Source organism: Oncorhynchus mykiss, chromosome 27, assembly GCF_013265735.2.
Source record: "Oncorhynchus mykiss isolate Arlee chromosome 27, USDA_OmykA_1.1, whole genome shotgun sequence".
Classification (NCBI taxonomy): domain Eukaryota; kingdom Metazoa; phylum Chordata; class Actinopteri; order Salmoniformes; family Salmonidae; genus Oncorhynchus; species Oncorhynchus mykiss.
Genome location: NC_048591.1, coordinates 37,746,645 through 37,812,941, shown reverse-complemented (window position 1 = coordinate 37,812,941; position 66,297 = coordinate 37,746,645). Strand labels below are relative to the sequence as shown.

The 66,297-nt window shown below is 47.6% G+C and overlaps 2 protein-coding genes across 2 annotated transcripts in view; both read left to right on the top strand.

Moving 5' to 3' along the window:
• Positions 1-5,891: 5,891 nt before the first annotated feature.
• On the top strand, positions 5,892-34,032 carry LOC110508019 (P2Y purinoceptor 3). The gene is made up of 3 exons (XM_021588458.2): positions 5,892-6,131; positions 32,303-32,741; positions 32,932-34,032. The coding sequence occupies exons 2-3, from the start codon at positions 32,320-32,322 to the stop codon at positions 33,644-33,646; spliced, it is 1,137 nt and encodes a 378-aa protein (XP_021444133.1). The 5' UTR covers positions 5,892-6,131; positions 32,303-32,319; the 3' UTR covers positions 33,647-34,032.
• A 6,993-nt stretch (positions 34,033-41,025) lies between these two features.
• The window catches only part of LOC110508016 (rho guanine nucleotide exchange factor 17), a 116,390-nt gene continuing 91,118 nt past the window's right edge, over positions 41,026-66,297 (top strand). Inside the window, exon 1 of the mRNA XM_036964958.1 lies at positions 41,026-46,654. Coding sequence (XP_036820853.1) covers positions 41,834-46,654 — 4,821 coding nt within the window. The 5' untranslated portion in view covers positions 41,026-41,833. The remainder of the gene's footprint in view (positions 46,655-66,297) is intronic.

Sequence of the window (66,297 nt, the reverse complement as noted above, 5' to 3'; positions counted from 1 at the left end):
GAGGAGTGAAGCTGAGAGCCCAGACTGATGGAGGAGTGAAGCTGAGAGCCCAGACTAATGGAGGAGTGAAGTAGATAGCTAGTAGATCATAATGACCATAGTGTTTCCAGACCTAGCTAGTAGATAATAATCACTATAGAGTTTACAGATCTAGCTAGTAGATCATAAGGACCATAGTATCCAGACCTAGCTAGTAGATCATAAGGACCATAGAGTTTCCAGACCTAGCTAGTAGATAATAATCACCATAGAGTTTACAGATCTAGCTAGTAGATCCTAAGGACCATAGTTTTCAGACCTAGCTAGTAGATAATAATCACCATTGAGTTTCCAGACCTAGCTAGTAGATCATAATGACCATCAGATCCAGACCTAGGTGGTAGATCCTAATGACCATAGAGATTCTGTAGGTTATTATTCATGTCTAATGGTGATGACCACAAACTATATATATGGTAATAAAGATTGCTCTGTCTCCATCCTCCCCTAATGGGGCAGTACAGCTGGCAACCCTCGTGTAAATAGTTATCACTCACTGCACTGGTGGGGGTGGGATCCTCCATGAACCTGTAGTGTTGTTATTTTATGCTAATGTTCTTTCTGTCGCTAGTCCTCAATAACGTACATGGGTAGTTAAAGGTTTAAAAAAACAGAAGGATGTCACATTGTGTGTGATAGCATAGATACATACCTGCCAGGTACTTTCACCCTGTCATCATAACACCATTCAGAGTCAGTGTTCCCCTGCATCCCTGACAAAACACATCGCTACACACACCACTACACATACCTGTTTGACTAGCTGTCTCATATACCTGTTTGACTAGCTGTCTCATTAATGATCACACACTGGTAAATAGCTGACATGCAGTAGTTATGAAGCTCCAGGCCTGAGGGTGATAGAAGCTCCAGACCTGAGGGTGATAGAAGCTCCAGGCATGAGGGTGATAGAAGTCAGTTGGAACATGGCTACTGTGGAAAAACTGGTCTAAATCCCAGCACTCACACCCTGTTCGAGAGAAATGGTTACGGTAATACCTGCATGTACAGTACTAACCAGGTATACATTATGTAATACCGGTTCTGAAGGATCCCATGGCACTTCACAACAACACCCATTCCACCATGATAAATTGTCATGACAATGAGCTGTTGTAATGTCATGGATAAGGGCTAGTTATGTCTTGGTCAGGTAATGTGTTAAAGGTTTTGGTATCTGTAATGTAACTTTTTACATTTACATTTTAGCCACTTGGCAGACGCTCTTATCCAAAGTGACATACAGTTAGTACATTCATTTTAAACCCCCCACCCCCCACCCCCCGCGGGACAATTGAGCTAACATGCGCTAATGTGATTAGCATGACGTTGTAAGTAACAAGAACATTTCCCAGGTCTTATATGGGCAGGCAGAAAGCTTAAATTCTTGCTATCCAATTTACAGTAGCTATTACAGTGAAAAAATACAGTGCTATAGTTTGAGGAGAGTGCACAACGATAAAGAACTTTTATCACGGTAACTGGTTTGATATATTCACCTCTGAAGGTAATTCATGTACTTACATTCAGTAATCATGCTCTGATTTGTTGTCCTGAGGGTCCCAAAGATAAAATGTAGCATAGTTATGTTTGATAAAATCAATTTTTTTATTCAAATGTAGGAACTGGGTTCTACAGTTTGAACTCCCATTTTGAACCCCCCTCATCTACATGTGTGAAGGTTAGTGTCTTTTCTGTAGGGAAGCTAATTATTCATACTTGATGACAGTCCTGGGAGTGTGTAAACTTTATTTTTTTTATTACCATATAATTGTTGTATGTTCTCTCTAGTTATGTACTTAAATGTATCAACTGACCAATTTGGCACATTTGGGCAGACTTGATACAAATTTTGAACAGTAATGCAACGGTTCATTGGATCAGTCTAAAACTTTGCACATACACTTCTGCCATCTAGTGGCCAAAATCTAAATTGCGCCTAGACTCCTTAGCGATATATTGGCCTTTCTCTTGCATTTCAAAGATGATGGAACAAAGAAAATCATAGAAAACTCATGTTTTTTTTCTTTGTATTATCTTTTACCAGATCTAATGTGTTATATTCTCCTACATTAATTTACAACTTCCACAAACTTCAAAGTGTTTCCTTTCTAATAGTATCAAGAATATGCACATCCTAGCTTCACGTCCGGAGCTGCAGGCAGTTAGATTTGGGTGTAATTTTAAGCGAAAATTGAAAAAAAGGATCTGATCCTTAAGATAGTCATAGTAAGGACATTTTTCTACTTGAAGGACAAGTTTTCTTTTTATTCTTATGATTTATTTATTTGTGGGGGGTGGGGGGGGGGGGGGGGTGCGAGGGGGGTCTTGTAGGATTATTTAAGATACTCAATTCCTACACTGTAACACAAAGCAGGCAGCAGGTCCTTGGAACTTCTTGTTTTCATTCTGACTAATTATTGCTCAAGCACACACACACACACTTGATGCAAGGCAGCTCTTGCATAAAATAAATCCATCTCAGAGAGTTGATTTTTAACCATCAAGGTGTTTCTCCATAACTCATGGCCAGACTTCACATGATGCCATTGTTTTTATTTTTTACTTGGCAAGTCAGTTAATTAAGAAAAAATTCTTATTTTCAATGACGGCCAACAGTGGGTTAACTGCCTGTTCAGGGGCAGAATGACAGATTTGTACCTTGTCAGCTCTGGATTTGAACTTGCACCCTTTTGGTTACTAGTCCAACACTCTAACCACTAGGCTACCCTGCCACCCCGTTTTTGGTGCAAAACATTAAATACAAAATATGCTGTATATATTTATGTATTCATTTGTTTGTTTATTTATTTATTATTCCTTCATTAACTTATCAGACATGAAAAGTTCATTTTGTTCAAACATTATGTAATTTGACGCAGAATGGTGTTAATTGAGGACATAGGTTAAGCTAGATTTCAGTTGAGGACATATTGTTTTCAAGGCCACCAGATCCTGAACAGCAGGCAGGCTGCAGAATTGACTGATTCAATAAACAGGCAAAACTAGTTGAGACAGAGCCTGGGGCTTGTTTCATTATTTAGATGTTTTTTTCCCCCTCTGGAGAGAACAGGATGAAGAATATCCATCATCGTAGACCAGCATATCCTGTACTGTAAATGTACTGCATTGTACTGGCAGCAGAAAGGCTGCAGTGCAATCTACAGCATTAATGTTGTAAAATACATTTATGATATTTTACTGTGTCACAGGTGAGGCCCAAAAAGCGGCCCTCCCCCTCTTTACGCGCGAACCGTCTTTACGCGCGAACCCTCTTGTCTCTAATTCGGCGAGAACAATGGCGCGTGTATGTAAAACATACCCGTTCACCGGTTGAATTTGATACAAGCAGAGGACAACTGTGTGAAGCTAGCCACAATAATGATTAGACACAATAAGTGGAATTTGCTGTTGGCCTTTAAAATAAAAGTTATGAATTGAAACTGATCCTAACAGATACAAATAGTGGAATAAATTCACATTTGGACTAGATTTAGCTTAACAAGGTCGGAATGTTTGTATATCACTTACAAAAAAAATACAATAATGAATTATTCGACAATAAACAGTAATTGCATTTTCTCCCCAGTCCCTAAACGTTGTGAAAGAAGATGACAGAAAACACTTTGAAGCAGGAAGCACCAGGTCAATAAAAAAGTGAGTCAGATGAAGCAGATGCTAAACTACAGGACAAACTACAGGACTGTTTTGCTAGCACAGACTGGAATATGTTCAGGGATTCTTCCGATGGCAGTGAGGAGTATGGCACATCAGTCACTGGCTTCATCATCCCCACAGTCAGTGACTGTGCGTACATACAGCTGAAATCGGAAGTTTACATACACCTTAGCCAAATACATGTAAACTCAGTTTTTCACAATTCCTGACATTTAATCCTAGTAAAAATAACATGTCTTAGGTCAGTTAGGTTCACCACTTTATTTTAAGAATGTGAAATGGCATGTAAACAGAATTATTTATTTGACCTTTTATTTCTTTCATCACAATTCCAGTGGGTCAGAAGTTTACATACACTCAATTAGCATTTGGTAGCATTGCCTTTAAATTGTTTAACTTGAGTCAAACTTTTCGGGTAGCCTTCCACCAGCTTCCCACAATAAATTGGATGAATCTTGGCCCATTCCTCCTGACAGAGCTGGTGTAGCTGAGTCAGGTTTGTGGGCCTCCTTGCTCGCACACGCTTTTTCAGTTCTTCCCACAAATGTTCTATAGGATTGAGGTCAGGGCTTTGTGATGGCCACTCCAATACCTTGACTTTGTTGTCCTTAAGCCATTTTGCCACAACCTTGGGAGTATGCTTGGGGTCATTGTCCATTTGGAAGACAAATTTGTGACCAAGCTTTACCTTCCTGACTGATGTCTTGAGATGTTGCTTCAATATATCCACATCATTTTCCTTTCTCATGATGCCATCTATTTTGTGAAGTGCACCAGTCTCTCCTGCAGCAAAGCACTCCCACAACATGATGCTGTCACCCCCATGCTTCACGGTTGGGATGGTGTTCTTCGGCTTGCAAGCATCCCCCTTTTTCTTCCAAACATAACGATGGTCATTATGGCCAAACCATCCTATTTTTGCTTCATCAGACCACAGGAAATGTCTCAAAAAATACGATCTTTGTCCCCATGTGCAGTCGCAAACCGTAGTCTGGCTTTTTTATGGCGGTTTTGGAGCAGTGGCTTCTTCCTTGCTGAGCAGCCTTTCAGGTTATGTCGATATAGGACTCGTTTGACGGTGGATATAGATACTTTTGTACCGGTTTCCACCAGCATCTTCACAAGGTCCTTTGCTGTTGTTTTGGGATTGATTTGCACTTTTTGCACCAAAGTACATTAATCTCTAGGAGACAGAAAGCGTCTCCTTCCTGAGCGGTATGACGGCTGCGTGGTCCCATGGTATTTATGCTTTTGTACAGATGAACGTGGTACCTTCAGGCGTTTGGAAATTGCTCCCAAGGATGAACCAGACTTGTGGTGGTCTACAATTTTTTTTCTGAGGTCTTGTCTGATTTCTTTTGATTTTCCAATGATGTCAAGCAAAGAGGCACTGAGTTTGAAGGTAGGCCTTGAAATACAATTTGATGTCAACTAGATTGAAGCATTCATTCCATCGATCTATTACATTATTTTGTTGAGCAAGGGTTTATTTAGTCTGCTACGTCAACATATAATGACAGAAGAGAAGCTGCAGGTATCTAATTATAGATAAATTGACTAACAAATAGCCTACCAAAATGTCAAAAATTATAAGCAGAAACATAACTAATTCCTGCAGTCTTTGACTGTAGCCTATAGCACATGTTAATATGCAGGTTAGGTCTGGGTGGGCCTCAGATTTTCACTTTATCACAATCGATTAGCAATTGCGGGCAGATGCAGGTGAACAAACAGCTGACCTGCGCTCCTCTAGTGTTCACCCATGGAATGGGGTATCAGTCTCTACCCAGTGACACTAACAGAACACAACTATAGAGTTTATACACATATTAGCGTCAAAGCTCTTATTGCAGGAGTCTGAAACCACTTTGTAATGACCACATTAAGCTCACCAGTCAACCTAATTAGCACGTGGAGTAATGATTGCTTTTGATTAAAAAATATATATATGAAAAAAAAACGCTTTATCTGCCTTTCCAATAAAAACTCGTTTGAAAATTAAAACATATATTTTATGGAAAAGAAATGTTATATATTTCTGGAAAATGCACCATGCTGCCTGCCTTGTTGACAACATGACCAAGCAGCGCAGATTAGGCTGTTCGATTTGAGGTGGGCGCTCCTCCCTTTTGCCAGTTCACGTCACCGGCCATAAACCGCTGCCCCGCGGCTCAGCATAATCGAATCCGCCCAATATCTTTGATATCATGCGCTCTGGTGCTCCAAAAAACATATCCAAATCAGTTGGACTTTATGAAGGATCTCCATTGATTGGTTTACTGATTTTTCTCACTAAAGTACTCATTTGTTTGGGCTACTTACTAGGCGACTGCCTGGTAAAACACGAGGCAGGTTTGGATCTCCCACTTGTTTACAGGAGCAGAGAAAGTCAGTATTTTGTCGCAGCCACAGAGGTAAAAAAAAAACGGTGTTATAATTGTACTTTATATGCAGACGACTCGAAACAACCTCATTGGCACAGTGTATAGTCATTATACCATAGTAGTCTGGAACATGTTTCCATGGAATATATAATAATTTTGGCAATGGCCCTCCGAATTAAATGCGCAGGGTGCATAGTATTAGTTAAATACCGTAAAGGGGAATTCTACGATGGGTAGGTAGTAGATTATTATTATTTTTTTACTTTTAAATTAAAGATATATACCCATTGATTCTTGAATAATATAATTTATAGCTGCCTCGTCAGCTTAGGTCAACTGTCATACCTGTGTCCGATGTTTCTGTTTGATTCCTCCTTTAAACCACAGCTATTTTAACCTGTCTAAACCTGTCAACAACATGAAGTAGCCTATCATTCCTAACCTTCAGTGTATCATGATGAATGGTGGGGAATTTGTACTCCTATTGTTGTAATTCTGATAACCAGTAAATACTGTTTTGGTGGTGCACTTTAGAGCAGCACATTGATGAAGCCAACCCAAGAGCTGATCTTTTCTCTGAGATTCAATACTATTTAATTAGGAACCGTAAGGACTATGTCCTGCATATGGAGTATAGAACCCACTCAAGATAAACACAGTTTTAACTGTCAGTTTTACAGTTCTCCATACCTCTAGCTCAGTGGAGGCTGCTGAGTGGAGGACGGCTCGAATGGCGCGAATGCAATGGCATCAAACACATGTATTTGATACCAATCCACTAATTCCCTCCAGCCATTACCGGGAGCCTGTCCTCCCCAGCACCCTAGCTCTAACTTCTGTCTGAGACATGTTTAGTCTACTCAGTGTTTCCCATTTCCCCTATATGCATTTAGAAGTGACATTTGTCGTGGATCCCTGCTAACTCTGCCACCGCTGCTGAAATAAATCCTAGGAGAAACACTTAATTATGAATAAAACACATGGCTGATGAATGATATACAGTTGCTGCTGTTGTTATTACAGTGTTCTCTATAACATCACTTCACACCTCACTGCAGCAAAATAGTGTACCTGTGTGTGTTAGCGTGTACCTGTGTGTGTTAGCGTGTACCTGTGTGTGTTAGCGTGTACCTGTGTGTGTTAGCGTGTACCTGTGTGTGTTAGCGTGTACCTGTGTGTGTTAGCGTGTACCTGTGTGTGTTAGTGTGTACCTGTGTGTGTTAGCGTGTACCTGTGTGTGTTAGCGTGTACCTGTGTGTGTTAGCGTGTACCTGTGTGTGTTAGCGTGTACCTGTGTGTGTTAGTGTGTACCTGTGTGTGTATCTTTTGTGATGGAAAGCACAACATGTGTATAGTGACCACAGCAGTAAAGGTCCTTTTGGGTCGGATCACAGCAATGTTTCTAGTAAAGGTCCTGTTGGGTCGGACCACACCAGACATTAGTCAGGGTCCTGTGGGTGCTTTCTCTGGGTCCACTGGCACCGATATAGTTGACATAGAGGATGGAGGGAGATTGTGTATTCTATGTTAACTGTCTCCTCTCCTGGTCTGATAGGGTTAACGTTAAGTCAGGGATGGACAGACTATACAGGTTGGTGCCATTGCTACAGATGGTGGATCTGGAGAGTTCGTCACCTACAGATGAAATGCTTTGAGACCTGGTGATGAATATAAATACAATTAATTAACATGGTCTCTTAGTGTCCAGGGTGAACTGTCCTGCATGTCTCTGTAGTTTCCCGACGACCCTTTCAACAGCTGTGAACTGTCCTGCTTGTCTCTGTAGTTTACTGACGTCCCTTTCAACAGCTGTGAACTGTCCTGCTTGTCTCTGTAGTTTACCGACAGCTATTTCAACAGCTGTGAACTGTCCTGCTTGTCTCTGTAGTTTACTGACGTCCCTTTCAACAGCTGTGAACTGTCCTGCTTGTCTCTGTAGTTTACTGACGTCCCTTTCAACAGCTGTGAACTGTCCTGCTTGTCTCTGTAGTTTACCGACAGCCATTTCAACAGCTGTGAACTGTCCTGCTTGTCTCTGTAGTTTACCGACAGCCATTTCAACAGCTGTGAACTGTCCTGCTTGTCTCTGTAGTTTACCGACAGCCATTTCAACATCTGTGAACTGTCCTGCTTGTCTCTGTAGTTTACTGACGTCCCTTTCAACAGCTGTGAACTGTCCTGCTTGTCTCTGTAGTTTACTGACGTCCCTTTCAACAGCTGTGAACTGTCCTGCTTGTCTCTGTAGTTTACTGACGTCCCTTTCAACAGCTGTGAACTGTCCTGCTTGTCTCTGTAGTTTACCGACAGCCATTTCAACAGCTGTGAACTGTCCTGCTTGTCTCTGTAGTTTACCGACAGCCATTTCAACAGCTGTGAACTGTCCTGCTTGTCTCTGTAGTTTACCGACAGCCATTTCAACAGCTGTGAACTGTCCTGCTTGTCTCTGTAGTTTACCGACAGCCATTTCAACAGCTGTGAACTGTCCTGCTTGTCTCTGTAGTTTACCGACAGCCATTTCAACATCTGTGAACTGTCCTGCTTGTCTCTGTAGTTTACTGACGTCCCTTTCAACAGCTGTGAACTGTCCTGCTTGTCTCTGTAGTTTACTGACGTCCCTTTCAACAGCTGTGAACTGTCCTGCTTGTCTCTGTAGTTTACCGACAGCTATTTCAACAGCTGTGAACTGTCCTGCTTGTCTCTGTAGTTTACTGACGTCCCTTTCAACAGCTTTGAACTGTCCTGCTTGTCTCTGTAGTTTACTGACGTCCCTTTCAACAGCTGTGAACTGTCCTGCTTGTCTCTGTAGTTTACCGACAGCCATTTCAACAGCTGTGAACTGTCCTGCTTGTCTCTGTAGTTTACCGACAGCCATTTCAACAGCTGTGAACTGTCCTGCTTGTCTCTGTAGTTTACTGACGTCCCTTTCAACAGCTGTGAACTGTCCTGCTTGTCTCTGTAGTTTACTGACGTCCCTTTCAACAGCTGTGAACTGTCCTGCTTGTCTCTGTAGTTTACTGACGTCCCTTTCAACAGCTGTGAACTGTCCTGCTTGTCTCTGTAGTTTACCGACAGCCATTTCAACAGCTGTGAACTGTCCTGCTTGTCTCTGTAGTTTACTGACGTCCCTTTCAACAGCTGTGAACTGTCCTGCTTGTCTCTGTAGTTTACTGACGTCCCTTTCAACAGCTGTGAACTGTCCTGCTTGTCTCTGTAGTTTACTGACGTCCCTTTCAACAGCTGTGAACTGTCCTGCTTGTCTCTGTAGTTTACCGACAGCCATTTCAACAGCTGTGAACTGTCCTGCTTGTCTCTGTAGTTTACCGACAGCCATTTCAACAGCTGTTAACTGTCCTGCTTGTCTCTGTAGTTTACCGACAGCCATTTCAACAGCTGTGAACTGTCCTGCTTGTCTCTGTAGTTTACTGACGTCCCTTTCAACAGCTGTGAACTGTCCTGCTTGTCTCTGTAGTTTACCGACAGCCATTTCAACAGCTGTGAACTGTCCTGCTTGTCTCTGTAGTTTACCGACAGCCATTTCAACAGCTGTGAACTGTCCTGCATGTCTCTGTAGTTTACCGACAGCCCTTTCAACAGCTGTGAACTGTCCTGCTTGTCTCTGTAGTTTACCGACAGCCATTTCAACAGCTGTGAACTGTCCTGCTTGTCTCTGTAGTTTACTGATGTCTCTTTCAACAGCTGTGAACTGTCCTGCTTGTCTCTGTAGTTTACCCGACGTCCCTTTCAACAGCTGTGAACTGTCCTGCTTGTCTCTGTAGTTTACCGACAGCCATTTCAACAACTGCACATTTTCTTCCTCCTCGCCTTGCAAAACCATGACAACTTCTTTCTCGGTGACAGAGGTATCTATACAAACCCTTTAACAAAGCACTAGAGTGGGTCTTTTTTAAGTGCCAAAATGCCACTGTAGGATCTTCTTTTGGGTGTAACTGAAAATCCGTAGCTGTAAGACTGAAGGTTTCGGAGACAAAAATAAGTTGTTTGAAGAATTGATATTGAGCTACATGCTGAATAAGCTGGTCTACTCGTCATAACATCAGATAGTCATTATAGCTTGATGTTGCACTTAGCAGAGCAGACCTGTGTCCCAGGACACTCAGGCAAAGTACTGCCTCCGTCTGCATCAAATCTGCATTTAGCCTCTTTCCAGTTACTCCACGTTCTCCTAACTGTTCCCTAACTGTGTCACCCTAGGGGGAGAAGCCAGCTCTGAAGACTGATCTGTAATGGTGGATAATGTTTGTTGTTGTGATATTGACCCACTGTAGCATACAGAAGTCTGGAAGCGACATGTTATCTTGAAGCGATGGTGTCCCCGCTGGGTTAGGTGAGGGTCAGATTTGGGTTAAAAATAAACCCTGGCATCTTCCACTTTTCCCATATGTCACATGTATATTTTAGAGTTATACCTTGACTGTCTTGAGATTGATTGATGGGGTCTGTTTCTAATGCTGCAATGTCTGTCTCCAGAGTGATTTGATGATTTCAATTAATTGAATTGAGATATGGCCTTGGCTTTAAATGTCAAGTGTGTGCGTGTGTGCGTGCGTGCGTGTGTGCGTGCGTGCGTGTGTGCGCGTGTGCGCGTGTGCGTGTGTGTGTCATTCAATTCAACAGGCTCTGCTTTCTCTCCTACAATCTAATGACCGTGGTTGAGGGGAGGTAATGAAACTTGACTGGAAGGAAGGGATGTGTGTGTGTGTGTGTGTGTGTGTGTGTGTGTGTGTGTGTGTGTGTATAATCACTGTGCATGAGAAAGTTCAACATGATATCATTAGCCTGCTCTATCTGATGTGTCTGGTTCAGGTCATGTGATCATGTGGTTTATAAATAGGTGTGTTACACTGCCTGTGCGATAGCATGTAATCTTGGCATGCACACACACACACACATGTGATGTGAAGAACTCTCCCTCATTGCCCAGCTGTGTGTGTGTGTGTGTGTCAGCTACTACTGTATGTGAGTTTGCACCTGTCTCTGATTGCTGAGAATTCCAGCCAGGTCAACTGGGGTACAAGTCAGTATTCGATGTCCATCCATGTCTGAGGATGTCGGTAGATGATGTGAAAACCTGCCACTAGGGGCAACAATGTGTGCTGTTACCTTCAAGTAGGTTTGGGTTTTGCTAGGGCGTAAGCCTTGGATTCCAAAGGTTGCAACTTTGAATCCAGCAATAGAAAGTGTTTTTTTTTTATTTATTTTTTTTAAATGTAAGCTTGTCCCAAACATTGCTCCTTACTTTACCCTTTCAGAGTTAATGACTAACCTTAAGAATTTGAGGTTAACACCTGAACTTTGCCCTTACCTTAAAAATGTGGTGCTAAGGCTTAACCTTGATTGATTAGGATCCCCATTAGCTTGGCGACAGCTTGTCTTACAGGGGTCTGACACATAACGAGAAATACATTACAGGCAAAATACTTTACATTAACATGTACAGTGTGTGTGTGCATCTATCAGCTCCACGTACATGTCAGTCCATACACACAACAAGTAGGTCACATGTCAGTGTTGAAGGAATTTAATTCCTCTGTTTTAATACCCAATTAAATTAAACACTCAGTCAATTCATAAGGATTTGTAAGACCCTTATTTTATAGGAATGGACAGAGCCCCGGTCTTAAAAGTCAAGTAACAGCCTTTAATCAAGAGAGTACTGAGTTCATACACATTTTACCACAGGTTATAAACTGAAAATGACGTCAGCATTTTCTAAATGTTCCGTCTCTTCTTGACACTGGTAGAAAGGCCCTATAGTTCTCAAGCCTTCCCTCCTCGCCTAGAGCCAAGGTCAGTCAGTGTAGATAAGCATTCTAGACAGTCTGGAGATAGTTCATTCATTTGTACCAAGGAACAGACCGTCATTGTTCTAAACTCTTGACTACATTCACTACATTATATTAAATACTGGGATCAAGAGAGAAAATTCATACATGTACAGTAACATAATAGTATTCGGATTAGTCAGTCCTGATTGAAATGTATACATAATTAGTCATCATTGATAAAAAATTCCCTTAACAGTCAGTCCATACACACAACAAGTAGGTCACATGTCAGTCCATACACACAACAAGTAGGTCACATGTCAGTTCATACACACAACAAGTAGGTCACATGTCAGTTCATACACACAACAAGTAGGTCACATGTCAGTCCATACACACAACAAGTAGGTCACATGTCAGTCCATACACACAACAAGTAGGTCACATGTCAGTCCATACACACAACAAGTAGGTCACATGTCAGTTCATACACACAACAAGTAGGTCACATGTCAGTCCATACACACAACAAGTAGGTCACATGTCAGTCCATACACACAACAAGTAGGTCACATGTCAGTCCATACACACAACAAGTAGGTCACATTTCAGTAAATACACACAACAAGTAGGTCACATGTCAGTACAGACACACAACAAGTAGGTCACATGTCAGTCGATACACACAACAAGTAGGTCACATGTCAGTCCATACACACAACAAGTAGGTCACATGTCAGTCCATACACACAACAAGTAGGTCACATTTCAGTAAATACACACAACAAGTAGGTCACATGTCAGTACATACACACAACAAGTAGGTCACATGTCAGTCCATACACACAACAAGTAGGTCACATTTCAGTAAATACACACAACAAGTAGGTCACATTTCAGTACAGACACACAACAAGTAGGTCACATGTCAGTACAGACACACAACAAGTAGGTCACATTTCAGTAAATACACACAACAAGTAGGTCACATTTCAGTACAGACACACAACAACTAGGTCACATGTCAGTTCATACACACAACAAGTAGGTCACATGTCAGTACAGGCACACAACAAGTAGGTCACATGTCAGTCCATACACACAACTAGTAGATCACATGTCAGTACAGACACACAACTAGTAGATCACATGTCAGTTCATACACACAACAAGTAGGTCACATGGGGGAAAGGCGTTGTGCCGTGAGGTGTTGCTTTATTTGTCTTTTGAAACCAGGTTTTCTGTTCACTTGCACTATATAATATGGAAACGAGCTCCAGGCACGGCTCTGTATAATGCTGTAGGTTTTCTTGAATTTGCTCTGGACCTGGGGACTGTGAAAAGACCGCTGGTGGCACGTCTGGTGGGGTACATGAGAGCTGGACGGAGAAGTCACTGAAACGCACACACATTAGCTGGAAAATTATGGAGCTTTTTATTACAAATGCTCACACTAGGGATGTTTCAATTAAAATTAGAGGCTTTGTGTAAACACTTCACCTAAAGGCCATGGCAGCCCTTTAGGGTGCTGGTGATGACACACACATTCACAGAGTGTGAGGGAGAGAGAATGGTGAGGAGAGAAAGAGAGAGGGGGGAGAAGGTAGATGGGGGAAGAGAGAGATGGGGTAGAGAGAGATGGAGGAAGAGAAAGGGGGGGGTGGAGGTTAATCAGCTGCCAGGAAACGGGTACTTCAGCCATCTTACACACACAAACACACAGTGATATGGCATATTGGCACTCCCTTTCCTTCCCCTTCACTTGTTCATTCCTGGTATGAAGTGTTGTGAAACCATGCGTCACTGTTCAGACAATAGAGCGCTATGTGTGTGTTAGAGATGGAAGTCAGCTTTGGAAGTCAGCTCTAGCGATCTAATACTCTCCGACGTGTGGTTTGGACGGCGAGACGTGACGGATAATTATGATCATGACGTTGATGATGAAGGGGCTAGGATAAGAGATTGATGATGAAGGGGCTAGGATAAGAGATTGATGAAGGGGCTAAGATAAGAGATTGATGATGAAGGGGCTAGGATAAGAGACTGATGATTAAGGGGCTAGGATAAGAGATTGATGATGAAGGGGCTAAGATAAGAGATTGATGAAGGGGCTAAGATAAGAGATTGATGATGAAGGGGCTAGGATAAGAGATTGATAATTAAGGGGCTAGGATAAGAGATTGATGATGAAGGGGCTAGGATAAGAGATTGATGATGAAGGGGCTAGGATAAGAGATTGATGATGAAGGGGCTAGGATAAGAGATTGATGATGGAGGGGCTAGGATAAGAGATTGATGATGAAGGGGCTAGGATAAGAGATTGATGAAGGGGCTAAGATAAGAGATTGATGATGAAGGGGCTAGGATAAGAGACTGATGATTAAGGGGCTAGGATAAGAGATTGATGATGAAGGGGCTAGGATAAGAGATTGATGAAGGGGCTAGGATAAGAGATTGATGAAGGGGCTAAGATAAGAGATTGATGATGAAGGGGCTAGGATAAGAGACTGATGATTAAGGGGCTAGGATAAGAGATTGATGATGAAGGGGCTAAGATAAGAGATTGATGAAGGGGCTAAGATAAGAGATTGATGATGAAGGGGCTAGGATAAGAGATTGATGAAGGGGCTAAGATAAGAGATTGATGATGAAGGGGCTAGGATAAGAGACTGATGATTAAGGGGCTAGGATAAGAGATTGATGATGAAGGGGCTAAGATAAGAGATTGATGAAGGGGCTAAGATAAGAGATTGATGATGAAGGGGCTAGGATAAGAGATTGATGATGAAGGAGCTAGGATAAGAAACTGATGTTGATGATGAAGGGGCTAGGATAAGAGATTGATGATTATGAAGGGGCTAGGATAAGAGATTGATGATTATGAAGGGGCTAGGATAAGAGATTGATGATTAAGGGGCTAGGATAAGAGATTGATGATGAAGGGGCTAGGATAAGAGATTGATGAAGGGGCTAGGATAAGAGACTGATGTTGATGATGAAGAGGATAAGAGACTGATGTTGATGATGAAGGGGCTAGGATAAGAGACTGATGATGATGAAGGGGCTAGGATAAGAGACTGGTGATGATGATGAAGAGGATAAGAGACTGATGTTGATGATGAAGGGGCTAGGATAAGAGACTGATGATGAAGGGGCTAGGATAAGAGATTGATGATGAAGGGGCTAGGATAAGAAACTGATGTTGGTGATGAAGAGGATAAGAGACTGATGTTGATGATGAAGGGGCTAGGATAAGAGACTGTTGATGAAGGGGCTAGGATAAGAGATTGATGTTGATGATGAAGGGGATAGGATAAGAGACTGATGTTGATGAAGGGGCTAGGATAAGAGACTGATGTTGATGATGAAGAGGATAAGAGACTGATGTTGATGATGAAGGGGCTAGGATAAGAGACTGATGTTGATGATGAAGGGGCTAGGATAAGAGATTGATATTGATGATGAAGGGGCTAGGATAAGAGACTGGTGATGATGATGATGATGAAGAGGATAAGAGACTGATGTTGATGATGAAGGGGATAGGATAAGAGACTGATGTTGATGATGAAGGGGCTAGGATAAGAGACTTGATGAAGGGGCTAGGATAAGAGATTGATGTTGATGATGAAGGGGATAGGATAAGAGATTGTTGATGAAGGGGCTAGGATAAGAGATTGATGTTGATGATGAAGGGGCTAGGATAAGAGACTGTTGATGAAGGGGCTAGGATAAGAGACTGATGTTGATGATGAAGAGGATAAGAGACTGATGTTGATGATGAAGGGACTAGGATAAGAGACTGATGTTGATGATGAAGGGGCTAGGATAAGAGACTGATGTTGATGATGAAGAGGATAAGAGACTGATGTTGATGATGAAGGGGCTAGGATAAGAGACTGATGTTGATGAAGAGGATAAGAGATTGATGATGAAGGAGCTAGGATAAGAAACTGATGATGATGAAGAGGATAAGAGATTGATGATGATGATACAACAGCTTGAACCACAGACGTCCAACCGCTGAGTGGGTAGTAGGGGGCTGACAGAGAAACAGGCATTCCCACTGCTAAAATACTGTACTTTTGGCTGCGTTTGGTCCTCAGGATTGGACCAGTACACTAATATATACATACAATTTAGCAGACTCTTTATCCAAAGCGACTCACAGACATGCATGCATTTTGTACGCATGGATGGTCCCATAGCACACAGACAGAATTTAGAGAATAAAAACACCATATTCTCCTACCTCACCTGGTGGAGAGTACTGGTAGACTGAGATGAAGAGGACAGTCGTTAGAAGAGGGGGAAATAGTGCTGAGCGGGGTTGTAGTGCTGAGTGGGGTTGTAGTGCTGCGGGGTTGTAGTGCTGCAGGGTTGTAGTGTTGTAGTGCTGAGTGGGGTTGTAGTGCTGAGTGGGGTTGTAGTGCTGAGTGGGGTTGTAGTGCTGAGTGGGGTTGTAGTGCTGAGTGGGGTTGTAGTGCTGAGTGGGGTTGTAGTGCTACGGGGTTGTAGTGCTGAGTGGGGTTGTAGTGCTGAGTGGGGTTGTAGTGCTGATTGGGGTTGTAGTGCTGAGTGGGGTTGTAGTGCTGAGTGTGGTTGTAGTGCTGAGTGTGGTTGTAGTGCTGAGTGTGGTTGTAGTGCTGAGTGTGGTTGTAGTGCTGAGTGTGGTTGTAGTGCTGAGTGGGGTTGTAGTGCTGAGTGGGGTTGTAGTGCTGAGCGGGGTTGTAGTGCTGAGCGGGGTTGTAGTGCTGAGCGGGGTTGTAGTGCTGAGCGGGGTTGTAGTGTTGTAGTGCTGAGTGGGGTTGTAGTGCTGAGTGGGGTTGTATTGCTGAGTTGGGTTGTAGTGCTGAGCGGGGTTGTAGTGTTGTAGTGCTGAGTGGGGTTGTAGTGCTGATCGGGGTTGTAGTGTTGTAGTGCTGAGTGGGGTTGTAGTGCTGAGTGGGGTTGTAGTGCTGAGTGGGGTTGTAGTGTTGTAGTGCTGAGTGGGGTTGTAATGTTGTAGTGCTGAGTGGGGTTGTAGTGCTGAGTGGGTTGTAGTGTTGTAGTGCTGAGTGGGGTTGTAGTGCTGAGTGGGGTTGTAGTGCTGAGTGGGGTTGTAGTGCTGAGCGGGGTTGTAGTGCTGAGCGGGGTTGTAGTGCTGAGCGGGGTTGTAGTGCTGAGCGGGGTTGTAGTGCTGAGCGGGGTTGTAGTGCTGAGCGGGGTTGTAGTGCTGAGTGGGGTTGTAGTGCTGAGTGGGGTTGTAGTGCTGAGTGGTGTTGTAGTGTTGTAGTGCTGAGTGGGGTTGTAGTGTTGTAGTGCTGAGTGGGGTTGTAGTGCTGAGCGGGGTTGTAGTGCTGAGTGGGGTTGTAGTGCTGAGTGGGGTTGTAGTGCTGAGTGGGGTTGTAGTGCTGAGCGGGGTTGTAGTGCTGAGCGTGGTTGTAGTGCTGAGCGGGGTTGTAGTGCTGATTGGGGTTGTAGTGCTGAGTGGGGTTGTAGTGCTGAGTGGGGTTGTAGTGCTGAGTGGGGTTGTAGTGTTGTAGTGCTGAGTGGGGTTGTAGTGTTGTAGTGCTGAGTGGGGTTGTAGTGCTGAGCGGGGTTGTAGTGCTGAGCGGGGTTGTAGTGCTGAGCGGGGTTGTAGTGCTGAGCGGGGTTGTAGTGCTGAGCGGGGTTGTAGTGCTGAGCGGGGTTGTAGTGCTGAGCGGGGTTGTAGTGCTGAGCGGGGTTGTAGTGCTGAGCGGGGTTGTAGTGCTGAGTGGGGTTGTAGTGTTGTAGTGCTGAGTGGGGTTGTAGTGTTGTAGTGCTGAGCGGGGTTGTAGTGCTGAGTGGGGTTGTAGTGCTGAGTGGGGTTGTAGTGCTGAGTGGGGTTGTAGTGCTGAGCGGGGTTGTAGTGTTGTAGTGCTGAGTGGGGTTATAGTGCTGAGCGGGGTTGTAGTGCTGAGCGGGGTTGTAGTGTTGAGTAGGGTTGTAGTGCTGAGTGGGGTTGTAGTGCTGAGTGGGGTTGTAGTGCTGAGTGGGGTTGTAGTGCTGAGTGGGGTTGTAGTGCTGAGTGGGGTTGTAGTGTTGTAGTGCTGAGCGGGGTTGTAGTGTTGTAGTGCTGAGTGGGGTTGTAGTGTTGTAGTGCTGCGGGGTTGTAGTGCTGCAGGGTTGTAGTGCTGCGGGGTTGTAGTGCTGCGGGGTTGTAGTGCTGAGTGGGGTTGTAGTGCTGAGTGGGGTTGTAGTGCTGAGTGGGGTTGTAGTGCTGAGTGGGGTTGTAGTGCTGAGTGGGGTTGTAGTACTGAGTGGGGTTGTAGTGTTGTAGTGCTGAGTGGGGTTGTAGTGCTGAGTGGGGTTGTAGTGCTGCGGGGTTGTAGTGCTGAGCAGGGTTGTAGTGCTGCGGGGTTGTAGTGCTGAGTGTGGTTGTAGTGCTGAGTGTGGTTGTAGTGCTGAGTGTGGTTGTAGTGCTGAGTGTGGTTGTAGTGCTGAGTGTGGTTGTAGTGCTGAGTGGGGTTGTAGTGCTGAGTGGGGTTGTAGTGCTGAGCGGGGTTGTAGTGCTGAGCGGGGTTGTAGTGCTGAGCGGGGTTGTAGTGCTGAGCGGGGTTGTAGTGCTGAGCGGGGTTGTAGTGTTGTAGTGCTGAGTGGGGTTGTAGTGCTGAGTGGGGTTGTATTGCTGAGTTGGGTTGTAGTGCTGAGCGGGGTTGTAGTGTTGTAGTGCTGAGTGGGGTTGTAGTGCTGATCGGGGTTGTAGTGTTGTAGTGCTGAGTGGGGTTGTAGTGCTGAGTGGGGTTGTAGTGCTGAGTGGGGTTGTAGTGTTGTAGTGCTGAGTGGGGTTGTAATGTTGTAGTGCTGAGTGGGGTTGTAGTGCTGAGTGGGTTGTAGTGTTGTAGTGCTGAGTGGGGTTGTAGTGCTGAGCGGGGTTGTAGTGCTGAGTGGGGTTGTAGTGCTGAGCGGGGTTGTAGTGCTGAGCGGGGTTGTAGTGCTGAGCGGGGTTGTAGTGCTGAGCGGGGTTGTAGTGCTGAGCGGGGTTGTAGTGCTGAGCGGGGTTGTAGTGCTGAGTGGGGTTGTAGTGCTGAGTGGGGTTGTAGTGCTGAGTGGTGTTGTAGTGTTGTAGTGCTGAGTGGGGTTGTAGTGTTGTAGTGCTGAGTGGGGTTGTAGTGCTGAGTGGGGTTGTATTGCTGAGTTGGGTTGTAGTGCTGAGCGGGGTTGTAGTGTTGTAGTGCTGAGTGGGGTTGTAGTGCTGATCGGGGTTGTAGTGTTGTAGTGCTGAGTGGGGTTGTAGTGCTGAGTGGGGTTGTAGTGCTGAGTGGGGTTGTAGTGTTGTAGTGCTGAGTGGGGTTGTAATGTTGTAGTGCTGAGTGGGGTTGTAGTGCTGAGTGGGTTGTAGTGTTGTAGTGCTGAGTGGGGTTGTAGTGCTGAGTGGGGTTGTAGTGCTGAGTGGGGTTGTAGTGCTGAGCGGGGTTGTAGTGCTGAGCGGGGTTGTAGTGCTGAGCGGGGTTGTAGTGCTGAGCGGGGTTGTAGTGCTGAGCGGGGTTGTAGTGCTGAGCGGGGTTGTAGTGCTGAGTGGGGTTGTAGTGCTGAGTGGGGTTGTAGTGCTGAGTGGTGTTGTAGTGTTGTAGTGCTGAGTGGGGTTGTAGTGTTGTAGTGCTGAGTGGGGTTGTAGTGCTGAGCGGGGTTGTAGTGCTGAGTGGGGTTGTAGTGCTGAGTGGGGTTGTAGTGCTGAGTGGGGTTGTAGTGCTGAGCGGGGTTGTAGTGCTGAGCGTGGTTGTAGTGCTGAGCGGGGTTGTAGTGCTGATTGGGGTTGTAGTGCTGAGTGGGGTTGTAGTGCTGAGTGGGGTTGTAGTGCTGAGTGGGGTTGTAGTGTTGTAGTGCTGAGTGGGGTTGTAGTGTTGTAGTGCTGAGTGGGGTTGTAGTGCTGAGCGGGGTTGTAGTGCTGAGCGGGGTTGTAGTGCTGAGCGGGGTTGTAGTGCTGAGCGGGGTTGTAGTGCTGAGCGGGGTTGTAGTGCTGAGCGGGGTTGTAGTGCTGAGCGGGGTTGTAGTGCTGAGCGGGGTTGTAGTGCTGAGCGGGGTTGTAGTGCTGAGTGGGGTTGTAGTGTTGTAGTGCTGAGTGGGGTTGTAGTGTTGTAGTGCTGAGCGGGGTTGTAGTGCTGAGTGGGGTTGTAGTGCTGAGTGGGGTTGTAGTGCTGAGTGGGGTTGTAGTGCTGAGCGGGGTTGTAGTGTTGTAGTGCTGAGTGGGGTTATAGTGCTGAGCGGGGTTGTAGTGCTGAGCGGGGTTGTAGTGTTGAGTAGGGTTGTAGTGCTGAGTGGGGTTGTAGTGCTGAGTGGGGTTGTAGTGCTGAGTGGGGTTGTAGTGCTGAGTGGGGTTGTAGTGCTGAGTGGGGTTGTAGTGTTGTAGTGCTGAGCGGGGTTGTAGTGTTGTAGTGCTGAGTGGGGTTGTAGTGTTGTAGTGCTGCGGGGTTGTAGTGCTGCAGGGTTGTAGTGCTGCGGGGTTGTAGTGCTGCGGGGTTGTAGTGCTGAGTGGGGTTGTAGTGCTGAGTGGGGTTGTAGTGCTGAGTGGGGTTGTAGTGCTGAGTGGGGTTGTAGTACTGAGTGGGGTTGTAGTGTTGTAGTGCTGAGTGGGGTTGTAGTGCTGAGTGGGGTTGTAGTGCTGCGGGGTTGTAGTGCTGAGCAGGGTTGTAGTGCTGCGGGGTTGTAGTGCTGAGTGTGGTTGTAGTGCTGAGTGTGGTTGTAGTGCTGAGTGTGGTTGTAGTGCTGAGTGTGGTTGTAGTGCTGAGTGTGGTTGTAGTGCTGAGTGGGGTTGTAGTGCTGAGTGGGGTTGTAGTGCTGAGCGGGGTTGTAGTGCTGAGCGGGGTTGTAGTGCTGAGCGGGGTTGTAGTGCTGAGCGGGGTTGTAGTGCTGAGCGGGGTTGTAGTGTTGTAGTGCTGAGTGGGGTTGTAGTGCTGAGTGGGGTTGTATTGCTGAGTTGGGTTGTAGTGCTGAGCGGGGTTGTAGTGTTGTAGTGCTGAGTGGGGTTGTAGTGCTGATCGGGGTTGTAGTGTTGTAGTGCTGAGTGGGGTTGTAGTGCTGAGTGGGGTTGTAGTGCTGAGTGGGGTTGTAGTGTTGTAGTGCTGAGTGGGGTTGTAATGTTGTAGTGCTGAGTGGGGTTGTAGTGCTGAGTGGGTTGTAGTGTTGTAGTGCTGAGTGGGGTTGTAGTGCTGAGCGGGGTTGTAGTGCTGAGTGGGGTTGTAGTGCTGAGCGGGGTTGTAGTGCTGAGCGGGGTTGTAGTGCTGAGCGGGGTTGTAGTGCTGAGCGGGGTTGTAGTGCTGAGCGGGGTTGTAGTGCTGAGCGGGGTTGTAGTGCTGAGTGGGGTTGTAGTGCTGAGTGGGGTTGTAGTGCTGAGTGGTGTTGTAGTGTTGTAGTGCTGAGTGGGGTTGTAGTGTTGTAGTGCTGAGTGGGGTTGTAGTGCTGAGCGGGGTTGTAGTGCTGAGTGGGGTTGTAGTGCTGAGTGGGGTTGTAGTGCTGAGTGGGGTTGTAGTGCTGAGCGGGGTTGTAGTGCTGAGCGTGGTTGTAGTGCTGAGGGGGGTTGTAGTGCTGAGCGGGGTTGTAGTGCTGATTGGGGTTGTAGTGCTGAGTGGGGTTGTAGTGCTGAGTGGGGTTGTAGTGCTGAGTGGGGTTGTAGTGTTGTAGTGCTGAGTGGGGTTGTAGTGTTGTAGTGCTGAGTGGGGTTGTAGTGCTGAGCGGGGTTGTAGTGCTGAGCGGGGTTGTAGTGCTGAGCGGGGTTGTAGTGCTGAGCGGGGTTGTAGTGCTGAGCGGGGTTGTAGTGCTGAGCGGGGTTGTAGTGCTGAGCGGGGTTGTAGTGCTGAGCGGGGTTGTAGTGCTGAGTGGGGTTGTAGTGTTGTAGTGCTGAGTGGGGTTGTAGTGTTGTAGTGCTGAGCGGGGTTGTAGTGCTGAGTGGGGTTGTAGTGCTGAGTGGGGTTGTAGTGCTGAGTGGGGTTGTAGTGCTGAGTGGGGTTGTAGTGCTGAGCGGGGTTGTAGTGTTGTAGTGCTGAGTGGGGTTATAGTGCTGAGCGGGGTTGTAGTGCTGAGCGGGGTTGTAGTGTTGAGTAGGGTTGTAGTGCTGAGTGGGGTTGTAGTGCTGAGTGGGGTTGTAGTGCTGAGTGGGGTTGTAGTGCTGAGTGGGGTTGTAGTTCTGAGTGGGGTTGTAGTGTTGTAGTGCTGAGCGGGGTTGTAGTGTTGTAGTGCTGAGTGGGGTTGTAGTGTTGTAGTGCTGCGGGGTTGTAGTGCTGCAGGGTTGTAGTGCTGCGGGGTTGTAGTGCTGCGGGGTTGTAGTGCTGAGTGGGGTTGTAGTGCTGAGTGGGGTTGTAGTGCTGAGTGGGGTTGTAGTGCTGAGTGGGGTTGTAGTACTGAGTGGGGTTGTAGTGTTGTAGTGCTGAGTGGGGTTGTAGTGCTGAGTGGGGTTGTAGTGCTGTGGGGTTGTAGTGCTGAGCAGGGTTGTAGTGCTGCGGGGTTGTAGTGCTGAGTGTGGTTGTAGTGCTGAGTGTGGTTGTAGTGCTGAGTGTGGTTGTAGTGCTGAGTGGGGTTGTAGTGCTGAGTGGGGTTGTAGTGCTGAGCGGGGTTGTAGTGCTGAGCGGGGTTGTAGTGCTGAGCGGGGTTGTAGTGCTGAGCGGGGTTGTAATGCTGAGCGGGGTTGTAGTGCTGAGCGGGGTTGTAGTGTTGTAGTGCTGAGTGGGGTTGTAGTGCTGAGTGGGGTTGTATTGCTGAGTTGGGTTGTAGTGCTGAGCGGGGTTGTAGTGTTGTAGTGCTGAGTGGGGTTGTAGTGCTGATCGGGGTTGTAGTGTTGTAGTGCTGAGTGGGGTTGTAGTGCTGAGTGGGGTTGTAGTGCTGAGTGGGGTTGTAGTGTTGTAGTGCTGAGTGGGGTTGTAATGTTGTAGTGCTGAGTGGGGTTGTAGTGCTGAGTGGGTTGTAGTGTTGTAGTGCTGAGTGGGGTTGTAGTGCTGAGTGGGGTTGTAGTGCTGAGTGGGGTTGTAGTGCTGAGCGGGGTTGTAGTGCTGAGCGGGGTTGTAGTGCTGAGCGGGGTTGTAGTGCTGAGCGGGGTTGTAGTGCTGAGCGGGGTTGTAGTGCTGAGCGGGGTTGTAGTGCTGAGTGGGGTTGTAGTGCTGAGTGGGGTTGTAGTGCTGAGTGGGGTTGTAGTGTTGTAGTGCTGAGTGGGGTTGTAGTGTTGTAGTGCTGAGTGGGGTTGTAGTGCTGAGCGGGGTTGTAGTGCTGAGTGTGGTTGTAGTGCTGAGTGGGGTTGTAGTGCTGAGTGGGGTTGTAGTGCTGAGCGGGGTTGTAGTGCTGAGCGTGGTTGTAGTGCTGAGGGGGGTTGTAGTGCTGAGCGGGGTTGTAGTGCTGATTGGGGTTGTAGTGCTGAGTGGGGTTGTAGTGCTGAGTGGGGTTGTAGTGTTGTAGTGCTGAGTGGGGTTGTAGTGTTGTAGTGCTGAGTGGGGTTGTAGTGCTGAGCGGGGTTGTAGTGCTGAGCGGGGTTGTAGTGCTGAGCGGGGTTGTAGTGCTGAGCGGGGTTGTAGTGCTGAGCGGGGTTGTAGTGCTGAGCGGGGTTGTAGTGCTGAGCGGGGTTGTAGTGCTGAGCGGGGTTGTAGTGCTGAGTGGGGTTGTAGTGCTGAGTGGGGTTGTAGTGCTGAGTGGGGTTGTAGTGCTGAGTGGGGTTGTAGTGTTGTAGTGCTGAGTGGTGTTGTAGTGCTGAGCGGGGTTGTAGTGTTGTAGTGCTGAGTGGGGTTGTAGTGCTGAGCGGGGTTGTAGTGTTGAGTAGGGTTGTAGTGCTGAGTGGGGTTGTAGTGCTGAGTGGGGTTGTAGTGTTGTAGTGCTGAGTGGGGTTGTAGTGCTGAGTGGGGTTGTAGTGCTGAGTGGGGTTGTAGTGCTGAGTGGGGTTGTAGTGCTGAGTGGGGTTGTAGTGTTGTAGTGCTGAGTGGGGTTGTAGTGTTGTAGTGCTGAGTGGGGTTGTAGTGTTGTAGTGCTGCGGGGTTGTAGTGCTGCTGGGTTGTAGTGCTGCGGGGTTGTAGTGCTGCGGGGTTGTAGTGCTGAGTGGGGTTGTAGTGCTGAGCGGGGTTGTAGTGCTGAGCGGGGTTGTAGTGCTGAGCGGGGTTGTAGTGCTGAGTGGGGTTGTAGTGCTGAGTGGTGTTGTAGTGTTGTAGTGCTGAGTGGGGTTGTAGTGTTGTAGTGCTGAGTGGGGTTGTAGTGCTGAGCGGGGTTGTAGTGCTGAGTGGGGTTGTAGTGCTGAGTGGGGTTGTAGTGCTGAGCGGGGTTGTAGTGCTGAGCGTGGTTGTAGTGCTGAGGGGGGTTGTAGTGCTGAGCGGGGTTGTAGTGCTGATTGGGGTTGTAGTGCTGAGTGGGGTTGTAGTGCTGAGTGGGGTTGTAGTGCTGAGTGGGGTTGTAGTGCTGAGCGGGGTTGTAGTGTTGTAGTGCTGAGTGGGGTTGTAGTGCTGATCGGGGTTGTAGTGTTGTAGTGCTGAGTGGGGTTGTAGTGCTGAGTGGGGTTGTAGTGCTGAGTGGGGTTGTAGTGCTGAGCGGGGTTGTAGTGCTGAGCGGGGTTGTAGTGCTGAGCGGGGTTGTAGTGCTGAGCGGGGTTGTAGTGCTGAGCGGGGTTGTAGTGCTGAGTGGGGTTGTAGTGCTGAGTGGGGTTGTAGTGCTGAGTGGGGTTGTAGTGTTGTAGTGCTGAGTGGGGTTGTAGTGTTGTAGTGCTGAGTGGGGTTGTAGTGCTGAGCGGGGTTGTAGTGCTGAGTGTGGTTGTAGTGCTGAGTGGGGTTGTAGTGCTGAGTGGGGTTGTAGTGCTGAGCGGGGTTGTAGTGCTGAGCGTGGTTGTAGTGCTGAGGGGGGTTGTAGTGCTGAGCGGGGTTGTAGTGCTGATTGGGGTTGTAGTGCTGAGTGGGGTTGTAGTGCTGAGTGGGGTTGTAGTGCTGAGTGGGGTTGTAGTGTTGTAGTGCTGAGTGGGGTTGTAGTGTTGTAGTGCTGAGTGGGGTTGTAGTGCTGAGCGGGGTTGTAGTGCTGAGCGGGGTTGTAGTGCTGAGCGGGGTTGTAGTGCTGAGCGGGGTTGTAGTGCTGAGCGGGGTTGTAGTGCTGAGCGGGGTTGTAGTGCTGAGCGGGGTTGTAGTGCTGAGCGGGGTTGTAGTGCTGAGTGGGGTTGTAGTGCTGAGTGGGGTTGTAGTGCTGAGTGGGGTTGTAGTGCTGAGTGGGGTTGTAGTGTTGTAGTGCTGAGTGGTGTTGTAGTGCTGAGCGGGGTTGTAGTGTTGTAGTGCTGAGTGGGGTTGTAGTGCTGAGCGGGGTTGTAGTGTTGAGTAGGGTTGTAGTGCTGAGTGGGGTTGTAGTGCTGAGTGGGGTTGTAGTGTTGTAGTGCTGAGTGGGGTTGTAGTGCTGAGTGGGGTTGTAGTGCTGAGTGGGGTTGTAGTGCTGAGTGGGGTTGTAGTGTTGTAGTGCTGAGTGGGGTTGTAGTGTTGTAGTGCTGAGTGGGGTTGTAGTGTTGTAGTGCTGCGGGGTTGTAGTGCTGCTGGGTTGTAATGCTGCGGGGTTGTAGTGCTGCGGGGTTGTAGTGCTGAGTGGGGTTGTAGTGCTGAGCGGGGTTGTAGTGCTGAGCGGGGTTGTAGTGCTGAGCGGGGTTGTAGTGCTGAGTGGGGTTGTAGTGCTGAGTGGTGTTGTAGTGTTGTAGTGCTGAGTGGGGTTGTAGTGTTGTAGTGCTGAGTGGGGTTGTAGTGCTGAGCGGGGTTGTAGTGCTGAGTGGGGTTGTAGTGCTGAGTGGGGTTGTAGTGCTGAGCGGGGTTGTAGTGCTGAGCGTGGTTGTAGTGCTGAGGGGGGTTGTAGTGCTGAGCGGGGTTGTAGTGCTGATTGGGGTTGTAGTGCTGAGTGGGGTTGTAGTGCTGAGTGGGGTTGTAGTGCTGAGTGGGGTTGTAGTGTTGTAGTGCTGAGTGGGGTTGTAGTGTTGTAGTGCTGAGTGGGGTTGTAGTGCTGAGCGGGGTTGTAGTGCTGAGCGGGGTTGTAGTGCTGAGCGGGGTTGTAGTGCTGAATGGGGTTGTAGTGCTGAGTGGGGTTGTAGTGCTGAGCGGGGTTGTAGTGCTGAGCGGGGTTGTAGTGCTGAGCGGGGTTGTAGTGCTGAGCGGGGTTGTAGTGCTGAGTGGGGTTGTAGTGCTGAGTGGGGTTGTAGTGCTGAGTGGGGTTGTAGTGCTGAGTGGGGTTGTAGTGTTGTAGTGCTGAGTGGTGTTGTAGTGCTGAGCGGGGTTGTAGTGTTGTAGTGCTGAGTGGGGTTGTAGTGCTGAGCGGGGTTGTAGTGTTGAGTAGGGTTGTAGTGCTGAGTGGGGTTGTAGTGCTGAGTGGGGTTGTAGTGTTGTAGTGCTGAGTGGGGTTGTAGTGCTGAGCGGGGTTGTAGTGTTGAGTAGGGTTGTAGTGCTGAGTGGGGTTGTAGTGCTGAGTGGGGTTGTAGTGCTGAGTGGGGTTGTAGTGCTGAGTGGGGTTGTAGTGCTGAGTGGGGTTGTAGTGTTGTAGTGCTGAGCGGGGTTGTAGTGTTGTAGTGCTGAGTGGGGTTGTAGTGTTGTAGTGCTGCGGGGTTGTAGTGCTGCAGGGTTGTAGTGCTGCGGGGTTGTAGTGCTGCGGGGTTGTAGTGCTGAGTGGGGTTGTAGTGCTGAGTGGGGTTGTAGTGCTGAGTGGGGTTGTAGTGCTGAGTGGGGTTGTAGTACTGAGTGGGGTTGTAGTGTTGTAGTGCTGAGTGGGGTTGTAGTGCTGAGTGGGGTTGTAGTGCTGCGGGGTTGTAGTGCTGAGCAGGGTTGTAGTGCTGCGGGGTTGTAGTGCTGAGTGTGGTTGTAGTGCTGAGTGTGGTTGTAGTGCTGAGTGTGGTTGTAGTGCTGAGTGTGGTTGTAGTGCTGAGTGGGGTTGTAGTGCTGAGCGGGGTTGTAGTGCTGAGCGGGGTTGTAGTGCTGAGCGGGGTTGTAGTGCTGAGCGGGGTTGTAGTGCTGAGTGGGGTTGTAGTGCTGAGCGGGGTTGTAGTGCTGAGCGGGGTTGTAGTGTTGTAGTGCTGAGTGGGGTTGTAGTGCTGAGTGGGGTTGTATTGCTGAGTTGGGTTGTAGTGTTGTAGTGCTGAGTGGGGTTGTAGTGCTGATCGGGGTTGTAGTGTTGTAGTGCTGAGTGGGGTTGTAGTGCTGAGTGGGGTTGTAGTGCTGAGTGGGGTTGTAGTGTTGTAGTGCTGAGTGGGGTTGTAATGTTGTAGTGCTGAGTGGGGTTGTAGTGCTGAGTGGGTTGTAGTGTTGTAGTGCTGAGCGGGGTTGTAGTGCTGAGCGGGGTTGTAGTGCTGAGCGGGGTTGTAGTGCTGAGCGGGGTTGTAGTGCTGAGCGGGGTTGTAGTGCTGAGTGGGGTTGTAGTGCTGAGTGGGGTTGTAGTGCTGAGTGGTGTTGTAGTGTTGTAGTGCTGAGTGGGGTTGTAGTGTTGTAGTGCTGAGTGGGGTTGTAGTGCTGAGCGGGGTTGTAGTGCTGAGTGGGGTTGTAGTGCTGAGTGGGGTTGTAGTGCTGAGTGGGGTTGTAGTGCTGAGTGGGGTTGTAGTGCTGAGCGGGGTTGTAGTGCTGAGCGTGGTTGTAGTGCTGAGGGGGGTTGTAGTGCTGAGCGGGGTTGTAGTGCTGATTGGGGTTGTAGTGCTGAGTGGGGTTGTAGTGCTGAGTGGGGTTGTAGTGCTGAGTGGGGTTGTAGTGTTGTAGTGCTGAGTGGGGTTGTAGTGTTGTAGTGCTGAGTGGGGTTGTAGTGCTGAGCGGGGTTGTAGTGCTGAGCGGGGTTGTAGTGCTGAGCGGGGTTGTAGTGCTGAGCGGGGTTGTAGTGCTGAGTGGGGTTGTAGTGCTGAGCGGGGTTGTAGTGCTGAGCGGGGTTGTAGTGCTGAGCGGGGTTGTAGTGCTGAGCGGGGTTGTAGTGCTGAGCGGGGTTGTAGTGCTGAGCGGGGTTGTAGTGCTGAGTGGGGTTGTAGTGCTGAGTGGGGTTGTAGTGCTGAGTGGTGTTGTAGTGCTGAGTGGTGTTGTAGTGCTGAGCGGGGTTGTAGTGTTGTAGTGCTGAGTGGGGTTGTAGTGCTGAGCGGGGTTGTAGTGTTGAGTAGGGTTGTAGTGCTGAGTGGGGTTGTAGTGCTGAGTGGGGTTGTAGTGTTGTAGTGCTGAGTGGGGTTGTAGTGCTGAGCGGGGTTGTAGTGTTGAGTAGGGTTGTAGTGCTGAGTGGGGTTGTAGTGCTGAGTGGGGTTGTAGTGCTGAGTGGGGTTGTAGTGCTGAGTGGGGTTGTAGTGCTGAGTGGGGTTGTAGTGTTGTAGTGCTGAGCGGGGTTGTAGTGTTGTAGTGCTGAGTGGGGTTGTAGTGTTGTAGTGCTGCGGGGTTGTAGTGCTGCAGGGTTGTAGTGCTGCGGGGTTGTAGTGCTGCGGGGTTGTAGTGCTGAGTGGGGTTGTAGTGCTGAGTGGGGTTGTAGTGCTGAGTGGGGTTGTAGTACTGAGTGGGGTTGTAGTGTTGTAGTGCTGAGTGGGGTTGTAGTGCTGAGTGGGGTTGTAGTGCTGCGGGGTTGTAGTGCTGAGCAGGGTTGTAGTGCTGCGGGGTTGTAGTGCTGAGTGTGGTTGTAGTGCTGAGTGTGGTTGTAGTGCTGAGTGTGGTTGTAGTGCTGAGTGGGGTTGTAGTGCTGAGTGGGGTTGTAGTGCTGAGCGGGGTTGTAGTGCTGAGCGGGGTTGTAGTGCTGAGCGGGGTTGTAGTGCTGAGCGGGGTTGTAGTGCTGAGCGGGGTTGTAGTGCTGAGCGGGGTTGTAGTGCTGAGCGGGGTTGTAGTGTTGTAGTGCTGAGTGGGGTTGTAGTGCTGAGTGGGGTTGTATTGCTGAGTTGGGTTGTAGTGCTGAGCGGGGTTGTAGTGTTGTAGTGCTGAGTGGGGTTGTAGTGCTGATCGGGGTTGTTGTGTTGTAGTGCTGAGTGGGGTTGTAGTGCTGAGTGGGGTTGTAGTGCTGAGTGGGGTTGTAGTGTTGTAGTGCTGAGTGGGGTTGTAATGTTGTAGTGCTGAGTGGGGTTGTAGTGCTGAGTGGGTTGTAGTGTTGTAGTGCTGAGTGGGGTTGTAGTGCTGAGTGGGGTTGTAGTGCTGAGTGGGGTTGTAGTGCTGAGTGGGGTTGTAGTGCTGAGCGGGGTTGTAGTGCTGAGCGGGGTTGTAGTGCTGAGCGGGGTTGTAGTGCTGAGCGGGGTTGTAGTGCTGAGCGGGGTTGTAGTGCTGAGCGGGGTTGTAGTGCTGAGTGGGGTTGTAGTGCTGAGTGGGGTTGTAGTGCTGAGTGGGGTTGTAGTGCTGAGTGGTGTTGTAGTGTTGTAGTGCTGAGTGGGGTTGTAGTGTTGTAGTGCTGAGTGGGGTTGTAGTGCTGAGCGGGGTTGTAGTGCTGAGTGGGGTTGTAGTGCTGAGTGGGGTTGTAGTGCTGAGTGGGGTTGTAGTGCTGAGCGGGGTTGTAGTGCTGAGCGTGGTTGTAGTGCTGAGCGGGGTTGTAGTGCTGAGCGGGGTTGTAGTGCTGATTGGGGTTGTAGTGCTGAGTGGGGTTGTAGTGCTGAGTGGGGTTGTAGTGCTGAGTGGGGTTGTAGTGTTGTAGTGCTGAGTGGGGTTGTAGTGCTGAGCGGGGTTGTAGTGCTGAGCGGGGTTGTAGTGCTGAGCGGGGTTGTAGTGCTGAGCGGGGTTGTAGTGCTGAGTGGGGTTGTAGTGCTGAGCGGGGTTGTAGTGCTGAGCGGGGTTGTAGTGCTGAGCGGGGTTGTAGTGCTGAGCGGGGTTGTAGTGCTGAGTGGGGTTGTAGTGCTGAGTGGGGTTGTAGTGCTGAGTGGGGTTGTAGTGCTGAGTGGGGTTGTAGTGCTGAGTGGTGTTGTAGTGCTGAGTGGTGTTGTAGTGCTGAGCGGGGTTGTAGTGCTGAGTGGGGTTGTAGTGCTGAGTGGGGTTGTAGTGCTGAGTGGGGTTGTAGTGTTGTAGTGCTGAGTGGGGTTGTAGTGCTGAGCGGGGCTGTAGTGCTGAGTGGGGTTGTAGTGCTGAGTGGGGTTGTAGTGCTGAGTGGGGTTGTAGTGCTGAGTGGGGTTGTAGTGCTGAGTGGGGTTGTAGTGCTGAGTGGGGTTGTAGTGCTGAGTGGGGTTATAGTGCTGAGCGGGGTTGTAGTGCTGAGCGGGGTTGTAGTGCTGAGCGGGGTTGTAGTGCTGAGTGGGGTTGTAGTGCTGAGTGGGGTTGTAGTGCTGAGTGGGGTTGTAGTGCTGAGTGGGGTTGTAGTGCTGAGTGGGGTTGTAGTGCTGAGTGGGGTTGTAGTGCTGAGTGGGGTTGTAGTGCTGAGTGGGGTTGTAGTGCTAAGCGGGGTTGTAGTGCTGAGCGGGGTTGTAGTGCTGAGCGGGGTTGTAGTGCTGAGCGGTGTTGTAGTGCTGAGTGGTGTTGTAGTGCTGAGCTATTAGTGTTTTTTGAGGTCTGTTCAGTTAAAAAAATATTCAAACATTTACTAATATTCAAACATTTACTAAATGTACTGATTAAGACTCACAATCCTTTCAATCTTACCCCGATTTTAGCAGAGATGCAGAGAAGCATATTATCAAATCAATTTTTATTTGTCACGTGCCGAGATCTTACATTAAAAATGCTTACTTACCAGCCCTTAACCAACAATGCATAGCAAGAAAAGCCTAAATATATATACTCATTTTTTTATTATTGAAAAAAAAAAAAACACAATAAAATAACAATAACGAGGCTATATACAGGGGGTACCGAGTCGATGTGTGGGGGTACGGGTTAGTTGAGGTAATTGAGGTCATGTGTACATGTAGGTAAAGGGGTAAAGTGACTCTGCATAGATAATAAGCAACGAGTAACAACAGCATAAGAAAAGGGGTCAATGTAAATAGTCCGGGTAGACATTTCATTAACTGTTCATCACTCTTATGGCTTGGGGGTAGAAGCTGTTAAGAAGCCTTTTGGACCTAGACTTGGCACTGCTTTCCGTGCGGTAGCAGAGAGAACAGTCTATGACTGGGTGGGTGGCTGGAGTCTATGACAATTTTTAGGGCCTTCCTCTGACACCACCTGGTATCAAAGTCTTGGAAGGCAGGAAGCTTGGCACCAGTGCTATACTGGGCCGTACGCACTACCCTCTGTAGCACCTTGCGGTCGAGTGCCGAGCAGTTGCCATACTAGGTGGTGATGAAACTGGTCAGGATGCTCTCGATGGTGCAGCTGTAGACATTTTTGAGGATCTGAGGACCAATGCCAAAACTTTTCAGTCTCTTAAGGGGGAATAGGCATTGTTGTTCCCTCTTCAAGACTGTCTTGGTGCGTTGGACCATGATAGTTTGTTGGTGATGTGGACACCAAGGAACTTGAAGCTCTCAACCCGCTCCACTACAACCCCCTCAATGTGAATGGGGGGGTGTTTAGCCCTCCTTTTCCTGTAGTCCACAATCAGCTCCTTTGTCTTGCTCACGTTGAGGTAGAGGTTGTTGTCTGGCACCACACTGCCAGGTCACTGACCTCCTTCCTATAGGCTGTCTCATCATTGTCGGTGATCAGGCCTAACACCTTTGTGTTGTCGGCAAACTTAATGATGGTGTTGTAGTCGTGTTTGGCCACGCAGTCGTGTGTGAACAGGGAATACAGGAGGGGAATAAGCACACACCCCTGAGGGATGAGGGACACCTGTGTTGAGGATCAGCGTGGCAGATGTGTTGCTGCCTACCCTCACCACCTGGAGGCGGCCCGTCAGGAAGTCCAGGATCCAGTTGCAGAGGGAGGTGTTTAGTCCCTGGGTCCTTAGCTTAGTGATGAGCTTTGAGGTAACTATGGTGTTGAACCCTGAGCTGTAGTCAATGAACAGCATTCTCACATATTATGTTACTTTAACAAAATAACCACCAGTCAGGAGGATACAGACTGCTCAAGAGGTATGCTTAAATAAAATGTATTACATAGAATTAGCTAAGCGTAATGATTATGGCTCTAGATTGCAGGAAAGGGGTGTTTCAGGTGTTTGAAAATGCGAAATTCTCCTACTTACGGACAGGGAGCCTAGCCACCCACCCCCAGCCATTCTCACGTACTTTGTGCCCTCTCAGATTTCCAGGGTGTATAATGCCCCTGGGTCTGTGTGTAGCAAGTGTAAAAATGTATCCATCTCTGTCCGACCCAGAAAGAACAGGTGCAATGGATTATGGTCATTGTAGTTATTTACCACATTTCTGCACTGAACAAGAATGAAAACTACAACTCCCTTTAGCCCAGCGTCCCACATAGTTCTTGACTTGATTTCTCTCTTGAATTATTCGATTTCTCTCTAGAGCGTTGGTCTCACACAAAAACAAAAAAATACATGGAATTCAAGTAATTGAACCGATGTCAGTCAATTAGTTGTTTAATAACCAAAAAAGTACAACATTTCAATTAATCACTCAGCACTACATGGTTATCAACTTTGATGTGATTCATCCTGGCCTCTCTTCTGTTTCAGAATGTGAAGCTGTTGCCATGTCGATATCCTCTCTAGAAGTGTTCTCTACGGAACCTTTCCTCATTGGAATGTTCACAGCAGAAGGTTCCTCCTCTGGACATTACACAGAACCCCATTTGGAGGAATACCTCATCGCCATGGGCGATAACAATGTCACATGGCCAGTCTGCACCTATAAGGAGGATTTTAAACGCTTCCTACTTCCTGCCGTCTACAGTGTGGTCTTCCTGATTGGTCTGCCTCTGAATGGGGCGGTCATCTTGAAGATCTGGAGGTCACGACCCAACCTGACCCGGAGCAACGTCTACATGCTCAATCTGGCCACGGCTGACTTCCTGTATGTGATGTCACTACCTCTGCTCATCTACAACTACGCCAGTCATGACTACTGGCCCTTTGGAGAGCTGGCCTGCAAACTGGTCCGCTTTCAGTTCTACAGGTAGCATAGCTACTCATTAACCGACATATTCATATCATAGTTCTATAGATGACTTAAAATACTCAAACTCATATACTTACAGTCCTACAGGGAATAATCAGTCATATACTGAATGTTACCTTTCTGTGGACAGATATTTGAGTGGATTGTAGAGAGAAAACATCATTAATGTTATTTATTGTTCCCACAGTAACCTGCATGGCAGTATCCTGTTCCTGACCTGTATCAGCCTCCAGCGCTACGTGGGCATCTGCCACCCTATGGCCGGCTGGCACAAGCAGGGGGGTCGCAGGCTGGCACGGGTGGTCTGTGGGGGTGTGTGGCTGGTGGTCGCCCTCCTCTGTGCCCCCACGTTCCACTATGCCTCCACAGGAACACAACGCAACCGCACCGTCTGTTACGACCTGAGTCGACCGGAGCATTCGGCTGACTACTACCCCTATGGGATGGCTCTGACCTGCCTGGGCTTCCTGTTGCCTTTTATGGGCGTGGTGGCATGCTACTGTCGCATGGGTCGCCTCCTCTGCCGCCCGCCATCCTATCAGGGCGCTACCATGGCAGCCTCAATGGAGAAACGGGACAAGGCGGTGAAGATGATAGTCATCGTGGTGACGGTGTTCGCTGTGAGCTTCCTGCCATTCCACCTTACTAAAACCATGTACCTGTTAGTACGAACCTTACCAGGTGCTCCGTGTGCGACACGGAACCTGTTCTCAGTGATCTACAAGTGCACCAGGCCATTCGCCAGCATGAACAGTGTTCTAGATCCTATACTGTTCTACTTCACACAGCCACGGTTCCGCAGGAGCACCAGAATACTGATCACCAAGATCACAACTCTCAGAGACAGGGAACCAAGGTGTGAGGAAGTGAAAACTCCTAGATTATTTAGATCCCATGTTTAATCAAGGGTTAACTCGCTTTGAGACAAAGGAACCAAGGAGTATGTAAAACAACCATAGTCCCCAGTTGTATTACACCTAGATACATGGGTTCTGGGTAGCTAGAACCGATCCAGAACCCTCATTGACTTCTGCTCTGCCAGCATGGCAACAAGTCAGTGTGTTTGCTAGTGTGTCTGCTTGTGACTGTATACTAAAATGCATGAAGTAGTCAGCCATAACACTGCTTTTGGTTGCCATAGTATTATGTAATGTATCCTGTATGTCCATGCACACTGCTAGTTGTTTTCTATATGAGCCACTAGGTGGCGTGTATTACCTACATAATCCCATGGGCTTATTTATTTTTTATTTAACCTTTATTTAACCAGGTAGGCCAGTTGAGAACAAGTTCTCATTTACAATAGTGACCTGACCAGGATAAAGCAAAGCAGTTCGACACAAACGACAACACAGAGTTACACACGGAGTTAAACAAACATACAGTCAATAATACAGTATAAATAAAAGTCTATATACAATGTGAGCAAATGAGGTGAGATAAGGGAGGAAAAGGTAGTAAGTTATAGATGGGCTATGTACAGGTGCAGTAATCTGTGAGCTGCTCTGACAGTTGGTGCTTAAAGCTAGTGAGGGAGATAAGTGTTTCCAGAGAACTGTAAGGATAGGCGGCCAAAGCAAGAATTGGTTTTGGGGGTGACCAGAGAGATATACCAGCTGGAGCGCGTGCTACAGATGGGTGCTGCTATGGTGACCAGCGAGCTGAGATAAGGGGGGACTTTACCTAGCAGGGTCTTGTAGATGACCTGGAGCCAGTGGGTTTGGCGACGAGTATGAAGCGAGGGCCAGCCAACGAGAGCATACAGGTCGCAGTGGTGGGTAGTATATGGGGCTTTGGAGACAAAACGGATGGCACTGTGATAGACTGCATCCAATTTATTGAGTAGGGTATTGGAGGCTATTTTGTAAATGACATCGCCAAAGTCGAGGATTGGTAGGATGGTCAGTTTTACAAGGGTATGTTTGGCAGCATGAGTGAAGGATGATTTGTTGCAACATAGGAAGCCAATTCTAGATTTAACTTTGGATTGGAGATGTTTGATGTGAGTCTGGGAGTTTACAGTCTAACCAGACACCTAGGTATTTGTAGTTGTCCACATATTCTAAGTCAGAACCGTCCAGAGTAGTGATGTTGGACGGGCGGGCAGGTGCAGGCAGCGATTGGTTGAAGAGCCTGCATTTAGTTTTACTTGTATTTAAGAGCAATTGGAGGCCACAGAAGGTGGCATTGAAGCTTGTCTGGAGGGTTGTTATTACAGTGTCCAAAGAAGGGCCAGAAGTATACAGAATGGTGTCATCTGCGTAGAAGTGGATCAGAGACTCACCAGCAGCAAGAGCAACATCATTGATGTATACAGAGAAGAGAGTCAGTCCAATAATTGAACCCTGTGGCACCCCCATAGAGACTGCCAGGGGCCCGGACAACAGACCCTCCGATTTGACACACTGAACTCTATCAGAGAAGTAGTTGGTGAACCAGACGAGGCAATCATTTGAGAAACCAAGGCTATCGAGTCTGCCGATGAGGATGTGGTGATTGACAGAGTCGAAAGCCTTGGCCAGGTCAATGAATACGGCTGCACAGTATTGTTTCTTATTGATGGCGGTTAAGATATCGTTTAGGACCTTTAGCGCGGCTGAGGTGCAGCCATGACCAGCTCTGAAACCAGATTGCATAGTGGAGAAGGTATGGTGGGATTCAAAATGTTTGTTAATCTGTTTGTTGACTTGGCTTTCGAAGACCTTAGAAAGTGATGAGTGGAGGTCGTTTGACCGCTGACCCATTACGGATGCAGGCAATGAGGCGGTGACCGCTGACCCATTACGGATGCAGGCAATGAGGTGGTGACCGCTGACCCATTACGGATGCAGGCAATGAGGCGGTGACCGCTGACCCATTACGGATGCAGGCAATGAGGCGGTGACCGCTGAGATCTTGGTTGAAGACAGCAGAGGTGTATTTAGATAACACAAATATGTTAAAACAATATTTGTGAACACATTTCATTTTGTCATTATAACAAGGTTGGTAGCAACGTTTGAAAATCGTTGTGGAAATCTGTTGCAGATCAAGTCAACTTACGCTACAAAATGCACAATGCGATGCTCTCTTTCTGGGCTGGCTATCAGGAGAACGTAACTACACACAATAGCCAAGTCAATAACAGCATGCAAAATAGCTAGCTAGCTTTAAAAATCACCTAAACAAACTACATGATCAATTTAGGAGGCTCTCTCACCAAGCTAGAGCAGAGGACGATGCCTTTTTCCCACGTTTCCCACAGACACACATTGCATTATGGTACTTGAAGGAGAAAACACACTATATGCAGTGGTGAGAACCATGTAGCTATGACACGTTCCTACATTATTTCCTGCTTTCGCAGACGCACCACTTAAAATTTAAATCATGAGGGAAAAATGTTTTTATCCACTGATGGAACATAGGCTTTCACGAAATTGACCTGTTTCATTTCTCGGGGTGGATTATACCTTTTACAGTTTCTCAATTGCTTAGACACAATTCCTGGAACAACTCACCATTTTCTCAAATCTTCATACACAATTGTAAAAACTCACACCCAACGGTACAAACATCTAACTTCTGGGTCCCAATTCAAACTTTGCCCTCAGACAACACACACAAACTGTCAAAAACAGACTACATGACTGTTTGTATTTAGTCAAAATACTGCTACCAAAATGTTTAGAATAGGTTTTCAGATCAATTTATTTTGAACTTTGTAAAATCACAGCACTGACTATCCAGATAATCCTTTCAGGAACACCCTGGCGAGAGAACTTCAAAACACTACTGTAATAAATACCTCATACATTAGTGGATAAGGGAATACTACTGTAATAAATACATTAGTGGATATTTTTATTTATTTAACCTTTATTTAACTAGGCAAGTCAGTTAAGTCAGTCAGTTAACTAGGCAAGTCAGTTTTTCAATCACGGCCTAGTGGGTTAACTGCCTGTTCAGGGGCAGAACGACAGAGCGACCTTGTCAGCTCGGGGGTTTGAACTTGCAACCTTCCGGTTACTAGTCCAACGCTCTAACCACTAGGCTACCCTGCCGCCCCAAGGGAATACTACTGTAATAAATTACTTGTAAGTACACAAGTCTCCAAGAGAATATCACAGGACTAGTTCCTCAAACCAAACCTATCGGCCTGGATTTACAGATCTGGTGCTGTCCCTTTGTGTATCAGCTGCAGACGATTGGATTGCTCAATAACACTGGCTTGTTTTGGTCAAATGTGTGTGACATCTGATGTTTTTGTTCCCAAATCTGCCGGGAATGTGGTGTGTGTGTGTGTGTGTGTGTGTGTGTGTGTGTGTGTGTGTGTGTGTGTGTGTGTGTGTGTGTGCCTGAGTGTGTGTGCGTTTGTGTATGTTTAACCTTAGCCTTAGCTTAAGGTCCTTAATGAAGTGATACAATGAAGGTTAATATGTGTGCACATGTCTGATAGGACCCAACATACAGTGAGCTCCAGAAGTATTGGGACACTGGCAATGTTGCAGTTGTTGTATTGCTCTGTTCTCCAGCACTTTGAATTGTAAATGATACAATGACTGGGAGTGAAAACTGACAGCTTTTAATTTGAGGTTATTTTAATCCATGTCAGGGAGAACCGTTTAGAAATTACAGCACTTTTTGTACATAGTTCCCCATTTTAGAGAACCCAAATTATTGGGACAAATTCACTTAAATGTGGATTAAATTAGTCCTAACGTTTAGTATTTGGTCCCATATTCCTAGTACGTAATGATTACATCACGCTTGTGACTCTACAAACTTGTTTGTTTTTGTTGTGTTTCAGATCATTTTGTGTCCAATATGAATTAATGGTAAATAATGTATTCGTTCAGAACCAAAAACGTACCTGATTAATGTAGAAGTGTTTAGAAAGATATTATATTCTTATTTACAATAAAAGTGACTCTAAAATGACACTACATTATTTACCATTCATTTCTAAATGCTCCAATGTCCCAATAATTATGGAGGGCACTGTAGACACAGGCCGCTCTTGTTGCAACGGATACGTTTCTGTGTCACTATATCATTTTTTACAGTTAAACTTATTTTTATAACATGGAGAGAACTTCATTATATTTTGGTTATAAATTCGTTTTAATTCATTACTTGTGTATAAATGCATTTATTATTTGTACTGTTTTATACATACACGTGCTTGTCCATAGTTACCTCTGCCTACCTTCTCTCCAATTAAGGAGCCTATTGACACTGTAATAAACTTGCTATTCAAATCAAATGTTATTAGTCACATGCGCCGAATACAACAGGTACCTGTAGACCTTACAGTGAAATGCTGAATACAACAGGTACCTGTAGACCTTACAGTGAAATGCTGAATACAACAGGTACCTGTAGACCTTACAGTGAAATGCTGAATACAACAGGTACCTGTAGACCTTACAGTGAAATGCTGAATACAACAGGTACCTGTAGACCTTACAGTGAAATGCTGAATACAACAGGTGTAGTAGACCTTACAGTGAAATGCTGAATACAACAGGTGTAGTAGACCTTACAGTGAAATGCTTACTTACGAGCCCTTAACCAACAATGCAGTTAAAAAATATATAAGAATAAGAAATAAAAGTAACAAGTAATTAAAGAGCTGCAGTAAAATAACAATAGCAAGACTATGCAGGGGATACCAGTACAGAGTCAATGTATGGGGGGGGGCACCGTTTAGTCGAGGCAATTGAGGTAATATGTACATGTAGGTAGAGTTATTAAAGTGGCTATGCATGGATGATAACAACAGAGAGTAGCAGCGGAGTATAAGAGGGGGCAATGTAAATAGTCTGGGTAGCTATTTGATTAGATGTATGGGACTATAGCATGTATATACAGTGCCTTGCGAAAGTATTCGGCCCCCTTGAACTTTGCGACCTTTTGCCACATTTCAGGCTTCAAACATAAAGATATAAAACTGTATTTTTTTGTGAAGAATCAACAACAAGTGGGACACAATCATGAAGTGGAACGACATTTATTGGATATTTCAAACTTTTTTAACAAATCAAAAACTGAAAAATTGGGCGTGCAAAATTATTCAGCCCCCTTAGGTTAATACTTTGTAGCGTCACCTTTTGCTGCGATTACAGCTGTAAGTCGCTTGGGGTATGTCTCTATCAGTTTTGCACATCGAGAAACTGAAATTTTTTCCCATTCCTCCTTGCAAAACAGCTCGAGCTCAGTGAGGTTGGATGGAGAGCATTTGTGAACAGCAGTTTTCAGTTCTTTCCACAGATTCTCGATTGGATTCAGGTCTGGACTTTGACTTGGCCATTCTAACACCTGGATATGTTTATTTTTGAACCATTCCATTGTAGATTTTGCTTTATGTTTTGGATCATTGTCTTGTTGGAAGACAAATCTCCGTCCCAGTCTCAGGTCTTTTGCAGACTCCATCAGGTTTTCTTCCAGAATGGTCTTGTATTTGGCTCCATCCATTTTCCCATCAATTTTAACCATCTTCCCTGTCCCTGCTGAAGAAAAGCAGGCCCAAACCATGATGCTGCCACCACCATGTTTGACAGTGGGGATGGTGTGTTCAGCTGTGTTGCTTTTACGCCAAACATAACATTTTGCATTGTTGCCAAAAAAGTTCAATTTTGGTTTCATCTGACCAGAGCACCTTCTTCCACATGTTTGGTGTGTCTCCCAGGTGGCTTGTGGCAAACTTTAAACTACACTTTTTATGGATATCTTTAAGAAATGGCTTTCTTCTTGCCACTCTTCCATAAAGGCCAGATTTGTACAATATACGACTGATTGTTGTCCTATGGACAGAGTCTCCCACCTCAGCTGTAGATCTCTGCAGTTCATCCAGAGTGATCATGGGCCTCTTGGCTGCATCTCTGATCAGTCTTCTCCTTGTATGAGCTGAAAGTTTAGAGGGACGGCCAGGTCTTGGTAGATTTGCAGTGGTCTGATACTCCTTCCATTTAAATATTATCGCTTGCGCAGTGCTCCTTGGGATGTTTAAAGCTTGGGAAATCTTTTTGTATCCAAATCCGATTTTAAACTTCTTCACAACAGTATCTCGGACCTGCCTGGTGTGTTCCTTGTTCTTCATGATGCTCTCTGCGCTTTTAACGGACCTCTGAGACTATCACAGTGCAGGTGCATTTATACGGAGACTTGATTACACACAGGTGGATTGTATTTATCATAATTAGTCATTTAGGTCAACATTGGATCATTCAGAGATCCTCACTGAACTTCTGGAGAGAGTTTGCTGCACTGAAAGTAAAGGGGCTGAATAATTTTGCACTCCCAATTTTTCAGTTTTTGATTTGTTAAAAAAGTTTGAAATATCCAATAAATGTCGTTCCTCTTCATGATTGTGTCCCACTTGTTGTTGATTCTTCACAAAAAAATACAGTTTTATATCTTTATGTTTGAAGCCTGAAATGTGGCAAAAGGTCGCAAAGTTCAAGGGGGCCGAATATTTTCGCAAGGCACTGTATGTATATGTATAGCACTACCCTCTGTAGTGCCTTGCGGTGGCCGAGCAGTTGACATCCTTTCTCCTCACCACCTCCTCAAAACCCATTGGATGAGAAGGGCAGAGGTCCTTCCCCTCTGAATTTGCCGGCCCAACTAGAACAGTCCCAGTAAGCAAAGTTACTTTGGAAAAAATACGTATTTCCCACACGTTGAAGTTAGGCTCAATTTAGGTTCTGAATGAAAATTGAATATACATATTTTTCTGACGCCACTCGGGAGCCGCGATTTATGTTAGATCTTTTTTTTTAATGGAATGTTGAAGAGCGCCGCAGCGATGCGTATCTCCAACAGCACCCTGGAGAGGCGCACTCGGAATGGAAAATATCAATATTTTGTGTCCCTGCCTTAAACAAAGGGGGCACTGCTTATCACAGGGCGGCATCGGGGCTCACCTAAAAAGCCCATATCCCACCGGTTGAGAGAAAGTGTCATTGTTTTTTAGCAGAATTATGTTAGGTTTCATGTGTTGTTGGAGGTGCGTTTTAGTCAGTTTACCTCAGAAAATGCCGCCCTCGTCAATCTGCCACCATATGCGGCTGCCTAATCCTGCCTAATGAGCGGGCCCTGACAAGGAGTACGCAATTGAGATTCTCCAATAGCCTCGACCCTTTGAGCAAAAATAATAAAGCCCTTATATGTATTGCCCGAAAGATGGCGCTGCCGTCAGCATTCCACCGCCCAGAGGTCAGTGTAATAATATACGTGCTTGAACAAAGAGCTACATAACCAGACAGTCATGGGAAAAACCACAAGAGTCATTTTGCATGAGAGAAAATGCTTTAATTAACGTTGACACATACTTCACAAACCCGTGCGAGACAGCACTAATAGTAGCTTCATTAATACACTGTTACATGTTCTTGTTTAACTTTGTGAAAAGTAACGTTAACATTTCTCAGCGCGCCAACGGTTTACACGGCCCTGAGCTATAATTATATATTTCTGTCCTCGATATCTGTGTTCTCCCATCGAAAAGGAAATGCGTTTTATGCCCATTCCCGAGGGGCTATGACAGCCCTTATACCCCGATTAGTCCCGCCCACGCCTGGTCTATCTCGTTCTCAGGCATTTGCATGTAAAAACATAAATCACAGAAAACTACATTCTGTCAAAATAAGGAATACAGCAACAGTTCGGGATTATAGTGAATTAGAAGTGTAGGGCAAACCGCGTGAATAAAACGATGGGAAAGAGTCTGGAATATGGGGGAATCTATGGAAAAGCTGCAGAGTTGACCAAGTTGAAGGAGAACAGTTTGGGAAAACTTTAGCACTTCTTCGTGCATGGATGCGATTCGAGAAGACATGTAAGGTCAGCATGCAGGAGAGTTCTCTCTCACGTTGTTTAATTCACTGTCGTTGTAGTGTAATTCATTGTCGTTTTAGTGTAAACGCTGGTTTCTTGTTTTGAGACTCTTAATTAGAGTAGAGAGAAAAAGACTGCAGCAGATTGTGGTTAAAAGTGTAGCCTATTGTACTAGCTCAATTGAAAAGGGGTGAAAGCCTAGCCACTGTGGAAGAAAAAGTGCTTTACCACAATGAATTAACAGAAGGAGAGAACATAACAAAAATACAATGGCAGAAACGGAGACAGAGAAGGTGTATAGCAGGGTCTCTTTCAAAAAGTTTGAAAGTTGGAGCTCAAACAAAAGTCGCTGTGAAAATCAACAAAACAAATCAAAGGATTTGGAGAGCAGTAGCAGCGCCCTTCCCCCTCCATCTACGGCTGCGGCAGAGAAAGCGCAGCCCTCGGCTATGCGTAATGTTAGTGTGTCAAGGAAAGTTTCCAAAATCTCCGCTGCCAGCCTCGACACCGCAGAGCTAAAGAAAGCCTCTTCCACTCCGCTCTCCTCCATTTCTCCCTCTATTCGCCAACTCACTGAAAAGTTCAGTAGCACTAATTCGGCTCGGAATCACGGAGCCCTGAGCCCTGGCAGTAACGTGGCCGGGAAGAGCACAACTTTACCCCGATTTAAAAGCAGAAGGGGAGAGAGATCCCCGTCTCGGAATTTATTCCACGAGGACAGTGGATATTTACAAGTTACTGACACGGTGTTAACAGAGTCTCCGACTGACACTAAAGTTCAGCAACAAACGTTTTATTCAGGCACAGACTCTGTCTCTGGGTCGGATTCGGATAGAAATCAACAATTGATTTATACTTGCAAATCTGCTCAAGGCAGCAGCGTTGGGACTGGTAAAAGAGATTATTCCCAAATTGATCCGTCTATCTCTGATAACAATAACTGCAGTGAAACGTTGAACGCTGAGGATTATGTTTTTGTCAGTGGGGCGCCTGCCTGCAAGTCACACAGGAGCTATTTCCCAAGTCACCATGGAGATCCTCCTGTTCACATTGATTTAACCAACTGGCCCAGTGTCACCAAGATCCGAGAGCTTTTTGGGGACAGACACAGAAAGAAGCACCGGTCCACCTCTGATGCAGAGGATTTAAAGTCTGCTGACCACCTCGAGCTCTTCACCATCTCCAAAGAGAACTCTGTATCAGACAGAAGCGACAGGCAGTCTCCCAACAGCCCGACCCCTGAAGCCACTAGCCTCTCACTGTCAGACAGACACCGCAGCAGGGCTGCCTCCCTGGGCAGAGAGAGGAGACACCAGGGCATGGACTCAGCCTTTCACCCTGACCAGCACTACTCAGACAAGGCAGAGATTGAGCCAGCCAGCGCTAGTATTAGTAGAAGTGGTATGTTTCTTAGGGTGGCGCAGCCATCAAACACGCACAGACCCCACAGCCCCAGCAGTGGAGGAGAGGGGCCTGAGACCCGTCCATCTAGTCTGAACTCTGACCCTCCACCCTCTGTCCTAGCCGCTGGCCCCACCTCCCCACCTCGGAGCAGCTCCAGGGGCCTCTCCTCATCCTGTTTCTGCCCCTCTGTAGAGCAGCAGCAGAGCCAGGGGGCCGGGCAGCCCAGGGACAGTTTACATTCCTCACATAGCTTCTCCAGACCGGTGGCCCCCTCCTCTGATAGAGCCTCAGCCAGGGCAGCCATCACAGCCCGCTGGAGGTTCAGCTCAGGAGACGAAGAAGAGGAGTACCACCGAGCAGGAGGAAGGAGCGCTCCCTCGTTAGGTGTCAGTGGAAGTTCCCTCTCCCGCGGTAAGAATGGTTGGTGGGGTGGAAAGGTCCCCGGAAGGTCTTCAGGCAGTGAAGAGGACAGCCCTGCGTCACTAGGACCTAGCCGAGACACCATGCGACGCCGTTCACTGAGGAAGAAGAAGAAGAACAGCGAAGTTGCCATAGCAACGGGACGAGACAATGGTGAATCGGACGACAGCGACGACGAGCAGACAGGTATGATGGAACACCTGGAGAGACACCAACAGAACACCGCCGCCACTACAGAACAGGCTGGTAGCTCTCGGAACCGGCTCAGAGAACCCGAAGGCTCTAGAAACAATGCAGCGCAGAGGGGACGCAATTACACTCCTAACCAGATGGTGGCGCAGGAGAGCTACAGACGCCAATACACCTCAGGTGGGCCGGGGACATCATCTCCCTTGACCACGCCCCTCACAGGGGTATCACGGGTGTCAAAGGTCAACATCTCATCGTTTATTTCGAGTCCCGGCGGATCGCAGACCAGCAGTAGATACTGTAGCACAGAGACACTGAAAGAAGACCAAGCTAGCTATGCTAACAGAATGGCTAACACTACTACTACCACCACCCCAGGCAGTGTGGTCGGTGCATCCTCCTCCATGCTCAGTAAGACCTACCACGGTAACTTCACCATGTACCGCTCCCCCAGCTTCGGACATGGGGATAACTTATCCCGCGCCCCTGTTAGAGTCTGCCCCCACCTTCTTCCCCCTGTCAATCCACCATCTCCAGCCACAGGGGACACTCGAGGGGTTACTAGGGAGGAGACTACAGTGTTCCAGCGGTTGATAAGTGGTGGTGTAGTCGGGGATAAGGACAGGAACAGGATGTCAATGTCAAACCCGGATATTGCTTCGGAAACAATGTCCCTCCTCAGCTTCCTGAAAAGTGACCTATCAGAGCTCAGAGTTCGAAAGACGGACAGGTCAGGGGTTACTGAGGGGTCATCTGCGGTGTACAGGATGGGGTCAAGAGGTCTCCACCCAGGACTCCGCCCTTCATTAAAGGACCTCACTGCAACTCTTCGACGCGCCAAATCCTTCACTTACTCTGATAAACCAGAAGGGAGGCAACATTCAGATGGGTCCTCGGCCAAAAGAAGCTCTTCTGAGCAACGTCTGGATTTAGACGGAGAGCGTGATGGTGGGAGGAGGGTGGTGCCGGCCAGAGAGGTGGAGAGTGACGGAGGGGACTGCAGAGCAGGGGGTTATGGGGATGAGGAAGTGATGCCTACTCCGCTGCAGGACAGGTATGTACAGGAGGCCAGACAGGTGATCAGAGATATCTGCCAGATGAGCGCTCGCAAGGATGATGATAACGAGGATGATCTGCTAGCGACAGATTCCACTGAGGATGAGGGTTTCAAAAGGAAACAAGTGGAGGAGCAGGAGACAAAAGAGAGGGAGGGGAGAGCTAGGGAGGCTGAGGTTGACATTGGGGCAGCCTCCATTTCAGGGGAACAAGAGAAGAGGGAGGGGGAATGTGAAAACAGAGAACGAGAGAAGTGCCTACAGAAGGGAGATTCTGAGGAGAACGTGTTTTATGACCGATTTGTTGATGAGCTATCGGGTCACGAGTCAAGCCTCACAGATGAGGGCATAGTCACAGAACCAGAGACTGGACCTGGTGACCCTGAGAGGTTATTTGTGGGGTCAAGTTTAGGATCATCTTTGGCCAGAGATGTGCTAGGTCAACCCCTGACTGTCTGGAAGCAGTCTGCTCTGCATGAGGAGAAATGGCCAGAGTTAAACGAGGGAATGCGAGAGGGATCGGGGTTATACGCAGGAGCGAGAGAGAAACGAGAGAACCTGGTCTCTGTTCCTGCTCTTGGGACTGAGACTGAGAACATTGATGTAGTAACAGAGATGAGCAGCGTCAACAACAACAGTACTAGTGGGAGGACTAATGTATCCCAGAGTGCCTCAGCCCCAGGACTTGAGGCTCCTCCCACTCCGAGTGCTATCCGCCGCCGCCGTAAGTTCTCCTCCGCAGGGAACACAGGCTCTGACTCCAGCAATGGCAGCAACGGGGAGTCCAACGGGGATCCTACTGTTTACCGTTCGCTAAGTGACCCCATGCCTCACCGGCGCCACTCTGTGTCAGAAGAAGGGAATAACAGTTTCTCTGTGGATAGTAACCTGCTGGGGTCGCTCTCTCTCTCCTCCAAGGGGGCGGGAGGAGTCGGAGGAGGAAGTGTCCCAGAGTCGTCCTCTGCAGCTGATCTATCAGAGTGCACGGGCAGCGTGACCAGCGAGCTATCGGTGTGCAGTGACGGTGGTCTCCGTGACGATAGTCTCCGTGACGACTACAGCAATGTGATCCGGAGCATTGTTGCAGAGCCAGGAGCAATGGACAGATTGATGACGGATGACAAAAACAACGGGAAAGCCACGAAGAAGAAGTCCTTCTCGGACCCCAGTCGCCGTGGTGATGGCCACCTGCTTGACGAATCAGGGTTCAAAAGTCACCATCACCCCAACGAACCAATCAGTGAGCTGGATCAGCTTGGTCAGATCCCGCCCTCCAGCAGTGAGCCAATCCTGAGTGAGCAGAGAGACGAGCTGTGGGAGCTGGGAGACGAACGTGGACGTCCATTACGTAGTCGCCTTGTCAACAATGAAGGTGGCAAACTCCGCTCCCAATCAGAACGGGAGCTGCACTCCTGTCTCTATGGTGATGACACAGATGGAGGGGGAGGGGGGCAGATATTGAACTTTGACCCCGAACTTGCGGAGGTTCTATCTCCCAAAATGGGCCGGCGGGCCTCCAGGAAACGCCCCAACCGAGTTGCACAAACAGCATCGGAGGAGCTGGACCACTCGGAACCAGGTCCAGAAGACCACGGTCCAGAGGAGAGCCAGGATCAAGACCAGACTGAGCTCAACCCCCCACTGCCCCCGCCTCCCCCCAAATCCAAGGCCAGGTCCAAGCACGTCCGCCACGCCAGCGAACCTGCCACCTTCGTCCCTATCTCCCCACCTCCACAGCCCCCGCCTGCCTTGCTACCCTCCTCTGAACCCTCCATCCTGGGTCAGCCCACTGGTGTGGAGGCCCCCTCCCTGGAGGATGTGACCAAGCGGTATATTCTGGCTCTGAATGCTCCTGGGTGCGAGGGGGAGCCGTCCGGGCCTGGGTCTGGAGGAACGGTGCCTGTACCAGACAGGTCCAACTCCAGCCCTGCTACTCCCACTGGTGCCAGAGAACCCAGACTGCAGAGGAAGAGCAGTGAGGAGCTGACCACACCAGCCCCACAGAGAGCCAAACCCAGAGTGGTGAGTAACATTGCCAACGTGTATGTGTGTGTGTCTAAGTGGTCAAAAGTTGTGTTTTCATGTTGCAGGAGAGGAGGCTGAATGTTTGCTGTTGTCATGGATAAAATCCTCTGGGAAATCAACACAGCTAGATGGAGTTATGCATTCTGACGTGTATTTAGTATTCATACGAGGCTGCTAATGATGTGTTGAAGGAGAATCACCTTACAAAGCATGAATCACCTTAAAAAGCATGATTCTGTTGAGTGTTTGTGTGTGCGCGAGTGTGTGCGTGTGTGTACTCAGTAGAATGTTATAGCGATGGAGTTTTTGGAGCAAATATGGCGCTCCATATCATTCTCTATAGCTCTTGGGGAGAGAAACTGCTCGGAATATGGCTCTGGGATAAAGATTCTAGCTGCGTCTTGATTCACTGCGTCTTGAGTGCTATTAGGTACACACACACACACACACACAAAACAAGCCTCTAATGCCATAACCATACTCTCTGATGGTTATTTTTAGAGTGTATTTGTTAGCAGGAGCATCAAACCAACTTACACAAACATTGTTAGGACAGTTGTTAAACAAGCATTGGACTGGGCACATTAGCTTCTGGACTAGTGCCTGCTGCTAATAGGACTGGGCACATTAGCTTCTGGACTAGTGCCTGCTGCTAATAGGACTGGGCACATTAGCTTCTGGACTAGTGCCTGCTGCTAATAGGACTGGGCACATTAGCTTCTGGACTAGTGCCTGCTGCTAATAGGACTGGGCACATTAGCTTCTGGACTAGTGCCTGCTGCTAATAGGACTGGGCACATTAGCTTCAGGACTAGCGCCTGCTGCTAATAGGACTGGGCACATTAGCTTCTGGACTAGCGCCTGCTGCTAATACTCTGGGTACATTAGCTCCTGGACTAGCGCCTGCTGCTAATAGGACTGGGCACATTAGCTGCTGGACTAGCGCCTGCTGCTAATACTCTGGGCACATTAGCTTCTGGACTAGTGCCTGCTGCTAATATTCTTGGCACATTAGCTTCTGGACTAGTGCCTGCTGCTAATACTCTGGGCACATTAGCTTCTGGACTAGCGCCTGCTGCTAATATTCTTGGCATATTAGCTTCTGGACTAGCGCCTGCTGCTAATACTCTGGGCACATTAGCTTCTGGACTAGCGCCTGCTGCTAATATTCTTGGCATATTAGCTTCTGGACTAGCGCCTGCTGCTAATATTCTGGGCAATGCTCTGCTGTGCTTCAATTACCTTTTGCTTATGATTGTGACTGTGGGCACTGATAACCTAATGACTGTAGTACAGTCATACAGTCAACCCCTGCTGCCTTTAGTTAGTCCTTAACCCCTGCTGCCTTTAGTTAGTCCTTATCCCCTGCTGCCTTTAGTTAGTACTTCACCCCTGCTGCCTTTAGTTAGTCCTTATCCCGGCTGCCTTTAGTTAGTCCTTATCCCCGGCTGCCTTTAGTTAGTCCTTATCCCCGGCTGCCCTTAGTTGATCCTTATCCCCTGCTGCCTTTAGTTAGTCCTTATCCCCTGCTGCCTTTAGTTAGTCCTTAACCACTGCTGCCTTTAGTTAGTCCTTATCCCCCGCTGCCTTTAGTTAGTCCTTAACCCCCGCTGCCTTTAGTTAGTCCTTAACCCCCGCTGCCTTTAGTTAGTCCTTAACCCCCGCTGCCTTTAGTTAGTCCTTATCCCCTGCTGCCTTTAGTTAGTCCTTAACCCCCGCTGCCTTTAGTTAGTCCTTATCCCCAGCTGCCTTTAGTTAGTCCTAAACCCCGGCTGCCTTTAGTTAGTCCTTAACCCCTGCTGCCTTTAGTTAGTCCTTAACCCCTGCTGCCTTTAGTTAGTCCTTAACCACTGCAGCCTTTAGTTAGTCCTTAACCACTGCTGCCTTTAGTTAGTCCTTAACCCCGGCCGCCTTTAGTTAGTCCTTAACCCCTGCTGCCTTTAGTTAGTCCTTATCCCCTGCTGCCTTTAGTTAGTCCTTAACCCCTGCTGCCTTTAGTTAGTCCTTATCCCCGGCTGCCTTTAGTTAGTCCTTAACCCCGGCTGCCTTTAGTTAGTCCTTATCCCCTGCTGCCTTTAGTTAGTCCCTATCCCCTGCTGCCTTTAGTTGGTCCTTATCCCCTGGTGCCTTTAGTTGGTCCTTAACCCCTGCTGCCTTTAGTTAGTCCTTATCCCCTGCTGCCTTTAGTTAGTCCTTATCCCCTGCTGCCTTTAGTTAGTCCCTATCGCCTGCTGCCTTTAGTTGGTCCTTATCCCCTGGTGCCTTTAGTTGGTCCTTAACCCCTGATGCCTTTAGTTAGTCCCTATCCCCTGCTGCCTTTAGTTGGTCCTTATCCCCTGGTGCCTTTAGTTAGTCCCTATCCCCTGGTGCCTTTAGTTAGTCCTTATCCCCTGGTGCCTTTAGTTGGTCCTTATCCCCTGGTGCCTTTAGTTAGTCCCTATCCCCTGCTGCCTTTAGTTAGTCCTTATCCCCTGGTGCCTTTAGTTGGTCCTTATCCCCTGGTGCCTTTAGTTTGTCCTTATCCCCTGGTGCCTTTAGTTAGTCCTTATCCCCTGCTGCCTTTAGTTGGTCCTTATCCCCTGGTGCCTTTAGTTGGTCCTTAACCCCGGCTGCCTTTAGTTAGTCCTTATCCCCTGCTGCCTTTAGTTAGTCCTTATCCCCTGCTGCCTTTAGTTAGTCCTTATCCCCTGCTGCCTTTAGTTAGTCCTTATCCCCTGCTGCCTTTAGTTAGTCCTTATCCCCTGCTGCCTTTAGTTAGTCCTTATCCCCTTCTGCTTTTAGTTAGTCCCTATCCCCTGCTGCCTTTAGTTAGTCCTTATCCCCTGCTGCCTTTAGTTGGTCCTTATCCCCTGCTGCCTTTAGTTGGTCCTTATCCCCTGCTGCCTTTAGTTAGTCCTTAACCCCCGCTGCCTTTAGTTAGTCCCTATCCCCTGCTGCCTTTAGTTAGTCCTTATCCCCTGCTGCCTTTAGTTGGTCCTTATCCCCTTCTGCTTTTAGTTAGTCCCTATCCCCTGCTGCCTTTAGTTAGACCTTATCCCCTGCTGCCTTTAGTTAGTCCTTATCCCCTGCTGCCTTTAGTTAGTCCTTATCCCCTGCTGCCTTTAGTTGGTCCTTAACCCCGGCTGCCTCGTGTGTGTGTGTGTGTGTGTGTGTGTGTGTGTGTGTGTGTGTGTGTGTGTGTGTTATTGTCGTTCGGTATCACTCAAGGAAAGATTGTTTTCTCTACAGGCACACACATTGTGGTTTAGATCTTCTCTGGAACGTCTCTCACGCACACACTTTTCCGGTGACTATAAAAACTGTTTTATCTATCTTACATAACTCTGTTATATTACATTACTTTTTGTTACAAGCACCGTTGGCTTGTCTTTGAGAAGTTTTGAGGGGGATGTTGTCCGTCAACCCACCCCCTCCTCCCTTTTGGAGAAATGTTACTGATGTGTTTGATAATAGCCAGGGCCACCGGCCGGTGTGTTGGCCTGGGAGATGTCTGAGCAGTGTCTCTGTCTGTTACTTCCATGTAAGCTCATGCTCTGATTTAGTAGGAGAGGAGAGACATAAAGAGGATTGACGCTTTCAATTGATCCCAAATTGAAATGGGCTGTAGACAAGTGTAGTCCTATGCAAGGAGATGTGTGTGTCTAAGAGCAAGGGAGCCTTTTTCCTTTTCTGGAAACTGAAGAACAACTCCCTGCCCTATAGTGCACGAGTGCTGGGAATTGCCAAGGACCTCACAAAACGATATTATCACCATACTTAGGTGCTGATTGGATGTGTATTGCGATTCTTACGATTCTATATGTATTGCAATACTTTGATATTTTTTTAGTTTATTTTTGGGGGATTTGATGTTCCAAACATGCTCATATACACATAATATTGTGATATGTAACCGTAGTGATCCCCCCCCCCTCCCCCATCACTAGCGGTCGGCACTACACCTGCCCCCCTCTCTTTCCCCCCTCCCTCCTTCTCGACTCTTTCTCCCCTGCCCCTCCCTTCTCTCTCTTTCTCCCTTCTTTCTCCCGTGCCCCTCTCTCTCTCTCTCTCTCGCTCTTTCTCCCCTTCCCTTCTCTGACTGCCTCCTCATAGCTATAGACCCCTCATAGCTATAGACCCCTCATAGCTATAGACCCCTCATAGCTGTAGACCCCTCATAGCTGTAGACCCCTCATAGCTGTAGACCCCTCATAGCTGTAGACTCCTCATAGCTGTAGACCCCTCATAGCTGTAGACCCCTCATAGCTGTAGACCCCTCATAGCTGTAGACCCCTCATAGCTGTAGACCCCTCATAGCTGTAGACCCCTCATAGCTATAGACCCCTCATAGCTATAGACCCCTCATAGCTATAGACCCCTCATAGCTAAAGACTTGTCAGAGCCACTCTGCTTTCTGTGCCTCTTTTTTCTCCTTTCTTCCCTCTCTCTTCTATCGTCTCTCTCTCGCCCTCTCGCTCTCTTTCTCTCTGAGCATTGCTGTGAAATGAGGTCATCTCCTTCAGGCTTCATGAGACGAGATTTAGCCAGATATCAGGTAGAGGAACAGAGAACGAGGGAGAGGAGGTCGGGAGATGGGGAGACAGGTGAAAGGATTTGGGGAGGGGGAGGCAGAGGGAGAGAGGGAACCATTGAAGAACAAACAACATTTTAAATACAACCCCTATTAGTTTATTTTCCCTTTTGTACCTTAACTATTTGCACATCGTTACAACACTGTATATAGACATAATGACATTTAAAACGTATTTTCTTCTTTTGAAACTTCTGTGAGTGTAATGTTTACTGTTAATTTGTATTGTTTATTTCACTTTAATTTCATTATCTACTTCACTTCCTGTGGCAATGTTAACATATCTTTCCCATGCCAATAAAGCCCTTGAATTGAATTGAGAGCGCAGGTGACAGCATTCCCTCCCCCATATGCCCCCTTAGACACAGTTACGACAACATAACCAACAAAAACGGGTCACAACTCCTGCAGCTCTGTCGCTGGGTATGTACATAGTCAACGGTAGGCTTGGAGGGGACTCCTTTGGTAGGTACACCAACACGTCATCTCTTGGCAGTAGTTCTGTAGACTACTTTATCACTGACATCAACCCAGTGTCTCCTACAGCGTTCAGTCAGTCCACTGACACCGCTATCAGATCTCATCAAAACCACACTCTATTTGAGCAGAGCAATACTCAGTCATGAGGCATCAAAGCCAAGGGAGCTGAATAATATTAACAAATGCTATAGATGGAAGGAAAATAGTGTGGAAATCTACCAAAAAAACTATTAAGCAACAACGAATTCAAATCCTTCTGGACAATTTCCTGTACAAAATGTTCCACTGTAATAGTGAAGGTGTAAACTTGGCAGTAGAAAACCTAAACAGTATATTTGACCTCTCAGCTTCCCTATCAAATGTGAAAAAATTCAAGCAGATGACCTAAGAAAATGAACAGCATTGACAAATGGTTTGATGAAGAATGCAAAAACCAAAGAAATAAATTAAGAAACCTAATCAACCAAAAGCATAGAGACCCAGAAAACCTGAGTCTACGCCTTCACTGTGGTGAATCACTAAAACAATACAGAAATACACTACGTATAAAGATGGAACAACAGCACGTCAGAAATCAGCTCAATGTAATTGAAGAATCCATAGACTCTAACCACTTCTGGGAAAATTGGAAAACTCTTCGTTTAGTTGTTTGTTTAGTGTTATCTATCCAAAATGGCGACGTATGGATAAACCCCTTCAATCTTTTTGACCCTATAACAAAGAACAAACAGCAAAAACATATACATGATCAAATACAAATCTTAGAATCAACTATTAAAGACTACCAGAACCCACTGGATTCTCCAATTACATTGAATGAACTACAGGACAAAATACAAACCCTCCAACCCAAAAAGGCCTGGGGTGTTGATGGTATCCTACATTAAATGATAAAATATACAGACCACAAATTCCAATTGGCTATACTTTAACTTTTTAACATCATCCTCAGCTCTGGCATCTTCCCCAGTATTTGGAACCAAGACCTGATCACCTCAATCCACAAAAAGTGGAGACAGATTTGACCCCAATAACTACCGGGGGATATGCGTCAACAGCAACCTTGGGGAAATCCTCTGGATTAACAGCAGACTCATACATTTCCTCAGTGAAAACAATGTACTGCGCAAATGTCAAATTGGCTTTTTACCAAATTACCGTACGACAGACCACGTATTCACCCTGCACACCCTAATTGACAAACAAATAAACCAAAACAAAGGCAAAGTCTTATGCTTAAGTTGATTTCAAAAAAGCTTTCGACTCAATTTGGCCTGAGGGTCTGCTATACAATTAGATGGAAAGTGGTGTTGGGGGAAAAACATACGACATTATGAAATCCATGTAAACAAACAAGTGTGCGGATAGAATTGTCAAAAAACACACATTTTTTCCCACAGGGCCATGGGGGTGAGACAGGGATGCAGCTTAAGCCCCACCCCCATCATATATATCAACAAATTGGCGAGGGCACTAGAACAGTCTGCAGCACCCGACCTTTCTCTACTATAATCTGAAGTCAAATGTCTGTTTGCTGCTGATCTGGTGCTTCTGTCACCAACCAAGGAGGACCTACAGCAGCACCTAGATATTCTGCAAAGATTCTGTCAGACCTGGGCCCAAACCGTAAATCTCAGTAAGACATAAATAATGGTGTTCCAAAAAGGTCCAGTTGCCAGTACTACAAATACAAATTCCATCTAGACGCTGTTAGAGCAAACAAACTATACATACCTCGGCCTAAACATCGACGCCACAGCTAACTTCCACAAAGCTGTGAACGATCTGAGAGACAAGGCAAAAGGAACATAAAATTCAACATACCAATTAGGATCTGGCTAAAAATACTGTAATCAGTTATAGAACCCATTGCCCTTTATGGTTGTGAGGTCTGGGGTCCGCTCACCAACCAAGACTTCACAAAATGTGACAAACACCAAATTGAGACTGCATGCAGAATTCTGCAAAAACATCCTTCATGTACAACATAAAACACCAAATAATGCATGCAGAGTGGTGAGGCAGGTAGCCTAGTGGTTAGAGCGTTGGGCCAGTAACCCAAAGGTTGCTAGATCAAATCCCCGAGCTGACAAGGTAAAAATCTGTTGTTCTGAACAAGGTAGTTAACCCACTGTTCCCAGGCTGTCATTGTAAATAAGAATTTGTTCTTAACTGATTTTCCTATTTTAATAAAAAATGTAAAAAATCAGAATTAGGCCGATACCTGCTAATTATCAAAAAACAGAAAAGAGCCGTTAAATTCTACAACCACCTAAAAGGAAGAGATTCCCAAACCTTCCATAACAAAGCCATCACCTACAGAGAGATGAACCTGGAGAAGAGTCCCCTAAGCAAGCTGGTCCTGGGGCTCTGTTCACAAACACAAACGGACCCCACAGAGTTCAGGACAGCAACACAATTAGACCCAACCACATAATGAGAAAACAAAAAGATAATTACTTGACACATTGGAAAGAATTTACAAAAACAGAGAGCAAACTAAAATTATATTTGGCCCTTAACAGAGAGAACACAGCGGCAGAATACCTGACCACTGTGACTGACCCAAACTTAAGGAAAGCTTTGACTATGTACAGACTCAGTGAGCATAACCTTGCTATTGAAAAAGGACGCCGTTGGCAGACCTGGCTCTCAAGAGAGAAGACAGGCTATGTGCACACTGCCCACAAAATGAGATGGAAACTGAGCTGCACTTCCTAACCTCCTGCCCAATGTATGACCATATTAGAGACACATATTTTCCTCCGATTACACAGAGCCACAATGAATTTGAAAACGAATCCAATATTGATAAACTCCCATATCTACTGGGTGAAATACCACAGTGTGCCATCATAGCAGCAAGATTTGTGACCTGTTGTCGCCACGAGAAAAGGGCAACCAGTGAAGAACATTCACCATTGTAAATACAACCTATGTTTATTTATGTTCTTTAACTACTTGCACATAATTTCAACACTGTATATAGACATAATATGACATTTAAAATGTCTTTTATTCTTTTGGAACTTCTGTGAGTGATGTTTACGGTTCATTTTTGTTTATTTCACGTTTGTTTATGTTTTTCCACTTGCTTTGGCAATGTAAACATGTTTCCCATGTTTTTCACTTAGACCTCATTCCTGCTGCCCGTCTCTCTATCTGCCCTGAGCCTTCCAGGAGTAAATGCAGGTGTAAGTCAATGTCAGTGCAGTGTGTGTGTGTGTGACTTCCTCTCGTAGTGTACTTTAGACAAGGGTCATATTTACACAGGCGGGCGTGGGAGTGATCACTCATGTTCTTTTTCAGAAAGACCTGTTACTAACAAAAGATGTGAAGTCTTCTGGTCAATGTCAAACCCGCTCTCCTTCCTCCCCTCTCTCCCTCCATCTATCTCTCGCTCCTAACTTCTTTAGGCTTTCACTGCAGCTGATGCTTATTTTCAGAAGTACACAGTGCACACTGGAGATGTTTCAGGAAGAGCATTACAACGCACACACTAGATTGATGGGCCAGCCTGCTAGCCCCTCCTTTAGGAAGAGAGGAGCGCTGAGACTGTTAGAGGGACAGAAAGATGAGGATGGCTTTTTACATAGGTAAAGGGGTGATGTGAAGGAGATGGAGAGAGAGAACCCCAGATAGAGAGAGAGAGAAAGCTTGATCTAGAGGAAGCAGGTAGTCAGAGGGGGATAAAGTGAGAGAGAGGGATTGTTGTTTTGGGACAGATGGAGAGAGGGAGTCATTGTGGATTAAAGCTAAGGGAACATCAGATTTATTACTTATGTTATCAGACCACCGACCTAGAATCAAACACTGCCCTCTCTCCGTGTCCCTCCTCTCGCCTTCTCTCTCCCCTCTTCTCTCTCTCTCCTCTCCTTCTCTCTCTTCTCTCTCTCTCTACCCTCCTCTCTCTCTCTCACTCTCTCTACCCTCCTCTCTCCTCCCCTCCTCTCTCTCCTCCTCTCTCCTTCTCTCTCTCTCTCTCTCCTCCTCCTTCTCTCTCTCTCTCCCCTCTCTCTCCCCTCCTCTCTCTCTCTCCCCTCCTCTCTCTCTCTCTCTCTCCCGTCCTCTCTCTCTCTCCCCTCCTCTCTTTCTCCCCTCCTCTCTCTCTCTCTCTCCCCTCCTCTCTCTCTCTCCCCTCCTCTCTCTCTCTCCCCCCTCCTCTCTCTCTCTCTCCCCTCCTCTCTCTCTCTCCCCTCCTCTCTCTCTCTCTCTCTGTCTGTGTCTATCTCTGCGTCTCTGCCTGTATCTGGGTATCTCCTTTTCTCTCCACCTCTCTCTTTCTGTTTCTTTCTGTCTCTCTCTCTCTCGTAGAACCCCCTGTGTAGTCCCCTTCTGAGAACCCCCAGGCCTTGACTCACACACTCAGAACCCTTTCCATTTATAGACAGTGGTTGCGTTGTAGTCCGTACCTCTCTCTGAGCCCCAGAGGAGATGCTCTGGTGGGGACCTTTAGTGTGGAGGGACACACGCACACTTCCTCTGTTCTGTCCAGCAGGGAGGGGGAGAGAGGGGGATGAGGAGAGAAGGCACTAGACGGATGAGGAAAAGGGGTGAGACAGAAAGGAAAGGAAGGGGATAGAGAGATGGTTTAACAGATGAGTGCAACCACCCAGTTCACCATTTCCCGTCATGCCCTTGACCAGAGGGGATGTTGGGTAAAAGTTTTTTTTCTATTTTTTAATACCCGCCATTTTACATAACAGTAAGACTGAGCATGAGAAAGCTATTGTCATGGAAACTTTGGTACCAAAGTATTTGTTTGTTTACTGTGAATTGCTGGGTCTAAAGGTTTGGGAAAGCTGACCCCCCCCCCCCCCCCACTTCCACCCTTCTGTAATGTTACCATGGTCTACGCCGGGCCAAAGTAGTGCAGTTCTCAGGAGACTAGAGCATATGGGTCCAGAACATCCTCTGTGTCTGTGCTTCCTGTCCTCTGGAAACACACACAAATACACTCCTCTTTCCAAGTCACCCTCTAATAAACAGACAGGCTGGCAAAAAAATGTGGGGACAAGGGCAACATAAACGTTTTCTGTTCCGCTATAAGAGTGGGGCTGGGGGCCTATTTTAAGGACGGACTCATGGGGTGAGAGGGGGCCTATTTTAAAGACGGACTCATGGAGTGAGAGGGGGCCTATTTTAAGGTGAGACTGGATCTGGTATAGGGAACCTTACATAGAGGATAGAACTGTCCAATGACAACAAAGCAGAGAGGGAGAGAGTGAGATCAGAATATATAGTGCATCTCTCTCATTATGTAGGATGCACCCTGGGTAATTACGGAGTACTTTTTTCTTGTGTAATGAAAGTATCTCTCTCTGAAACATCACTTTCTAGCAGAGCTGCCGTCTCACTTTCTAGCAGAGCTGCCGTCTCACTTTCTAGCAGAGCTGCCGTCTCACTTTCTAGCAGAGCTGCCGTCTCACTGTCTAGCAGAGCTGCCGTCTCACTTTCTAGCAGAGCTGCCGTCTCACCTTCTAGCAGAGCTGCCGTCTCACTTTCTAGCAGAGCTGCCGTCTCACTTTCTAGCAGAGCTGCCTTCTCACTTTCTAGCAGAGCTGCCGTCTCACTTTCTAGCAGAGCTGCCGTCTCACTTTCTAGCAGAGCTGCCGTCTCACTTTCTAGCAGAGCTGCCATCTCACTTTCTAGCAGAGCTGCCATCTCACTTTCTAGCAGAGCTGCCGTCTCACTTTCTAGCAGAGCTGCCGTCTCACTTTCTAGCAGAGCTGCCGTCTCACTTTCTAGCAGAGCTGCCGTCTCACTTTCTAGCAGAGCTGCCGTCTCACCTTCTAGCAGAGCTGCCGTCTCACCTTCTAGCAGAGCTGCCGTCTCACCTTCTAGCAGAGCTGCCGTCTCACTTTCTAGCAGAGCTGCCGTCTCACTTTCTAGCAGAGCTGCCGTCTCACTTTCTAATAGAGCTGCCGTCTCACTTTCTAGCAGAGCTGCCGTCTCACCTTCTAGCAGAGCTGCCGTCTCACCTTCTAGCAGAGCTGCCGTCTCACCTTCTAGCAGAGCTGCCGTCTCACTTTCTAGCAGAGCTGCCGTCTCACTTTCTAGCAGAGCTGCCGTCTCACTTTCTAGCAGAGCTGCCGTCTCACTTTCTAGCAGAGCTGCCGTCTCACTTTCTAGCAGAGCTGCCGTCTCACTTTCTAGCAGAGCTGCCGTCTCACCTTCTAGCAGAGCTGCCGTCTCACCTTCTAGCAGAGCTGCCGTCTCACTTTCTAGCAGAGCTGCCGTCTCACTTTCTAGCAGAGCTGCCGTCTCACTTTCTAGCAGAGCTGCCGTCTCACTTTCTAGCAGAGCTGCCGTCTCACTTTCTAGCAGAGCTGCCGTCTCACTTTCTAGCAGAGCTGCCGTCTCACTTTCTAGCAGAGCTGCCGTCTCACTTTCTAGCAGAGCTGCCGTCTCACTTTCTAGCAGAGCTGCCGTCTCACTTTCTAGCAGAGCTGCCGTCTCACTTTCTAGCAGAGCTGCCGTCTCACCTTCTAGCAGAGCTGCCGTCTCACTTTCTAGCAGAGCTGCCGTCTCACTTTCTAGCAGAGCTGCCGTCTCACTTTCTAGCAGAGCTGCCGTCTCACTTTCTAGCAGAGCTGCCGTCTCACTTTCTAGCAGAGCTGCCGTCTCACCTTCTAGCAGAGCTGCCGTCTCACCTTCTAGCAGAGCTGCCGTCTCACTTTCTAGCAGAGCTGCCGTCTCACTTTCTAGCAGAGCTGCCGTCTCACTTTCTAGCAGAGCTGCCGTCTCACTTTCTAGCAGAGCTGCCGTCTCAGCTGAGTGTGTGTGTGTAAGAAGGGTTTATGAACGTGTGTTTTATTCATGACTAAGAAACACCCCTCTTCCCGCATGTGTGTGCGCGTGCGTGGTTGTCTTTGTCATGGTAAAGTGTCAAGCTTTAGTTCAGCTGTGGCTCAGTGTCTTAACAAAGCTCAGACTCAGAGGAGTGTCTGGAGCCTAAAAACAGTTGTCTAACAAACACAGGACCAACCACAAGTCTGTAAAGCTCTGTGACAGCAGGTGGAATATACCTGTGTTTAGTAACTCACAAACAGTGAATAGACAGTCTCCAGTCCTCTCCTCATACACAGTGAATAGACAGTCTCCAGTCCTCTCCTCATACACAGTGAATAGACAGTCTCCAGTCCTCTCCTCATACACAGTGAATAGACAGTCTCCTGTTCTCTTCTCACACACAGTGAATAGACAGTCTCTAGACCTCTCCTCATACACAGTGAATAGACAGTCTCCAGACCTCTCCTCACACACAGTGAATAGACAGTCTCCTGTTCTCTTCTCACACACAGTGAATAGACAGTCTCCTGTCCTCTCCTCACACACAGTGAATAGACAGTCTCCTGTTCTCTTCTCACACACAGTGAATAGACAGTCTCTAGACCTCTCCTCACACACAGTGAATAGACAGTCTCCTGTCCTCTCCTCACACACAAAGACATGAGTGTGTGTCCCACCACTACACAGAGCATAGCACAGAGCATGGTCACATTGACACACACACAGATACACACATGCACAAACAAGTTCTGGGCTCAACTGGTTCTGTGGGTGGACTTGAGCAGCTCTGCCCCATTCTCCACCTCCCCTCTCCACCTCCCCTCTCCAATCTCGCCTTCCCTCCATTGGCTTCTGTCCCGCGGTTAGCTTCTTTCGGCTCTTGTTCCCGCTATGATTCCTGTGTCCAGGAGAAAAGCAGGAAGACCATGTCAGAATGGCTGCTGGGCTCTAGGAGCAGGATTTAGGGTGAGGAGGAGAGGAGACTGGAGGAAGTGCCTCGGCCCAGAGAAATTGTTCAGGTTTTATACGTGTGTGTGTGTTTCTCTCACACCCTCTCAACCTGCCAACCCTAACCCTAACCCTAACCCTAACCCCATTACATAACTCACAACATGTGGATTACATCATCTGAAAGCACTTTGCCTGTTTTGGTGCCATGTAGTGTTTTTGTGATTGGGGGTCAGGGGTCAGGGTGTGTGATTGGGGGTCAGGGTGTGTGATTGGGGGTCAGGGTGTGTGATTGGGGGTCAGGGTGTGTGATTGGGGGTCAGGGTGTGTGATTGGGGGTCAGGGTGTGTGATTGGGGGTCAGGGTGTGTGATTGGTGGTCAGGGTGTGTGATTGGGGGTCAGGGTGTGTGATTGGGGGTCAGGGTGTGTGATTGGGGGTCAGGGTGTGTGATTGGGGGTCAGGGTGTGTGATTGGGGGTCAGGGTGTGTGATTGGGGGTCAGGGTGTGTGATTGGGGGTCAGGGTGTGTGATTGGGGGTCAGGGTGTGTGATTGGGGGTCAGGGTGTGTGATTGGGGGTCAGGGTGTGTCATTGGGGGTCAGGGTGTGTGATTGGGGGTCAGGGTGTGTGATTGGTGGTCAGGGTGTGTGATTGGAGGTCAGGGTGTGTGATTGGGGGTCAGGGTGTGTGATTGGGGGTCAGGGTGTGTGATTGAGGGTCAGGGTGTGTGATTGGGGGTCAGGGTGTGTGATTGGAGGTCAGGGTGTGTGATTGGTGGTCAGGGTATGTGATTGGGGGTCAGGGTGTGTGATTGGGGGTCAGGGTGTGTGATTGGGGGTCAGGGTGTGTGATTGGGGGTCAGGGTGTGTGATTGGGGGTCAGGGTGTGTGATTGGGGGTCAGGGTGTGTGATTGGGGGTCAGGGTGTCTGTCTGGCTGTGTAGCAGACTGATTATGTAGCCTGTGTTAGTCAGTGTGTTTGTCAGATGCCAACCTCAGTGTTTGGATTAAAAAGGAAAGCAGGACATTCTTGTCAAGCTATGATGGTCCTGGAATAGACTGACCTAACTAACCTCAACACCCAGTGTGTGTGTGTGTGTGTGTGTGTGTTTCAGCCTGTGTGTGTGTTTCAGCCTGTGTGTGTGTGTGTGTGTGTTTCAGCCTGTGTGTGTGTGTGTTTCAGCCTGTGTGTGTGTGTGTGTGTGTGTGTGTGTGTTTCAGCCTGTGTGTGTGTGTGTTTCAGCCTGTGTGTGTGTGTGTGTGTGTGTGTGTTTCAGCCTGTGTGTGTGTGTGTGTGTGTTTCAGCCTGTGTGTGTGTGTGTGTGTTTCAGCCTGTGTGTGTGTGTTTCAGCCTGTGTGTGTGTGTTTCAGCCTGTGTGTGTGTGTTTCAGCCTGTGTGTGTGTGTGTTTCAGCCTGTGTGTGTTTCAGCCTGTGTGTGTGTGTGTGTGTGTGTGTGTGTGTTTCAGCCTGTGTGTGTGTGTGTGTTTCAGCCTGTGTGTGTGTGTGTGTGTGTGTGTGTAGGCCAGAAACACTGGGGTGGCTGAAGTAAATCATGTTTGGAAACAGAGGGGGCACCCTCGTACAACCCCCCGCCTCTATCCTAAGAGGGGTACACACACACACACACACACACACACACACACACACACACACACACACACACAGAGAGAGAGACCCATCCCTAGTCAGACTAGCTGTCTTTGGGTGAGACTAAGTTCAGTGTGTCAGATGAGGTCTGGGGAATGATCATGATAATGATGTGTTTTCTCTCTGCTGTCCCAGTCCTTTCACACTTTCTCTCTAGGCTCTCTTCTCCTTCTCCTCCGCTTTCTCTCTAGGCTCTCTTCTCCTTCTCCTCCGCTTTCTCTCTAGGCCCTCTTCTCCTTCTCCTCCGCTTTCTCTCTAGGCTCTCTTCTCCTTCTCCTCCGCTTTCTCTCTAGGCTCTCTTCTCCTTCTCCTCCGCTTTCTCTCTAGGCTCTCTTCTCCTTCTCCTCCGCTTTCTCTCTAGGCTCTCTTCTCCTTCTCCTCCGCTTTCTCTCTAGGCTCTCATCTCCTTCTCCTCCGCTTTCTCTCTAGGCTCTCTTCTCCTTCTCCTCCGCTTTCTCTCTAGGCTCTCTTCTCCTTCTCCTCCGCTTTCTCTCTAGGCTCTCTTCTCCTTCTCCTCCGCTTTCTCTCTAGGCTCTCTTCTCCTTCTCCTCCGCTTTCTCTCTAGGCTCTCTTCTCCTTCTCCTCCGCTTTCTCTCTAGGCTCTCTTCTCCTTCTCCTCCGCTTTCTCTCTAGGCTCTCTTCTCCCTCCCTCCTCCGCTTTCTCTCTAGGCTCTCTTCTCCCTTCCTCCTCCGCTTTCTCTCTAGGCTCTCTTCTCCCTCCCTCTTCTTCATGTGTTTCTGTTTTTTCCGCTTTGGTTAATGACTTTGTCTTAATTCTCTGAACACACACACACACACACACACACACACACACTCAGGTTATTGACCTGTTATCTCCGATGTCTTTACCACTTCTTCTTCTCCTTTTATTAGTCTGTCTTGTCAGGTTGGAATCAGTGATAAGAGGGAAGGGACCAGGTAACACTGACCTGAGGTCACCTGAGCTCTACACATACTGAACACCAAGAGTTCCCTTTCCTCAAACCACACACACACACACACACACACACACACGGATGGTGCGTTGTTTCTCTGTCCTCTGGTTGTATGTTCAGCCATTCTTCCATCAGGCTCTGTGGAACACACCGGCCGATCATAATGGTCATAATGATCGCCACGGTAATGATGGTGGTTGATGATAACTACTGTTTATGTGAGGATCTGAGGGCTGTCTGTCCTGCAGTGTGTGTGTGTGTGTGTGTTGGAAGAACCTCTGAATTCTTCAAGCCTATTACACAGCCCTCATCGTGCATTGACAGCTGGTGGATTGTGGGTTTGTGATGTTGAAATGGACTGGCATTACATTACATGAGGAGTCAAGAGTTTGTTGTAAGTGGAGCTTCTCTCTGGTTCAGATTATTGGGTTCATTCATGCACTGGTTTCTCCAAAGGTCACTTCTTGTACTCAGGACAAAAGTATGTGCTTTGTTCTTAGCTACGATTATGACTGCTATTTTCAACACGTGATAATTCAGCTATTAATATCCATCTACATCTGTGAGAGCCAATTTAGTCCAGTTGTGTTTCTCATAGAAAAGTGACCAATTCCTGAATGAGGCCTGAGTAGACAAAAACATTATGATAAATGTATGTCAACCCCCCCCTAAAAATGGCCTAAAATAGATTAATCTGTGTTCTTACCCATACAGTAACCTTGGAGGGAGAAACCATTTCTCCAGCTCTGGGGGAGGTTTGCTAGAATCAAGGCAGATATAATTTAGTTTTCTCTTGTTTCATTTTGTAATTTTTTTTATCTACAGCTTCTCTCTCCATCTCTTTCTCTCAATCTTTGTCCCCCCATCCCTCCCTCCCTCCCTCCTCCCCACTATCCCTCCCTCCTCCCCACCATCCCTCCCTCCCTCCCACCATCCCTCACTCCTCCCCACCATCCCTCACTCCTCCCCACCATCCCTCACTCCTCCCACCATCCCTCCCTCCTCCCCACCATCCCTCCCTCCTCCCCACCATCCCTCCCTCCTCCCCAACCATCCCTCCCTCCTCCCCACCATCCCTCCCTCCTCCCCACCATCCCTCCCTCCTCCCCACCATCCCTCCCTCCTCCCCACCATCCCTCCCTCCTCCCCACCATCCCTCACTCCTCCCCACCATCCCTCACTCCTCCCCACCATCCCTCACTCCTCCCCACCATCCCTCACTCCTCCCCACCATCCCTCACTCCTCCCCACCATCCCTCACTCCTCCCCACCATCCCTCCCTCCTCCACACCATCCCTCCCTCCCACCCACCATCCCTCCCTCCTCCCCACCACCATCCCTCCCTCCTCCCCACCATCCCTCACTCCTCCCCACCATCCCTCACTCCTCCCCACCATCCCTCACTCCTCCCCACCATCCCTCACTCCTCCCCACCATCCCTCACTCCTCCCCACCATCCCTCACTCCTCCCCACCATCCCTCACTCCTCCCCACCATCTCTCCCTCCCTCCCACCATCCCTCACTCCTCCCCACCATCCCTCACTCCTCCCCACCATCCCTCACTCCTCCCCACCATCCCTCACTCCTCCCCACCATCCCTCACTCCTCCCCACCATCCCTCACTCCCTCCTCCCCACTATCCCATTGGTCTTTCCCCCCCTTGTTCCTTATCTTTAGCTTCCTGTCATCCCTAATAGCAGAGTGGTGTCAGCTGTAATAACACAACATGTAAATGTTTTATTTTTGATTAGATATGTTTCTCTCCCACAGCTATATGTGTGTGATGTGTATTGCTGTTTAGAGGGTAGCTGTGTATCTGGTGTGGCGTAGGACGAAGTTGCCCAAGGACACTGATCTGAGGTCAGTTTTGACTTACCTCGCCTAGGTGTATATAGGATTTGGGAAGGGGAAGCTGATCTTAGATCTGTGTCTAATAGTAACTTCATCCGGCTCTGTCTGGTGTCCCTCCCCGATGCTTACAGTAGGAACCATAATTAGTTCTTCGAGTACACTAGTGAAAAGGCAGGGCAGGAAGTGGGTGGGAGGAATCATTAGACCGTCGCGCAGTACCTTTTTAAGTTCCTCTAATGTCCCGTCTCAGTTGTCGTTGGCGGGTAGTCAACCACCCGTGTGTGAGATGTCTTTTATAAATGGGAATCTTGCCGGTGCTCTCCGGTTGGAATGTGTTGACATCAGAGGAGGGAATGTGAGGCTTTGGAAAATCAGGACAATTAAACAAAACCAGACACTCTTCTCCTCTCCTTTCTGTGTTGTTCTCTCCTTTTCTCCTCCTCTGCTTAGTGCTCTTTCATCATTCTAGTCTCTCCTCTTAACTCCACTTTCTACCTCATCCCTCTTTCTTCTCCGCACCCCTCCTTACCCGTTTTCCCTCCTGTTCTCTGTGTCTGTCTCTCTACCCCCTAACTATGTTCTCTCTCTCCCTGTTCTCTCCTCCCTTTCTCCTCTCCTGTTCTCTGTGTCTGTCTCTCTACCCCCCTAACTATGTTCTCTCTCCATGTTCTCTCCTCCCGTTCTCCTCTCCTGTTCTCTGTGTCTGTCTCTCTACCCCCCCTAACTATGTTCTCTCTCTCCCTGTTCTCTCCTCCCTTTCTCCTCTCCTGTTCTCTGTGTCTGTCTCTCTACCCCCTAACTATGTTCTCTCTCTCCCTGTTCTCTCCTCCCTTTCTCCTCTCCTGTTCTCTGTGTCTGTCTCACTACCCCCTAACTATGTTCTCTCTCTCCCTGTTCTCTCCTCCCTTTCTCCTCTCCTGTTCTCTGTCTGTCTCTCTACCCCCCCCCCCTAACTATGTTCTCTCTCTCCCTGTTCTCTCCTCCCTTTCTCCTCTCCTGTTCTCTGTGTTTGTATCCTCTTTCCATTCCTCCCACTCAGCTCACATCTGGTCCTCATTGACAGACTGAGCAGCCTGCACCCATAACAGACTAGGAGACTGAGCCCTACACTACACTCTCTCTGTGTTTGTGTATAGAGGGTAGACCCAAATATCCTCTCCCCCCTCAGAGGAATAATAAGACTCACCTACCCTTCTTAAATCACACACTCAGTCACACACACAACCCCAGTCTAGAGCATGGTATAAATATAGCCAGCAGCTCTGACATTACTCAGAAAAAGAAGACAAGGAAAGTTATTGTGAACGTTGATAGGGGTGTGTGTTTGTGTGTGAGATGTATACATACATACATACATACATACAGAGATTTTGTAGGTATTATTTTTCCTGTCTTTGAAAGACCAAGGTAGAACAGTGTCTCTCTAGACAGAACAAGAACAGACTGATATGAGTGAAAAATAGACTGAGATGTCATGATGTTCCCTTGACTTCTCAGAAGTTATTGCTGAAATATGGTGTGAGGAGAGGGAGAACAGCTACAATGTATTGGTCTGTGATGGCTCTGCTCTAGTATGTATGCGCTGGAGTCACCTGATCAGTCTTATCTACACACACTCTCTCGGCTTCATTTTCACATGTCTGTATAAGAGACACAGTCCATTGTTCATTAGGGCTGGGAATTACCAGGGACCTCATGATACCATATCAGCATGCTTAGGTGCCAATATGTATTGAATTACCAGGGACCTCATGATACCATATCAGCATACTTATACAGAATGTATTGAATTACCAGGGACCTCATGATACCATATCAGCATGCTTAGGTGCCAATATGTATTGAATTACCAGGGACCTCATGATACCATATCAGCATACTTACACAGAATGTATTGAATTACCAGGGACCTCATGATACCATATCAGCATACTTATACAGAATGTATTGAATTACCAGGGACCTCATGATACCATATCAGCATACTTATACAGAATGTATTGAATTACCAGGGACCTCATGATACCATATCAGCATACTTATACAGAATGTATTGAATTACCAGGGACCTCATGATACCATATCAGCATGCTTATACAGAATGTATTGAATTACCAGGGACCTCATGATACCATATCAGCATACTTACACAGAATGTATTGAATTACCAGGGACCTCATGATACCATATCAGCATACTTATACAGAATGTATTGAATTACCAGGGACCTCATGATACCATATCAGCATACTTATACAGAATGTATTGAATTACCAGGGACCTCATGATACCATATCAGCATACTTATACAGAATGTATTGAATTACCAGGGACCTCATGATACCATATCAGCATACTTATACAGAATATATTGAATTACCAGGGACCTCATGATACAATATCAGCATGCTTATA

Excerpts from the sequence above, each read along its gene's own strand:
- LOC110508019 (XM_021588458.2), top strand. The coding sequence starts at position 32,320 with ATGTCGATATCCTCTCTAGAAGTGTTCTCTACGGAACCTTTCCTCATT. Across the intron at positions 32,742-32,931 it reads GTCCGCTTTCAGTTCTACAG|TAACCTGCATGGCAGTATCC; the intron begins GTAGCATAGCTA and ends TTGTTCCCACAG.